General features: G+C 46.4%; 3 protein-coding genes and 1 long non-coding RNA gene across 4 annotated transcripts in view; 1 reads left to right on the top strand and 3 right to left on the bottom strand.

Annotated features, from left to right (window-relative positions):
• Nucleotides 1-896: 896 nt before the first annotated feature.
• KRT72 (keratin 72) lies at nt 897-20089 on the bottom strand. The gene is made up of 9 exons (XM_003831044.4): nt 16359-20089; nt 14228-14442; nt 8215-8275; nt 7718-7813; nt 6785-6949; nt 6152-6277; nt 2941-3161; nt 2256-2290; nt 897-1482 (listed from the first exon to the last, which is right to left on the bottom strand). The coding sequence occupies exons 1-9, from the start codon at nt 16782-16784 to the stop codon at nt 1292-1294; spliced, it is 1536 nt and encodes a 511-aa protein (XP_003831092.1). The 5' UTR covers nt 16785-20089; the 3' UTR covers nt 897-1291.
• A 2752-nt stretch (nt 20090-22841) lies between these two features.
• Nucleotides 22842-33821, bottom strand: KRT73 (keratin 73). The gene is made up of 9 exons (XM_003831060.4): nt 33340-33821; nt 31439-31653; nt 30552-30612; nt 29851-29946; nt 28960-29124; nt 26475-26600; nt 25886-26106; nt 24519-24553; nt 22842-23724 (listed from the first exon to the last, which is right to left on the bottom strand). Exons 1-9 carry the CDS (start codon nt 33784-33786, stop codon nt 23468-23470), a joined length of 1623 nt encoding a protein of 540 aa, XP_003831108.3. The 5' UTR covers nt 33787-33821; the 3' UTR covers nt 22842-23467.
• On the top strand, nt 25124-30578 carry LOC130540659 (uncharacterized). The gene is made up of 3 exons (XR_008954648.2): nt 25124-26698; nt 27612-28100; nt 28836-30578. It is a non-coding gene; the product is annotated as an uncharacterized LOC130540659 (long non-coding RNA).
• A 25975-nt stretch (nt 33822-59796) lies between the features above and the next one.
• The window catches only part of KRT2 (keratin 2), a 7671-nt gene continuing 6519 nt past the window's right edge, over nt 59797-60948 (bottom strand). The window contains exons 8-9 of the mRNA XM_034935002.3: nt 60774-60808; nt 59797-60673 (exon numbers count right to left, since the gene is read on the bottom strand). Coding sequence (XP_034790893.2) covers nt 60258-60673; nt 60774-60808 — 451 coding nt within the window. The 3' untranslated portion in view covers nt 59797-60257. The remainder of the gene's footprint in view (nt 60674-60773; nt 60809-60948) is intronic.

Here is a 60948-nt window from a genome sequence, read left to right as displayed (position 1 = left end):
CGAGGCTTGCACTTGAAAGATGGTCTCACATTAAGGGTTTTTCTCAAATCAACTGTGCTAACTGACTCTGAGAAACAAACATTCTTGCAGAAACACACACATACACACACAAACATACACACACATACACATACACACACACGCAGAGCTAAAAGAGCATCCTTGAATCTCTCTGCTTCTTACTCCACTGAATTTTTCTTCATAGTAGTTAACACTGCTTGACTTCATATTATATATTGCTTTGGTAGGTGCATATTTTCACTCTCCCTCTATGGGGCCAGTGTCTGTGCCTATTTTGTTTATTCTGGTATTCCCAGTGCCTGAGCAATGCCTAGCTCACTAAATATTTGTTAAATAAGCACTATTTCATATACACCTTAGATAGAGAGGCTACAAGCATATATACACACAGGCCTTACATATTAGGGTGAAAAGGAAGTTGGTTAAAAGAAGAGGAAGGCAGGGCCATTGTGTGGGAGCAGGACTGGGGAGTGAGTGGTGGGTGGTGGAGAGTGAGACAGTGGGGAGAATGAAGGGACGACCACTCGTTACACAGACAGTGAGTGTGCACAACCACGGGTGCTTTAAGAACCAGAGCAGGAAGCCATGAGGAAGCTCTAACGTCTGTATCTGTCATGGGGTAATGATGTCTTGCAGGGCTATTGTGCAGAATAGGTGGCACAGGGCACGTGAAGCAATGGGCCTGCCCGGCAGCGGCCTCAGTAATACATTTCAGCTGTTTACAAGGATCAGCCCTCACCCAGTGCCTACCTGGCTAAAACCAGTGAAGAGCCACATGAGCCCAGGGATACAGAGTGAAGCAAGAATCAGATGAAGAAAAGTTAAGGCACTGCAGATGGTGACATCCTGGGCAACAGATTCAACTGAGAACCAAACAGATTTAATCATTTATTGCAGAAGAAGCAGAGGACTGGACACAATCCCAATCAGAAGATGAAGAGAGTCCCTTGGCAGTGAAGGCCCAAGAAAGGCATGGGGGCAGAGGGGCTTGTAGCTGGCCTTGGGGAAACATCCTGGGTAAGTGTGTTGTCTTTGCATTTCAGGCAATGACCCAACGAAACGGGACCAAGAAGGAGGCCACTGAGAGAGCTCCTGACTGGACTCCTTGCATCGAAGCATCACACCTTGAGGACAACAGGGAGAGGAAATGGGGTTGGGACTGTAGTGACAGACAAAGCATTTCTTGACTTGGAAAGGGAGCCCAGGGAAGGAGAGGGAGGAGACGGGTGAGTTAGGAAGCCTTCTGCTCATAGAGCCAACCACTTGTCCATCATCTGAAGGCCTTTTTGGTGGCACAGCTGCTCCCCGAGGTTTTGGCAAGGGGATCCTTGAGCTCACTGCCACAGCTGCCTTTGGTCTTGACGTCTGCAGCTGCAGTTTTGTAGCTATAACTGCTTGAGGCGCCAAAGCCCATGCTGAAGCCAGCCCCTCCTGCCCCAGCATTGGTGCTGCTGATGACGGCTGGAATGGATGAGAGAAGACCTCAGCCCCCGCCAGCTCTAGCCCCACATCAGAGCCCCTTCCGGGGCATCTCGGGCCACCCCCTTTACTCTCGCCCGCAGTGGCTTCCTGCTGAGATGGATTCTCTCTGTTGTGTGTTTCAGTCTACTCAGAGATTTTTATCAGCACTGATCATACAGCTTCATTTTTCATGCACTTAGCCTCATACATTTTACCTTTTCCTATTAGTGTGTGAATTTCCCCCATGGGCAGGACCAAATGAAGAGAGGCACTTCCCAGGGCCCATCTGGTGCTGCTGGTCTGCTGATGAGGAAAGGGGCCACTGAGGGCCCTGTCTCTCAGCACCACAGCATCTCCACACAGGCTCTCCAGCTTTTACAGCTGAGGACATGCTCTCATTCATTCATTCAACCATTCCATCTCATTCATTCATTCCATCACTCAACCCTTCAGGCCCCTCAATTCCCCTTAACTACAATCTGAGGCCTTTGCTTTGGTCAACAGAAAAATAATGTCACCATTAAGCATCAATCGTTGGATGATACACTCATGAGTATCATTTGATCTTTCTATAGGTTGTACTTTTGTCTCTCATGATAGTCTTCTCCATCCACTGCTTCCCCTTAGTTACTACAGCCAGCTCCTTCCTTTTGCCCTTAAGTCTCCCCTGAGCCCCCTCTGTCATTCTGATTTCTCTTTTGTGTCATGAATTAAAGGGACTCGGACTTCTGGTAAGGTGACTAAGGGCAGAACTGAGATCTGCAGATACTTACAGATGCTCACAGAATTTGGATATTCACCAGACATCCTGAAGAAGGAGAACAAAAACAGGTAAATCCCCCATAAATAATCACCCCAACCACCTGGAAGTCACCTCTGTGAATAAGCCTCTCCACGCAGAATGCGTCTTCCCAACCCCATCCCAGCCTCCTTTCTTCCCACACATCCCAGTGCGACACCCCCCAAGAAATAGAAAACTGAGATGAAAATCTGCTGCAAGGAGTCAGCCCTCCATCAAGACGCTTTAAAACTGCTTGCTGTGTGGGATCATTAGGCCTCCACTTCCCTCTAGTCATGCCACTGTTCTTAGACAATTAAGAAGAATGAGCTTACCTCCCCATTGGAGCCCCAGGCTTTGCTGGAGCAACCTTGAACTTGGACAGCCCTTAGAGGCCATCTTGCTCCTCCCCCCACCCACAAAAATGCACCATGAACGGTCGGGGATGCTGTTTCTCAAACATTGCCGGCATTAATACCTCCTCTCCCACAGCCTTTGGGATTTTTTACAACTTGGTCTTTCTTGCTGTCTAACTTTGGCCTTCCTAATCATGTGACAAGCCCATTTGCTATATGGTTTTACTTCAGTAGGACCTAAACAGGACCAAACTGTTTGCCTTGGAGCTTCCTACCAAAGCAGAGAGAAAACTGGTCCCGACACAAGGGTATCCGGCCCCTCACCTGCACTCCTCGCTCTCCAGCAGCTTGCGGTAGGTGGCGATCTCCATATCCAGGGCCAGCTTCAGGCTCACGAGCTCCTGGTACTCACGCAGCATCCGTGCCAGCTCCTCCTTGGCCTGGTGCAGGGCGCCCTCCAGCTCATCCAGCTTGGCCCGGGCGTCTTTCAGGGCGCAGTCCCCCCGCTGTTCAGCGTCGGCGATGGCCATCTCCAGATTGGCACACTGAGGGGCAAACAGATCCAGCACTTAAAAGTCAGAGCCCAGTTCTGAGATCTTGCTTGGACAACCTCCCCTTGTTTTGTCCTGACTGATGGCAAGTGCTTGGAGATCCTCCTGGTTTATCCAACTTTGGCCATCCCTAGAGGTGAGTCTGTCCTTCCCCTAACTCCAGGCATGGTTCACCCTGGCTCATGCCTCTGCATCTGAAAGTAGAAAACCTTCACCTGGGAGGGAGGAGGGGAAGGCACGGAGAAAGAGGGCGGCCTGGGCACATGGCCCCTGCCCTCTCCCTCCTGGCCTGAAATATCAGCTGTAAGATTCTTATGTCAACTCTGAAAAAAAGTCTCTGAGCAGCTAGATTTCATTCAGCTCTGCAGTGTACAGGTTGTTTTAGGAGATCCCATAAATCATGGGGAAAACATGAGGGCTAATAAAGTTCCTATTAATAAATTGTCCTATAAACTTGCCACACTTAGAGTTTGGTCGCCAAATCCCAAAGAGAACTATGCTAAATGGCAACAGGCTTAGAAGATACCTTTACTTAACTGGGAACAGAAAACCAAACACCGCATGTTCTCACTTATAAGTGGGAGCTGAACAATGAGAACACATGGACACAGGGAGGGGAACAATGCACACTGGAGCCTGTTGGCAGGTGGAGGGAGATAGAGCTTTAGGAAAAATAGCTAAAAAAAATAGCTAATGCATGCTGTGCTCAAGATGCATGGTTGATAGGTGATGGGTTGATAGGTGCAGCAAACCACCATGGCACACGTTTACCTATGTAACAAACCTGCACATCCTGTACATGTACCCTAGAACTTAAAACCAAAACTAAAATTAAAAATAAATAAATAAATAAAATAGACTGGGCACAGTGGCTCATGCCTGTAATCCCAGCACTTTGGGAGGCCAAGGCAGGTGGATCACCTGAGGTCAGGAGTTCAAGACCAGCCTGGCCAACATGATGAAACCTCGTCTCTACTAAAAACACAAAAATTAGCCGGGAGTGATGGCGTGCAGCTGCCTGTGGTCCCAGCTACTCGAGAGGCTGAGGCAGGAGAGTCGCTTGAACCCAGGAGACAGAGGTTGCAGTGAGCCCAGATTGTGCCACAGAACTCCAGCCTGGGTGACAGAGGGAGAATCCATCTCAAAAAAAAAAAAAAATATATATATATATATATATATAAATTAATTAAAGAAGATAGCTTTGCATAACTGCAGCTGGGGCTGTGTGCTTGCACTTATGTGAAAGCCCCCAGGGAGCTTCCTGAGCCCTTCAGTCTGGTATGTGTTCCCTCAGCTAAGGTTTTGGTGGGAGCTGAGGTTTTCTTTCTGGGGTGTGCCCATCTGTGGAGCCACATTTGCTTCACACCAAGGAAAGCAGCTGATCCAAGGCCAAATGGGCTCTAGAATATTGTCCAGCTGCCACCATCCTCCTCTGCTGGGCAGGCCCACAGCAGTGCCAATGCCCTCGTATTTTGGATGAGTGGCTCACAGCCTCAAGATGCCTAGGACCCAGCCTTCTAACCACAGAAAACCCTGCCCCACCCTTGGGACTGTAGAAGTTTTAATCATTCATGGAGTGGCCACACACACTGTCACCTGAACTCATCAAACTGTCTTCTGTTCTTTTTTACTGACTAAGATCCCACAGAGTGAACCTGGGGCAGAGGGACACCAAAAGCTTGGGTCTTGTGAACATGGCCCGAGTTGAGAGGACTTGAAATTTTAGCATCCTTTGAAACAAATGTCACATGAATGCTGAGGACACCAAATGCCAAGGAACTCTGCATGTGACAGGGTGGGCTTCTTTGATGGAGGAGGCCAGAAGGGCAGGAAGCACCTTAGCTGAGGGCCCTCAAAAGGAGCCGCAATGGGGACTCAGCATTGCAAGGGATCCCCATTTGTTCCCCGCAGAGGGTATCTTCCCTGACCACCAAAGCAAGTCAGTTTCTGGTAATAACTTCGTCCAACCATAAACACATAGCATTTCATTAGTTAAACACTGTAGTAGAATACTGAGGGTAGCTTCAAACATCTGTGTTTTTTCTGCACTTATATAGCTCTTGATTAAACAAAAACACCTTAAGTTATTTAATGCTGGTCTTTCTTCTTCCCACTACCATGAGCACAGAGGAGTAGTGTGTGTGTGTGTCTGTGTGTGTGTGTGTACATGTGTAAGCATGCACCATGCGTGGTGAGAGATGGGGTGCAGGGGAGGGTAAGGAGATGGGACAACTTGACTTGCCTGGGAGCTGAGAGCCTTAAACCCTTGCACTGCTTTCACAAACTTGAGGACTCATGGGTTTGCTTGCTTTAGAGCCACAGATGTGGTTGCATGGGTACTACCTCCCAAAGAGGGGGACCTCGGTGCAGTGTCCTCCCCACAGCACAGCACTAGTGCAGGAAGGCCCCACACTAGTGCAGGGCCCTGAGCCCGATCTGGGTTGTGGGGGCTGTGCCTCCTCCATTTTGTTCTAAAATCTCCTGCTGGATTATCTCTCCTCCCACAAGGTATCATCATGGGAAACCTTCAAATGGCTCCCTTTTACCTCCTGCGTTAGGTCTAAACCCCAAGGCTTACCTATTCCTACCCAGTGGTGTACCCTGCTCCCTGCCACCCCTGCTGAGCAGCGAGCTGCCTGCCCCAGATAGGCAAGCCCACCTGCACACGTGCTGTGCACATCACTACCTAGGCCCATTGCTCCTGCGGGCTCCTTCACCTGCTCCTTCCCCTCTCCTGGTGTAATCCCACCTCCTGCAAAGCTTCCCTGGAGTCCTCATTCACCTCTCACCCCTCTGGGCTCCTGTAACACTTACCTACAGTGTGTAGGCTGCTTTATCCCTCCATATCTGTTCAGATCATCCTCTCCTGGTAAATTAGAGGAGGCCCTAAGGAGGGCACTGTGTTTTACCCTTTCTTCATATTCTGTCTGGCCCAGATTGTGACTCAATAAATACTGTTAGTGGATTAATTTCATAGAACCCACCTGCTTCTTCACATTCCCTATCTCTGAGCGGATCCTCTGGATCAGGCGGTTGAGCTCAGAGATTTCAGCCTTGGTGAGCTTGAGGTCATCCCCATGCTGGCCTGCTGTGACCTGCAGCTCCTGGATCTGAGGTTGGGTGACAAGAGAAGAGGAACACAAGGATCCTACTGAACTAGGGCAGGTCCCTTTTCTTCTGGACAGAAAGGATCCTGCCCTAGTTCAACAAGATCCTCAGGTTCTCAAACATGAGAGCCTTGGCAGAGTGTGAATTTCCTATCCTCATTTTGCCAAAGTGGAAACATGAAGATAAGACAATGTATGTGAATTACCCATAGAAACTGTGTCAGAATCCTATCAGGGTTGTAGCTGGTGTGGCCTCAGCCAAGGGCCGTGACAGGAGAAGGGCTAAGCCCCATATATGTCCGCAAAACAAGCCAAGACTGTAGTTAATCTCCCTTACCCATGGGGTGGCATTTCCGCAAGGCCCAACTCCAAGACAAAGGAGGTCTTGACTGAGCCCAAGTACACACACACACACACACAAACACACGCGCACACACGTACACATGCACACATACTGAGAGGGTGCTAGCTGTGGCCAGTGGGACTCAGCACACCTGGCACCCAGCTCACCTTGGTCTGGTACAGGGTCTCAGCCTCGGCCTTGCTTTTTAGGGTGACCTCCTCGTACTGGGCACGGACCTCGGCAATGATGCTGTCCAGGTCCAGATCCCGGTTGTTGTCCATTGACAGGACGATGGACGTGTCGCTGATGTGGGACTGGATCTGAGTGATCTCCTGGGGACGGTTGCGAGGAGGGGAGCTAGTTAAGGGGTACTCATGAGGAACCAGTTCTCTTGGTCCTCCCTGGGCAAATTCCTCACTGTCCCTCTGCCTTTCCTCAGCATTTGAACTCTGCCCCAGCACCAGTGCCTGGCAGGCACGTGAAGAAGTGCCTTAGGCTTTCAGCCCCAAACGCTGGGACTCCTCTCTCCATTGCACACTCAGGAGCACTCCCGCACTCTTCTACATTCTCATCCTCAGAAACCAGCCACCGCCACCCTCCACCCATAGGACCAAGTCTGAACTCTTTACCTAGCACGTGAAGTCCCCTAGGGAGTCACCAGCACCAGTCCCTTCCCCAGGCCTCTGCGCCCTTCTTCATTCCTCATGCTTTAGCACAGGACAGGCTCCTGGACCTTCTATTTTTCTGCCCCCCTCAGCACCCACTGAAATCGTCCTCTTTCTCCTCTCTCTCCAAGAACCTTCACTGATGTCCCAGGCAGAACCCACCATTCCTTCCTCTGCTCTCTGAAAGCTCAGCTACATGGTGTTTTCCTGCCAAGCTGTGAACTCCTGGAGGGCGAGAATCATTTCTTCTCTTTCACGGACTCCTCAAAACCTAGCTCATTGTTCAGCACCCAGTAGGGCCTTGGTGAATGTCAGGGGCACCAGGTTGAAAGCTTTCTCCCTCCCAATTCTTGGTCCACACCACCTTCCAGCCAGGGGCCAGAAACCACTTGTTAAAGGAGCAGATCTCACAAGAGAGGTCAGCCAAGTCCTTACCCCTTCATAAAGGCACTTGAAGAATTTAATCTCATCTGTCAAGGAGTCCACCTTGGCCTGGAGCTCAACCTTATTCATGTAAGCAGCATCCACGTCCTGGGAGCACATGATAGTCAAGCCGCCCTGAGAGGGCCTCCCCTGCCCATCCCTCCCTCCCTGCCACAGGAAGCCTTGCTCTTTCCTCTCCCTTCACCCTGTGCTTCATGGGGGGGCTCCCTGAGAGTCCCCTTCAGTCCCTGAGAGTAAACCAACTAACGTGCAGTGCAATGGCTACACCAGTAGTGCAGTAAAATGCCCAGATTTTAGACTGGCAAATTCTAGAAACAGCATGCATCCCAGGCAAGGGACTTGGAGGCAGGGGCTGGGAAGTTAGAGTGCCAGTCACCCCTGCCCAAGGGACTGAGTGACCTACAGGGCCCCTTTCCTCACCCTACAAGCATCATTGTGCCAGGTGGTCAGGTCTAGGCTTCTTCCAGCCCACCTTGCACCCCTCTTACCTTCTTGAGCACCACAAACTCATTCTCAGCAGCTGTGCGTCTGTTAATCTCCACCTCATACCTGCATGGGGCAAGACAATGAGGTAATTCAGTTCTGCAAACACTCACTGAACAGTTAGTGACCACCTCTGTGCTGAGAGCTGCAGGGTGGGGGTCTTCAAACTGGGATTCCCATACCCCTGGGGCACACATAACCTTGCTTAAGAGGATGCAGGCAAGGACATATTTAAAGGAATCAATTTCCAGCTCCTTTGTGCCTATGCAGTCTGTCTTAAAACTACCTGCCTCAGAGAGCACCTGTGGTTGAGATGTCATACAGATTCTACTGTCCCTCTCCCTGTCACAATTAGCCCCTCCCACATTATAGCAGAGGTGAAAAGACACTCCCTTCTGGCACATGGCATCTTAATACTGTGCAATGGCTCAGGGTGCAAAAACCTCCTAGGCACCAAACAAAAGCACCATTCTCACTTTCAAACTGTATGTTATACCTATTTCTTATACATATTTCTGTTCCAGGTGAAGCAGAAACAGAAGCAAGGTCTAAGACACAGAAATGTGGTTAGGACTGGGATGTTCTTAATACAAACATATTGTTGATTGGGGAGGTAAGGGTACTAACCATTTTATTTAAAGAGCTTACCTCTTCCATCCCTTATTATTCTCAAAGAATGCATTACAGGACATTTGTGAGAGTATGGTAACGAAATAGAGCATTGGTAAGAAATAATTAATGCTAAATGGATAAGCAAAATGTGGTGTATACATACAATGGGATATCATTCAGACTTAGAAAGAAAAAAAATTCTACAATATGCTACGACATGGATGAACCTTGAGGACCTTCTGCTAAGTGAAATAAGCCAATCACAAAAAAGACAAATATTCCAAAAGACAAATGATCTCATTCATGTGAGGTACTTAGAGTAGTCTAAGTCAGAGACAGAAAGTAGAATTGTGGGAGCCAGGGGCTGGGAAGAGGGGAGGGAAGAAATGAGGAATTAGTGTTAAGTGAGTATAGAGTTCCCATTTCACTAGATAGAAAGTGTGTTCTGGAGGTGGACAGTGGTGATGGTTGCACAACATTATGAATGTATTTGATACCACTGAACCGTCCACTGAAAAATGGTTAAGATGGTAAATTTTGTTATGTGCATTTTACCATAGTAAAACATTGAAAAAAAGAATTAAGGCTAGATAATAGCTTTTTTATTCATGTACTTAACATAAACAATCCTTTTCAGCTCTTCGCTCATTCCTAAGGCATGTCCCTGGAAGCCCCCTCCTCAAAAAGCACTGTTGAGTGTGGCAATTCCTCAAGGATCTAGAACTAGAAATACCATTTGACCCAGCCATCCCATTACCGGGTATATACTCAAAGGATTATAAATCATGCTACTATAAAGACACATGCACACATATGTTTTTTGCGGCACTATTCACAATAGCAAAGACTTGGAACCAACCCAAATGTCCAACAATGGTAGACTGGATTAAGAAAATGTGGCACATCTGCACCATGGAATACTATGCAGCCATAAAAAAGGATGAGTTCATATCCTTTGTAGGGACATGGATGAAGCTGGAAACCATCATTCTGAGCAACTATTGCAAGGACAGAAGACCAAACACCGCATGTTCTCACTCATAGGTAGGAATTGAACAGTGAGAACACTTGGACACAGGAAGGGGAACACAACACACCGGGGACTGTTGTGGGGTGGGGGGGGGGGGGAGGGATAGCATTGGCAGAAACACCCAGTATAAATGATGAGTTAATGGGTGCAGCAAACCAACACAGCACATGTATACATATGTAACAAACCTGCACGTTGTGCAAATGTACCCTAGAACTTAAAGTATAATAATAATAAAAAAAGCACTGTTGAATGGCTGAGCAGTGCAGGGTAGTGAAGGGAGCTATTTCAAATGTGACTGGGATGTTTTCTGAGGCTGCAGATCTATCTAGTTATGCTATATAAAACACACAGAAAGCAGTTTATATGATTTATCCCAGATTCTGTGTCTTATTCAAAAGATAACCAAAACCTTTTAATCAAATTATGTCATGAAACAGCTATTTCTATTACAGTCAATCTTTATTTTATATTGCCTTACAAAATGATTAATAATGTCTACCCCCTCTTAATAAAAATAAAACATATGGTAGTTGCCAGGCCAATTAATTTTTAGTAGTTTATATCTATTTCCTAAAATACATAGAAAACGTTTGACCAAGTGGGCTATCAAAATCAATGACATTAGCTGTAAATAATTTTACATTATTTACTTCTAGAGGCCAAACAACAGAGTTCAATACACACATTAAAAAGAAAAATAAGTTTTATAGCATTATTAACTTAAAAATAACTTATTATTTAAAAATATATTATAATGAATAATTAAAAGTTAAATCATGAAAAAGTACATATTGATTTCTCTTGTTTTATAACATAAATAGTTATATTAGTTATATTAAATCTAAATCATTTTAATCTTGAATGCTTTCAATAACCTATTATACAAGACATATTTCTTAGTTTATTGCTGAGTGGATTTTATAACAGTCCCTAAAGTACAAATTCTTATTTTTACTTGAATTTAGAAATGAAGTCAGGGTTTTTCTGATAAAAAGCAACTCATGTCTCTGATTTGAACATAAAAATTGGCTTTTCCAATGAAGCTAGAGGGCAGATATTTTCTATATAAATTGAATGAGGTAAATCTGCAGCTCCAGAGTTTCAAAAATGTGCCAGTGTGTGTATTCGTGTACAAAAACATGAGGCAGAATCACATTATTTTTTAAGGATAAAGAATTGGCATAGGTGTATTGAGTACTAACAATGTTTTATGTTTCCAGTTCTTTCTGATCCATTGGATTAAACGTGGTGCTCCTAAAGGACAGAATAAGTTGTATAAGCATGGCCATTTGATCAGTCTTGGTAAAGCCTTATTGAAAAATTTTCCAGAAATTTGGAAGATAATGACTTTACTGACTAGGAAACAAGTTCTTTTTGCAAGTCAGATGGTTTTTAATTTTTGCTTTCAAAAAAAGAAGGATTTGAATTGTCAGCTGACAGATGGCTAAACATGATCTTTAATGGTGAGTCATTATGTGATTTTGACATCTAATCATTCACCTAAGAAAATATGTGTTGAGTGTGGGGTACTTTGTAGGCACAAAACAAAACAAATATCCCTGCCCTTACGAAGCAGAGAGAGACAAATAACAAACACAACAAATAAGTTGTGTCAATTATGCAGCATGTTAGAAACAGTAAGCACTATGGAAGAAAGAAAAAGCAGAAAAACTGGAAAGGCATTCCGAGAACTAAATAACACTGGGTTTGCAAAACTCCTTCCATTAAAATCTACTTATATAATTAAAGTTTCCCAGCACTCACCTAAGAATGGAAAACACACAGGACTAGAATCCTATCTCAGCTCAATAAGAATCAATATTCATACATGGATAACTAAGCCACTTAGAAAAAAATCTGCCCCATTCGACTCATTAGGAAAAGTATTTTCAATTTTTTTTCATTTTTTATGTTTAATACTTATTTAACAAAATTAGCAATACATTTTGTTTTTTGGATAACTCAACCCAAAATAAGTATTTTGACATTTAAAAACTTATGATCACAAAAGGTAAACTTTCTTTTTTCCTTTTTTTTTTTTTTAGACAGAATCTTGCTCTGTCACCCAGACTGGAGTGCAGTGGCTTGATCTCAGCTCACTGCAACCTCTGCCTCCCAGGTTCAAGACATTCTAATGCCTCAGCCTCTGAGTAGCTGGGAACACAGACGCACGCCACCATGCCCGGCTAATTTTTTATATTTTTTGTAGAGACAGGGTTTCGCCATGTTGGCCAGCTGGCCTCGAACTCTTGAGCTCAAATGATCCACGTGCCTCAGCCTCCCGAAGTGCTGGGATTACAGGCCACAAGAAGTAAACTTTCTAAGGTTTCAAGATACATGCATATTTTGTGATAGGGTGATCAATAAAAGACTTAGAGGCATACAAATATATTATATTATAACAAAATTATGTGGGGAAAGTGGGATGAAAATTGGAGTCCAAACGGGAAAAGGATCAAGGTAAAAGTTATGATTTTTAAAGCAGAGCCCATTCATTGGCTTTTTAGATGAAGGGTGATGGGCGCTAACCTGCTGCAGCACCTGGATGCAATTGGATACATCTCAATGAGTGATGTGGCTATTACAATTTTAAACGGGAACACACGTAATACGTTTGAAATTACACCCTTTGAAACTATTTACACTTATGATTAAAAGGTTGTAGTTTCAATTTTTTAACTGTGAAATGTTTTAATTGTGAAGTTTTTAAAAATCATTTTACAGAGTCTATGAGAAAAGCTTCAGCGTATACAATGATGCTTAAGACATATACACTGTGCATCTTCTAGAAACTCACAGTTTAACAGGAAGGCAAATGCACTGAAAATTCTAATTCAACAATGATATATGATTAGCATTTCTTATGATATATCATAAGAGAGATGCAAAAACCTGGCATGAGGACCCACAGGTGGAAGAGATGGGTGATAAAATCAGTTTTAAAATACTCCTAGTAAATGCAGCTAATATTTATTGTACCCCTTACTACATGCTAAACACTGTGCTAAATTCTTAGCACAAATTATTTCATTTAATCCCCACGACAGCCCTATGAAGTAGATTCTATTATTATCCCAATATTATAGATGAGGCAAAAGACATGAAAATACTTGGCCAAGGTCATAATGCTAGTTACTAGTGAAGCTAGGATTCAAATCCAAGCCTTCTGACATAGGGAAAACAACACCTTACATTTGTGTAGCACTTGGATTCTTTTCAAAGCTGCTAATACACTACTGTCTGGCTGGCATTATCCTCTCAATAGCTCTTTTAGGTAGCAAGGCAAGTATCAGTATTTAGTTTTCATAAATACTAAAACTAAAGTTCACAGAGGACACAGAGACTCATCTGTGGTTGCTCAACTAGTTCATGGTGATTCAGGAGCACAAAGCCACTCCAATCTGAAAGGCCCAGAGATAGCACTGCCCCTGGATGCCTCCATGTGGGACTTCAGGACTGTGTCTGGCAGCCCCCTGTTCTTTCCAGACCCTGCTTGCATCTCTAGTTGGGCTCCAGTTCCCATCTTAATTCCACCTATCTCAGTTCACACCATATTTGTTTCTTCTTGTTGGTGGCTATCTGAAACTGTTCTTTAAACCTGTCCTCACAATCTGTGTGCTCTCTGAGGTCAGGGACCGTGTCTCCTCCTTCCTTAGGTTCTCCATGCAGGGCTTGGGCCAGGGCTCTGCTTTGAAGGAATTTCAGAATAGGGATGGGAAGGTAGATTGAATATGGAGCAAGAGAAAGAACTCAGCTCTGACGACCTCCAACCACTTGAATTGTGGAAGAAGCCACCTGTCCCTAGAAATCCTGGCATCTGGAAGCAAACTTCCAAAATATCAGGTCACACTGAGCCTTGATTTATTACTGTCTCATATTCAGCTCAACTTGGAGGAAGACACAACCTCTGGTTCCATCTCATTCTCAATCATCCTCAAACATTCTCAATTATTCTCTTTAAAGCCAGGATTCAGCAGCACAGCCATGATTCAACATGGAATAAGTTTTTAAAATTCTTTTTTTTAGATTTAAAATCTGCCCTGGAATTGGTGGGGTGTCTTACATTCTGGGAACTGCCATGGAAAACTTCACTCAGGAGGAACTACAAAGGCGCTTGGGTTGTCCATCTGGTTTTGATACAACTCTCTTTCCCCCATTCCTTCATTTTCAGTGCTAGAAATTGAGCACACATTTCCTCGACAGTTTGGAGAACCGGTGTAGGTAGATCTATCCTTTTCCTAGTTCCATTCTGTCTGGATGTTCCTCCCTCCCCCGGTATCAGCAAGGATCTCAGAAGCAAAAATGCCGTCTCCAAACGAAAACCTCATTTGAAATCAGATCCTCCAGGGCCATATTCCCTGCCACTCACTCACCTCTTCTTGTAGTCCTCCACCAAATCCTGCATGTTCCTCAGCTCTGAATCCAGCCTCACCCTGTCCCCAGACAGCATCTCCAGCTGCTTCTGCAGGTTGCTGATGTAGCCCTCATAAATGGGCTCCAGGTTCTTCCTGCAGTTGTTCAATTCCAGCTGCTGTAGGAGGTTCCACTTGGTCTCCAGCACCTGATTCTGCTGCTCCAGGAACCGCACCTGGAAACCAAAGGCAGTCATCGCCCAGAGTCCCCATGTTGTTGCCTCTCAAGAGTGGGGAAAGGGCCCCAAAAACCAGAGGCAGCCATCCTGGGGGACTGGGGGTAGGAAAAAACAAGGCTCATCCCGGGGTGGATTCAGCCAAGGGACATGCTCACCTGGATCTCCAAGACAAGAAATAGGACCCGGTCTATATGAAATCAGGAAGAGGGCTTAAGCAATGGTACCATCTGCCTCTGCCTCAGTGAGTTTTCATGAGACAGAGGTAGCTTCTGTTGCTATAAATGCTGGTGTTTTCTGAGTAAAGAGAAATGGGGAGCAGGGGAGAAACAGGGACTGGGGAGTGACATTGGAAAGCACACTGGCATTTAGAGCTTTCCTCCTGTTGTGTAGCCTAAATTGCACTTGGTTTGTTCGTTTCTTTGTTGTTCACAGCAAGTTACCACATCTTCACAAGGTTCCTTCATACTTGACCAGGGTGCACATTTTTAGACTCAATAACTCCAACCCCTCTGCCACACACCAGCATTCCTCTTCTCACCTATCTTTTAGCTTGAGGGGCAGAAGGAAACATGCTAGGGAACAACAGACATAAAAGAGCAAGAGAATGCCCTGGCCTCTGGAATAGCCGCTGTGTTTCTTCCATGCAGACCTGTGCCCTCCTGCCACCTCACTTCCTCTTCCCTAGCATAGTAGTGACACTCGGTCCACCACCAACTGTCCTGTCCAAGGTGAGCTCATTTCTTAGCCTCCCATGTCTTAATATCCTCATCTGCAAGGCAGAACAACAACAGAATCGTGGGTTGTGCATTAGTAAATCAGAATCACTTGGGATGGCACCATAAATGTCAGCTATTGTTATCAGGCTGTGCCCTTATCACTCACCATCTAGACCTTCCACCCAGGTGGAGACAAGAGAAGCCCATTCCCTGTCTCCTCTCCACTCACTGGGGTCATTGCCTCAGAAGCTCCAGAGACAACTTCCCTATTACCCCAATTTCTGGATGCCCCACCCTCAGCACACACCTGTAACTTTACATGCACTCTTTCCAAGTGCCTCCTCAGCCTCACCCTTCAGTTTTCTGGCCCTTTTCTCTCACCTCCTCTATCACCTTCCTGGCTACACACTCACCCCACTCCTCAAGCACCAAGCACCATGTCCTGCAACGTCTCTTGGCCTCTGTTCCTAATGCCCTGCCCTGAATGTGGGTCCCATCTCCTCTTCTGATATTGGGAGCTCTCAAAGTGCCCATTCCTTGGACATCCTGACCCCTCCCTTCCCACAGTCTTGTCTCATGCAAGAAAGAAATGAAGGTCCTTGATACGTTTTGGCTGTGTCCCCACCCAAATCTCAACTTGAATTACGTCTCCCAGAATTCCCACGTGTTGTGGGAGGGACCCGGGGGGAGGTAAATGAATCATGGGGGCCGGTCTTTCTCCTGCTATTCTCCTGATAGTGAATAAGTATCACGAGATCTGATGCGTTTATCAGGGGTTTCCGTTTTTGCTTCTGCCTCATTTTTCTCTGGCCGCCGCCATATAAGACGTGACTTTGGCCTCCCGCATTATTCTGAGACCTCCCCAGCCATGGAGAACTGTAAGTCCAATGAAACCTCTTTTTTTTTTTTTCCCAGTCTCGGGTATGTCTTTATCAGCTGCATGAAAACGGGCTAATACATCCTGTTTATTGGAAGTATGTGCCAGGCACTGTTCTGAGCACTTTGTAAACATCCCAATTAAGCCTCATCGCAACCCACTTGAGTAAGACCCATTATTGTGCCCATTTTACAAATGGAAAAGGGAGGCTCGGAGAGGTTATGACCCGCCCACGCTCCCACACAGCTTGCCAGTGGCAGAGCCAGCACCACTGTGCACATGCGCCCAACGCAGGGACAGGCCAATGCCCGAGGACTCACCTTGTCGATGAAGGAGGCGAACTTGTTGTTTAGCGCCTTGATCTGCTCCCGCTCCTGGGCGCGCACCCTCTGGATCTCGGGGTCCAGCTCCACGTTGAGCGGGGCCAGGAGGCTCTTGTTGACGGTGACCTGAGGGATGCCCCCGGGTGGGCACACGGAGGGACACGCGGGCCCCAGCCCGGCGCTGCCGAAGACGGTGCCCACGAAGCCGCCCAGGCGGCCGCCGCCCCGCCCCGCCGCAGCGCTGAGCGCCAGGCGTCGGCTGCCCCCAAGGCAGGAGAGGCTCTTGCTGCCAAAGGAGGCCGAGCCCTTGACCCCAGCCAGGAATGAGGCGGAGCTGCTGCCGATCCCACCAGAGAGGACCGTGGAGCAACCGCTGAAGCCCAGGCGCTCCCTGCGGGGGAAATGGGTCAGTTGGCGGCTCATGGCTCCCAAGTACCGGTGCTGGCCGCGCGGGAGGCAGAAGGGGCGCAAACAGCCGCTGCGTTCTCGGCCCAGCTCGTCCCTTAAATAGCCTGGCTGGCTGGAGTCAGCCTAATTTGTATGTCGACAACACCTTTTAGATCCCTTGAGGCCTCTTGGGTTCTTCATATAGGAAATTACCATGCACTCACCGAGATTTTTGTCTGTTCCACCGTGAACTCCCCATGAATCCCTATAAAGTGACCCAGAACCCAGCATTTACTTGGCTCACCTCCTGCATTATCATGGCTTAGCGACCTTATCTCCACCTGCTGGCCTCCAATTACTGGGGTTATCACTCCCAAGATCACCCCTGGAAACTTCCAGTGGGGCTGACCCTCTGGGTGTGTGTCTGGGGAGACGGAGGTGTGTGAAGCAGAAGTCCAGGCTGCTTCTGCTTCAGAAGGCCATGAATAGAGTCAAGACTATCGCAGAAAATCATGCTTAGCCTGTCCTCCTCCTGCCTCCCAGGCTTCTGGATGAGGACAGCTCTGTCCCTTGTGCAAGAAGGAAGTTCAGAAGGAGGAGATTTTGGCCCCGTCTGCAGAGACCTCTCAGTCTATTGGAGAAGGCAGGACACAGAGACATCTGGTCACAAGTGTTGGGGGTTGACTTTGGACCAGAGCGAAAAGATTTCTCCACTAAGCATTTCTGGATTAAGAATGGGGACCATGCTATCTGGGAGGGAGGGAAGAAGGCCTGGGGAGGTGGCACAGGAAGGCTCAGGCATGGTTTAGCAGATGATGTTTCCTAAGGCTTTTGGTTGTTTTCATTTTTGTTTTCTTTTAATAGCAGAAGAGGCTTATTTATCCCATCCAGGAAACCTCTGCTCAGGTCATTTGCCACCTGGTCATTTCTAATTCAGCATCAAAATGTAAACAGTTATTAGGAACAAGTCAAGACTCTTCAGATCTAAAACCAAGAACTAGATTCTAGAACTTCATTCCCTTTCAGCTACAGAGGCTCCTTCTTCCACCTAACCTGACTTCCTTTTCTCAAACTTAAGCTGCCTTCAAGTCTCCTCCTCTCTTAGCAACAGCTCTCCTGTTCCTTTGGCATGCGGGTAGGATTATTTCATTGCTCTTATTTCTCAAGCTGCCTGAGTCCTGGGTGTGTGTTCCATTTCCTCTATCAGATTGACAGGGCCCCCTGGATTCACCCTTCCCTCCTCTGCTCCCCCAGTGCTCAGCCCAGGCCTTGGCCAAAGGGACATTTAGGATGATTGTGAAACAGCAGAGTGCTTAGGGCAAGGCTTGTTACTGCACCTTCAGTGATACCCTGAAGGCTGGGCTCCCCTTGGGGACCTCATGGGTTGGCTAAATGGTACCTGGGGGTAATTGGCTGACATAGCCTCCACTGGGCCAATGACAGGACATAATAACAGCCAAAGCGTTTACTCCACGGGGAACAAAGTTGTGAGGGCATTGTTAAGCGGTGGAGATGGCACCGATCACAGATGAACAGATAACGGCGTCTGGGTGTCCTAGGTGGGAGAGAGGGTGGGCTCTCAGTGCTGCCTCAGAGGAGGGGCTGTAGTCCCTTCCCTCTGAAGAGGAGAAGGGCAGTGTCAGTGTGGCTGGGTGACAGCAGACCCTTCAAGAAGATCAAGGTTGTGTTTTTTATTATTACATGAGATTTTCCCTCTACCCCGTAATTTTAGCCAGTTTTTTTTCCACAAGCACAAAAATGAATTTATTTATTCCAGCCATTGAGAATAGAAAAGCAAGGAATGGATTACACTGAAAGAGGAGAATTTTTACGTAGGATTGACTGACAAAGGGTGTCTTTGAAATATTTTTTTTTTCTTCCTAGAAATTTTCTAAGGAGTTGAGATATCCTGGGACCAGGGCTCTTCTGCCCAGGGTTAGGGAACTGTAAGATGACCTTTTCTCATCTTCCTATGAGGGGTTGACTGGCTGGATGAATAAGGAATTCCTCAACCCCTGAATCACCTTTATTACAGATCATGAGGAGACACAAGTGACACATGCAGATTTCAAAGGCCTCAGATGTGTCGAGATGTCAGCAGATCAAAGGGGGTTGAGGCCTGGGAGGAGGGGTTCTCATTGCCTCTGCCTCTGATAGCAGCTTACGGTGTCACCTCAGGCCTTGGTGACCACCTCTGTCATTAGTTCTTGGGTTAAAGCAACCCCTGGATTAGTAAACCAGACAAGGAACATTGCCCTTAGAAGTCAGATCTTTACAAAAGATGGATGAAACCACTCTAGGCTGGGAACTGAAAATGCATTGCTGGTTAAACTGGGTCTCCTTGCCCTGTAACACTACTTCTTGGGAAGTTAATAGGTATCATGGGAAAAAAATATATGGGAATGGATTCTGTGCTTGGTTTAAAAAAAAATGAAGCAGGCATCTTATTGCAGGACTTTCTAGGCCCATTAACATGCTTAGTGCTAGAGCAATTTTAGGGCAGTGAACTATTCTGTACAGTACTGTAATGATGGCTACATGTCATTATACATTTGTCCAAACCCACAGACTTCCCAGTGAATGCCAGTGTAAACCAGGGACTTGAGGTGATAATGCTGCATAAGTGTAAGTATCAGTTGTAACAAATGTACCCCTATGGTGGGAGATGTTGATAAGGAAGGAGGCTATGCATGTGTGGGGGTAAGGGGTAAATGGGAAACCCAAGTACCTTCCACTCTATTTTGCCGTAAACCTAAAACTGCTCTAATGAATAGTAAACAAATAAATGGATATATAGATGGGTGGGTGGGTAGATGGATGAATGGATGGACAGAGGGATGGTATTAAACCATAATAACAGAAAAATGCATGATACTTTCTGTTGCACAAAAGGGTAATACAAAACTTAATGTTTTTCACACCTGATGGCTGAGAGGTGAACTTGTGAATGGGGCAGTGTCAGTGGGTTTTTTTTCTATTTTTTAATATTTCTGAATTTTCTAATATGAGCATATAATGCTTTTATAAATAAGTTACATTTTTCAAAAAAAAAAAAACTAAAGATGAAAGGAGAGGGAAGTTGATTCTAGAATCGGAAATAAAGTACTGTTCTTGTCACACACAAAAAACCCCCACAAAACTCAGTGTTTTCCAAACCACTTTTTAGGCCATTGAGCCCTCTCTTTGGCCAGATACTTTATGGGGCCAGAGTTTCAAGGAATATACTTTAAGAAACACTAAACAAGATATCTCCACTTCACCATTAAATTGACTTAAATTTCCCAAATCTGAAGAGACTTACAATATCTCCCTAAAAACATGAAGGAGACCTAAATATAACAGGCAGGCTTATCTAGTTTATGGCAATATGGCCAGGGTTGTATTGTCCAAACCAAAGGGAGGTAGTTTGCATGGACTCCTGAGAGCATGGCCAGTATCATCCCTGCACTGGCCAAGGGAGAGAGAATTCTCAGCCTGGTGATGAGCATTGGGTATCTAGACTGAGCAAGGTGAGCCACAGCTTGCTCTCCTCTCACTTCCCAGCCTCCTTTGCAGTTCTGGTGGGGCTTGGGGTCATGTGACTAGTGCTGGCCAATGAAACATGAGTGGCATTGAAGTGTGTCATTTCTGGGGTGAGGCAGTAAGCAGGTCATGTGCCTCCTCCATCTCTTTTCCCCTGTCTGGTGACCTTGGAGTTCATGTGTCCCATGTGGCAGGGCTACAAGGCAGAAGAGCCTGGGTCCCTGAGACACCCAATGGGAGAACCACACAGGGCAGCTGCCCTAACCTGCCTTGGACAGTGAGTGAGAAATAAATCTTTGCTGTGTTAAGTTAAGCTGCTCAGATGTCAGGGTTTGTCTCTTGAGGCTGTCAGCATTCATTATATGAACCCAAGCTTAGAAGTTAGATGGCAGAAATCTTACATAATAGCCAATGCTATGTATCCTAAGTTCATGTTCTCAAGCAATCTTCTGATCACTATCAGACATTCTCTACTTCCCTTCTCACTTCAGTTTCCTGACAGAATAGTCTATACCTAAAAACAATAGGGGCAGCCATTTATGGAGCACTTACTATGTGCTAGAAGAACTAAATAATTCTCGTGCATTATTTCATTAAATTTAATTCTCATGACAACTCTATGAGGTAACTCCAATTATTAACCCCTTTGTACGGATGAGAAAACTGAGGCTTATGGAGCAGAAGTATCTTGCCTAAGTTACACAATTAGTAAGTGGCAAAGTCCTTCTGACTCAGGGTCCCTCTGACACCCAAGGTGTTAACTTCTTTCTCAAGCTCTACAGGATAAAATCCCAGCTCTTAGCATACATGAAGGGGCCTCTCTTACACATCTGCTGCCTGCCTCACCAACTCTGGATGCCACTGCACCCTCCTTCTCCACCTACTGAGCCTCCTCCATCCTTACACTTCACACTCCAGCAACAGTCACCTATTTGTACCATGTTGGTGCCTCTGGCTACAAAGCCCACTTCCTCCTCTTGTCCACCTAGGAAATTCCTATCCATCCTCTAAAACCTCTACACATATTGCCTCCTCTGAGAGCTTTCCCTGACCTCCCTGAAGTTCCTCTCTCTCCTCTGTGCTGCCTCTGTGTCTTCTATTGTTGCTGATACCTCATCATGTGAGACACCATGTTACAGTTAGGTGTTTTATGGTTATGCCTCCATTAGGGACATGGACAAGATTTCTTCATCACTGTATCCCCAGCACTAGCACATGCCAGGCATATGATATATGCTTAATGAATATTTGTTGAACTGACTTTCTTCACTGGCCCTAAGAGTAGAGTCCTGAGACTAATTATTCTGTCTGCCAGTTCTCCTTTGGGAAATAAGCTTGTGCTGTAATTTATGAGATGGTCTCTTTAAAGTCAGAATTTTTGAATTGCTTTACCAGCAGCTGTACACCTCTTTCAGCGAGCTAATTAAGTCAAACCAAAAATATGGAGGACACGCTTTTGTTTCCACTGACATTTATTAAGTATCAATTTTGTGCCAGTAATTGCACAAGACATCCTCGTGTTGTCTCATTTTAGCTTAACAACAATTTAGGGGCATTAGTCTTCCTGTTTTATAGCTAACGAAATGAGGTTCAAGAAGATTGAGAACTTTGTTCATTATTGCCACTTAGTTTCAGAGTCTAAATCTGAATTCAAAGCTATTGACTTGAAGTCTAGGACCCTCCCAGGAACGACAGGGACCTGTTCAGATGCAACGTGGTGGCCCCAACCTGAATGTGTGCTAGTCTCTCACTCGCTTTCACATCCTGTTGCAACCTGATGGCATCATCATGGCCTGGGGATCTATGAGAAATCTCTGAGCATTTTCAAAACAAACATTTCCCCCCCTGAGTTCCTCCCTGGGCCTCACTTCACGTCTCCCACGCTCACAGTGGTTGAGCCCTCCTCTGTCCTGCTCCATCTCCTCCTAGAGCAGAGACCCAGCCACATCCAGGTGGAGTCCTGTCAACCTGGGACTGACAGGCTTGTTACACTGGGCCCCACAGCTTTATGAAAAGAATCTGCAATTGTGTGTGTAACAGAGAGCCCCATTCTTAAACATATACGCATATGCACACACATATTCATACATACATAAACAAACTCATACATATACACATATACATAAACACCCATGCTCAACTCAGTGGGAACTTTACTAAGGGCCAAGAGAACACATGTCATTACTTCAAAGAGGAGTCTCTACCTTTGGGCCTTTTCTTAGGGGACATGGAGCCGTCATAATTCGACCTAGGCTACCTAGAACTGGCCTTCTGCTGCCTCTTGACCAGTTTTAAATCTTGACACCAGGCAAGTGTGGGCTCCTTCTCCCTGCCAATAACCCAAATGTTCTTAGAGATCCCCCATTCACTGGAGAATTGGCCTGAGAAAAGCAAGACTTAGAAGGTGATGGTGAGATCACCCAGGCTGAGTAGGGTCTATTTCACTCAGATCAAAAGATCCTTCCAGACTTCAGGTGCCCCAGGCTCCCATTCATTGACCACTCCACAGGCAGAAGACACATGGACTGAGATGAGGACTCCCTTAGGAGAGAGAATCAGCCTGACCCCACGTGGGCTTTATAAGTTTATTGGTAAGACACAGGAGCAGGGAGGTGAGGCCTAAACAAGGACAAGTACCCACAGATGAACAGCACAAATCCCTTGGTTGGTAGAATTAGCCTCAAGGGGTACTCCTGGCTATGTAATATGCAGTGGCTATACAAGATACAACTTCCCACCAGGTGTTTTGCCTGAGCCAGTATTGCTCTAACATGAGAGAGTTCCTGCAGGTCTATCAGTAGATCTGAAAACTTGTGTACCCAGGGAGCACATGGCCAAATAGTTACTGAGAGAGGGTATGAAAGAGCAGCACAGGCAGATTGGGGTTACCCTTGAGAGACAGCCTTCCTCTGCACAGGGACATGCAGGCAGAGAAAAGGCCAAGTCTTCTTCCAGAAGGGGAGGCTGAGTTAAAAGGCCTCTTTGGATTCAGGCAGAAAGATGGGCTCCAGCTCTCAAATCCTGATTCAACATTAACAAAGACTGAGGCAGAGAGGTCAAGGAGAAGGAGGAGAGGTCCACAGCAAAGCAAAGCAAGAAGGAGATGAGGACAAATGAGACAGAGGAATTTCCTAGAAGAGTCCGGAGCAGTCTGCCAGGGCAAGGCAGACTACTGGGAAATGGGCTGCGTTGCACTTTTATCTCATGTTTTTTTTGGTGGGTGAGCTTAGAGCTAAGGTCTTTCCCTGGGAGTCCCTGAATTCACTTGCACTCCCCAGCCTGGTCCTGGCTTCCCCACGGGGGCTGCAGTTCCCACTGCCAGTGACACAGTCCCCAGGCAGCATGCTGTAGCCCCCGCTGACAGAGCTGGGCCAGTAGCCATAGGTGCCAGCATTGCTGAATCCAAAGCCAGCCCCTGTGCCTGCCATCCCGGCCATGGAGCTGTTGATGACCGCTGCAGAGGAGGGAGGGACGAGTGATCAGTGTATATCCCAGGACAGAGGTGGCCTTAAGTCCCCCTCCAACCTCCCAGCCCCACTAGCTTAAATACCTCCTTCTTAAGCAAACACTTCCCATCAACCATGAACTTGGGTTCATTTGAGCAACTCAAGCGCGGGAAGAATAGCCCCAATCCTGCAAGACTCCCAAGTCAGGCACCTTGTCATTCTATGAACAAACAGGAGTAGCAAGGGCTTTCCCCAAGGGACAGATGATGCTTGAGCATCAGATGAGCCAGCAGGTTCTTGCATTTAGCTTTACAATACCTTCTGAGTATTTTTCAAAAGAATTTCCTGATTGTTAAAATTAGGGAGTTTCTGCTGGTCCCGCTATAAGAAGGAGACTGCCAAACCCTGTGGGGCCAGCAATAAACTGGCTTGCACAGTGGTCCACACACCAGTCTCCACTCCCATTGAGGAGGCACCACTCGGTGCTCAGTTTCCTTCATGCAGGAGAGCCGGTGTGGGGGTGAGAGAAGAGGGGAGGGGCTGAGAGTTTCACCACAGCAGGCAGGAGACTGCTATGAAAGAGGCTAGTGTGCAGTATCAGAATGTCCTGGGCGCTGGCTCCACCTGGAAGAAGTAGCTCTGAATGGGGAGGCCGCAGGTCTCAGCAAGGAAGGTGAGTATGTGACAAAGTGGTCAACAGGCAGAGCCAAGCTGTTCCCCAGGGGGCCGGGCGGTAGACACCCACCCACTTTGTGTTTGTTGATGGACTAAAAGTATTCCCTCAGAGTCATGAAATACTCACAAATGCTCACGGAGTTGGTATATTCTCCGGACATCCTGCAAGAGAGAAAAGCACAGGAGAGTCTGAATCACGTGGACTCCCATAGTGGCCCTCACTGCCTAAACACAGGCTGGGGATCCCCAGCCAGACCAGCTCAGCCTCCACGCACCCCACACTTGCCAGATGGCACTGGCTGCCCTTGCATGTCTCTAAGCCCTCCCTCTCGCTCCTCAATCTACTCTTCCTGCTGCAGAGATGTGGAGCCTGCAACTTTGGAACCCCCAACAACATTACCACCCCCAAGGTCCCTCCTGCAGGGTTTCTCTTGAACCCATTTCTTTACTACTGTGAGCAGCTGTCTGAATAAATACATATGTGGAAAGATCAGGATCAGGAGTTGCTACTAATGAACGAACTGTATGATTTTGGGACAAGTGACTTTTCTCCAGGTCTCAGTTATAAAATGGTGCTAGGTTAAAACAGGGTTTTTCAAATGTTCATGCTTCGTGTGCCACCCTTCCGACTGTTGCTAGGACCATGTTTGACTTGTACTGTTAGATATTTAGTATTTTTAATTGACTCTGCCTTTTACGACAAAAGTGCATTTCTTTTAAAAAGAAGTTTTATATCACCAGGGTAAATAGAAACCAGTATTATTACCTAACCAAATAAGAAAAAAAGTAGCAGTAAAAATAAATATAATGAAAAGAAAACAATTTAAAACTTTTGGGCTAAATAATGCTATTATCTTCCCAGAGATTCTGCACCTGAGATCTACTGTCTCTTTATCAATAGGGGATATTTGTAAGTGTCTGAGAGGTGTTTTTGTGTTTTGTCTGTTTGTTTGTTTGTTTTTGAGATGGAGTCTCATTCTGTCACCCAAGCTGGAGGACAGTAGCAGGATCTCAGCTCACTGCAACCTCAGCCTCCTGGGTTCAAGCGATTCTCCTGACTCAGCCTCCCGAGTAGCTAGGATTACAGGCATGCACCACCACATCCAGCTAATTTTTGTATTTTTAGTACAGACGAGGTTTCTCCAATGTTGGCCAGGCTGGTCTCAAACTCCTGACCTCAGGTGATCCACCTGCCTCAGCCTCCCAAAGTGCTGGGATTACAGGCATGAACCACTGCGCCTGGCCATCTGAGAGGTGTTAAAGACACAACAGCACCCAGCTAAGACTTTCTCCAAAGAGTCAAAAGAGAACTGTAAAGGAAATTGCTGTCACATTATCTGGCAGGATGCTGTTTGAAACTATGCTTGTGGGTGAAGTAAACACATCGCCAGCGCGCCGCCGCCGCCCCCGCCCCCGCCCCCCGCCCCCAACCACACTCTGGGAAACTTTAAGGTGGAGACTTGCAGTTTCTTCCAGTCCCTCGGTCCCGCCCACCTGCACTCCTCGCCCTCCAGCAGCTTGCGGTAGGTGGCGATCTCAATATCCAGGGACAGCTTCACGCTCAAAAGCTCTTGGTACTCGCGCAGCATCCGTGCCAGCTCCTCCTTGGCCTGCTGCAGGGCGCCCTCCAGCTCATCCAACTTGGCCCTGGCGTCCTTGAGGGCACAGTCCCCCCGCTGCTCGGCGTCAGCGATGGCCGTCTCCAGGTTGGCACACTGGGGTCAGGAGGTAGCATTTCTCCCTGAGTTCCTCCCTGGGCCTCGCTTCACCTCTCCCATGCTCTCAATGGTTGAGCCCTCCTCTGTCCTGCCCCATGTCCTGGAGCAGAGACCCAGCCACATCCAGGTGGAGTCCTGTCAACCTGAGACTGAGAGGCTTGTTACGCTGGGCCCCACAGCTTTATGAAAATAATCTGCAATTGTTCCAAACTTCAGATGGCAGCTAAGGGTGAGGGATGAGAGCAGGACCTCCACTTGAGGAAGGGGATTCTGAAATGGATGCTCAAGAGAAGGAGGGGGCAGGGGGTGCTAAGCAGTTCACCCTTCCCTTAGGAGTGAGTAAGGAAGGCTCCAGTCCCCTTCACCTGCTTCTTCACACTCTCAATCTCCGAGCGCAGTCTTTGGATGAGACGGGTCAGCTCTGAGATCTCATTTTTGGTGTGTTTCAGGTCATCCCCATGCCGGCCGGCTGCTAGCTGCAGCTCCTGGAACTAGAGGAAAAGGAACCAAAGCAAGAACACTGACTCAGGGCTTGGCTGGGATCAGCCTGGTACAGAGACTGTGCCTGCACTTGCAGAGCCTGGCAGAGGTGGGTCCAGGTCCCCCACCTCACCATGTCTATCAGCAGCTTCCCATTAAAGCATTGGGCCATTGCATTTGCTTGCCTTAAGCACGGCTGATCTCATGGATGGTTAGAATTGGCCATAAGGACTGTTGAATGTCCCAGACTCTCCACATGGCAACTTTATAACACACTACTCCAATTACGACGTTCCTCTGCCTATCGTCCTTCAGAGTCAAGGTCAAATTCAAACTCTTACATGGCATCCAGGGGCTCATTTCTTTCTGCCCTTGCCTAACACCTATCTGACTCCCAAGCTGGGCCAAACAGTCCCACGCTTCCCCCAGATGTCCCACATGCTCTTTTGTCTCTGAGTCTTTGCCTGAGCCTCTCCTCTGACCTGAAAAACCCTCCCCCATCCATCCTCCTTTTTCCCTAGCTAGCTCCAACTTAGCCAGTGCAGAGTCCCTTCCTCCATGAGGACTTCCGTGATGCCCTGGTTGGGTGCAATTCTATTCCATTGCCACTGGCACACCAGTCCATAGGTCTCCCCACACTGTAGTGTATTGTGAACCTGTTTCCATGTGTTCTCCATCCGACCCAGAATGAATGGATGACAGAGACTTTTTCTTTTAACTTTGAACTCCCAGTACCTAGCATAGTGCCTAGTTGGTGCTCAAAAAAAGTCTGATGAATGAATGAGTGAGCCAATGAGCTGTCCATCTGTATTTTCTGTGACTCCCTCCCTTTGATACCTTAGCTGGGCCCCAGCCCACAGGCAGCTTTCCTGGGCTGGGATGGAGGGAAGGATTAGCATGGAGGAACATTTTGTGTGCATGATGGGGGTGGATTCAGCTATACCCCAAAACCACTAGCCATGAATTTTAGGTCATCTACTAATTCGGGATTATTTCTGTCTTTGTTGTCATCTATTAAACAGTCACAGAGAGTACATCAGTCCTACTCAGAATGTGGCTCAAGGGGAAAACAAAACAGGGACCCTTCAGCACTCTGGTGTACTGCTCTGTCTCTGTCACTGGGTGCTCCACCCCAGCATGGCCCAAGATTTAGGATTGTTCCTAAAGATGCCAAGTTATCCAGAAAGCAGAGAAGGCAGAAGGGCTTCTGTCTTCACTCCTTGTATTTTATCTTTGGTGCCAACCCTAAACAAGGGGCCTTCTCCTGCTTCTCCGCAAGGCTGTGTGAGCAGGATGCCTCCCCGTACACTGGTTCTGACACCAAGCAGCTTCATTCTGAGACAAACAGATGAACATCTTCCTGCCACTCCTCTGTCAAGCCACACAAAGCCCTTAGAGTAAATGCTTCTTTCCCAGAGTCACCTTCTGATTTTCTGCCTAAATGCAGTGGAATTTGAAGTCAGTCACCTAGATTCTGATCCAACTGCGTCACTTGTCAGCTATTGCCTTTGGTAAGTAGCTTGAACTCCCTGGGCCCTACCTTCTTTATCTTTAAAAGGGAATCATCAAAATAAGCAATCATAATACTGTTATGATTCTGGGCATTCCTGACCCTAGCTTGCAACACTAATGTGGAAGGCTTTGGGGACTGAAGAGTTGAGTTTGAACCTTTACCAAGAAGCCCTAGCCTATGTCTCCTAGACCTTGAAAGCCCTCTCTCCTCCACCACTGCAGGCTAGCAAGGAGGCAGGGAGAGGGATGAAATAAGATTTCCCAAGAGTGTGGATTCCCTTGGGAAAGAGCCTGATAAACAGCAAGGAACAATCAGGAAGTTGCCATCTTGATCTGAGAAACCAAATTATCTAAAGAATCACTTCCCACCCACTACCATTAGGGGAGTTAAGATCTGAGGCCTCAAACTTCTGCTTTATCCTTGGAGTTAGACTTGAATGAAAAGGTAGAAATTACTTGATTCCAGATCACACTGAAGAGACCCCCTCATTTATGATAATTAGTGGGGGAGTTGAGATGCCAACTACTCATGTGGCTTCTCCCCTCCAGACAGAACTCTCTGCCTCCAGGGAGTTGTTTCTGACCTGCCCCACCTGGTCCTAGTTCCTCAGTCTGGACTCTGTTTGCACCACATTCACCTGCACTCAGCTGAGTGCATCCTCCAGGGGTGCTGTTGATCTAAGTGGGTGCCAAGGACAGAGCTGTGTCTTCTCCTCCCCTTTGGCTTCCCCCAGTGCCCAGGACAGTGCTGTGCTCCCAGCAAGCTATGGGCCACCACAGTGAGTCATGGGGCAGACAAGACAGAGTCTGGAGCAGAGGGCCTGGCATACTTCACTGTGGGGAGTTTTGCGGCCTCACCTTGGTCTGGTACAGGGCCTCAGCCTCGGCCTTGCTCTTCCGGGCGATCTCCTCATACTGGGCACGGACCTCAGCAATGATGCTGTCCAGGTCCAGGTTCCGGTTGTTGTCCATGGACAGGATGATGGATGTGTCGCTGATGTGGGACTGGATCTGAGCAATCTCCTGCAGGGGAAACAAGGAAGCATGAAATGCCTTCTGTGACCAGAGAAAGGTGCCAAGGTGATGGCCCTGTCCCAGAGGGATGGCCCTAGACCATCCCACACAGATGGAAGCTGCACTTCCCAAAGCTTGTAAGAACAGAGCTCACAGCCCAGAGGTTCCAATACCACATCTGAAAACTGTTGAATGGGCTTGAAGCAGCCCAGGAAGAAAACAGCCCATATGTCTGTCCCCTGAGGCAGGACAGGAATGGGGAAGGTGGAAGACAACAGCGTGGCTGCCACACATGGGACACTAAGGGGCACAGGAGCCCAGGAATGCTTGGCCAATAGGTTGAGGCTTGAAACCAGATGTACATAGAGAAGGCAGAAAGGGTATGAGGACTTCCTACCTCTATCCCTGGGGATTCCTGCCCAAGACCCCAGGAAACATCCCCAGCCACAGAGAGAAGAGAAGCAGGAATGAGAATATGCTTGGCTGAAGTTCAGTGGGAACCCTTTAAGGACTCTGTTTTCCTGGAGGAAGTGAAAGCAGGACATCCTCAGGGCAGTCAGGGATGGATGGGGCACCAGGATAGATGGCCACTCCCACCTTTGATCTGCAAATTTCTCAGCACCCCAATGCTGGAGGTGCCCTGGACTGCTTAAGTTACAGATAAGTAAGAAACTGTTCATCACATATCTGTCCTTCCAGAAGACAGAGCCAGAGGTGGGGCAGGGGGAGCCTTACCCCCTCGTACAGACACTTGAAGAACTTGATTTCTCCATCCAGGGCATCCGCCTTGGCCTGCAGCTCCACTTTGCTCATGTAAGCTGCGTCCACGTCCTATGGAGAATCCAGATACCCCTGACCTCACCTTTCTTCAAGCCCAGACAGGCCTCTCCAGCGAACTGACACCCGCAGGCCCTGCCCTAGCTAGCTGCCCAGGACTTCAGATCCAAGGGGCAGGAACCTGCCTTCCAGTCACAACTTCACTGTCAGACTCACTGCGAAACCTGGGGCAAGTTTCTCATGCCTCTGGAACTCCTTCTGCCTCTATTTCTCAGAGAAGGGTGTGAGACTCTATACCCCACTCAGCCAGTCATTCAGCCAACAGAGGGAGGCAAGGACAGCCACGGCGATTTGCCAGAAACTAGCAGAGTTGGAAGGCAAACCTGCAGCCCCTCCCAAAGCCTGTCCTGTTCCCCAGCCAAAGGGGACATGAGTTGGGACTGACTATCCACATCTAGGTTCCTGTCCACAGACAAAGTACTGTGTGCTAAACCAACACCCAGGTGTCCCAAAATGTCCCGAGCAGCAAGCCCTTCATCTCCTCCTTCAGCACTTTGGCTCCAGGCCCTTCTGCGGGGGGCTCAGACCTCAGCTGCTCCTCTCTCTTAGCCCAACACCCACTGCTGGGGGACTGAAGGGAACCCATGCACCCTCCTCACCTTCTTAAGCACCACAAATTCATTCTCAGCAGTTGTGCGCTTGTTTATTTCTTCTTCATACCTGCAGGGAAAGCATCACAGTAAGCAGAGTGTGTGTCTGTGTGTGTGTGTATACATTCTCATAGTGAAATGAGAAAAGAGATACCCATATTATATGCCTTTTAAGAGGTATTATTCTATACCTTTGCAAGTCCATCCCAACACACCAGGACTATTTGGCCAGAGTTGGAGGCCAGGTATGAAGTAACCTCCTCCTAAGCCTGGGTGGTTTGAGGTCTGATTTCCTCTGATGCCTGGGGAGTGAGTAGGTTCTTCCTCTTCCCACTCAGTATCTGAATCACAGAAGCATGCCAGCTACCCCTTTCAGCCATGATTCTTGTGTCAATCCTGCTGCCTGACAACCTACCAACAACTCCCCTCCATCCCTAGGCAGGGGTCCCAAGGAAGCCAGAACTATCCCCCAGGGGAAAAAGAAGGCACATGGCCCGTGTCCAGGACCTAAAGGCAATGAGCGAGGAAGCCCAACAGGAACTCCACCTCCTTCCCCGCGGCAGAGAGCAGCGGGTGGGTGGGGGGTGGTTCTTTGGAACTCAGGGGCACAGTGGTGAGCTTAGGAGCCAAGAGGCTGTGGCACACACAATACAGGCTCTCTTGAGCAGGGAGCAGGAAGGAGCATGCCAAGGAGGGGATCACCTGCCAGGACAGCCCTGACGCTGCCCAAGAGGCTGGTTGTCCACTGTCTAGTCTGCCTCGTTGCCCATAGAAGGCTCTCATCTTGCCGGGACAGATGAACCCAATACTTCCAAGGCCAGAGGCAAACATCCCAGTGCCTGCTGGGAAAGCCTCACCCTGGGAGGCAGACCAGCCTGGAGTGGCGTCCTGCTCACCTCTTCTTGTAGTCCTCCACCACTTCGCGCACGCTCCTCAGCTCCGAGTCCAGCCTCACCCTGTCCCCGGACAGCGTCTCCAGCTGCTTCCGCAGGTTGCTGATGTAGCCCTCGAGGATGGGCTCCAGGTTATTCTTGCAGTTGTTCAGGTCCAGCTGCTGTAGCAGCTCCCACTTGGTCTCCAGCACCTGGTTCTGCTGCTCCAGGAACCGCACCTGGAACCCATGCCACACATACTTAAGCAATGTGGAGAGGGGATGTGAGATTTCCCTTCCTGGACAGGAACTGTGTTTTCTTATGCTACATTAGCTTTAAAAATGAGCCTCAGCCCTTAAAAACTGCCACCCATGACACTCACACCCCCCACTCCTTACCTAGGGTCCGTTATCTGACTGAAGTTCTCACTCTGAGGCAGCCCGTAAGGTTGGGAGGGGCACCAACGTCTTCATTTCCCTCTCAAACTATCAAGATCTAGATCTCCTGTCTCCTCTGCACTTATCCAAACCTGCCTGGACCAATGTCCATGTTCAGTCCAGGCCACCTCTCCAAGGCAGCTCCTTAGACACAAGCTGGCCTGTGCTAGCCTTCACACTGTCAGGCCTTCTGCTCGGGGTCTGGTGGCCCGTGCTCTGCCTATTCTCTCCCTCCTTGTGCGTGGGCTCTCCCAGCCCAGCCAGAGGCAGATGCTCAGCTTATCTGGGGTCTCCGGCCCTCCTAAGTTGCTTTCATGTCTGAATCTCTACTATCTCAATCACAGCATTGTCCCAGCAGCAGAACAAGCATTCTCAAGTTGCAACCTACAAATATATCATTCCCTTGCTTAAAACCCTCAGGTGGTTCCACATCATCCTCAGGGTCAAGTCTATATTCCTTATCACACTCTTCATAATGTGCCCAGCCCTCCTGGCTTCCTTCTTTACTCATACAATGATGTCATAAACCGAAGGTCTCCCATTCCCCCAGACAAGTTCTACCATGCTGCACGTGCTGTCTCCCTAGATTGCCTTTTCCCCACCTCCATCTGAAAACTCCTACTCATGCCTCACCACCCTACCTCACTGTCGCTCTGGGTGAGCTTCCCCTGCTTCTCTAAGCTTAGGAAGTCTCTGCTTCCCAATACCTTCCTACCACTTTGTTCCTCAGTGATTCTCAAATCTGAGTGTACATCAGCATCATCTGGAGAGCTTGTTAAAATGCAGGGTGCTGGGCCCTACTGCAGAGTCTCTGATTCAGTTGCTCTGGGGTGGAGCCTGAGAGTTTGCATTCTAACAAGCGTCCAGGTGATGTTGCTGCTGCTGGTTCCAGGGCCACCTTTGAGAACCACTGCTCTAGGGCACCATGACCTGCAGCTGCCTTGCCTCATAGGCTGTGTGTGTTACGGACTGAGTCTGAGCTTTCAGGGGACACAGGAGGAACAGCTGGGTCGCATGGCAGTCTAGATGCCCCAGGCTGTCAAGGGCATCTCCTTCGCCTAGCTTCTAAGTCTCACAGGCTGTCACTCTGCTACTTCTCAACTCAGAGACCGCTCTCATTGCTTCCAGGACACTTCCTGGGCTAGGCTGCTGGCTCCTCTCACCCCTCCAACCCTGGTCCCTTGGCTCTGATGTCCAGGCTTTGTCCAGTTCCTCCCTGGGCTATGTCTGCATCCTGGGGAGGTGTCCTGCCTTCCTCTGCTTCAGACAGGGAGCACCCCAAGGACAATGAAGGCGGGGGAAGGAAGGGGCTCTATGGCATGAGCAAGCCTTATGGGCTTGCTTTCAAGTTGTTTACCTGGTGTCTGATTTTGCTGGGAGAAAATGATTTCTTGCTCTCAGGCAAATTGAACCACAAATTAGGGCAGTGGCTCCCTCCTGAGTCCTTAAAAGGGGAGCCCAAGGTCAGCTTTCTCCAGAAAGACCCACCTTGTCAATGAAGGAGGCGAACTTGTTGTTCAGCACCTTGATCTGCTCCCGCTCCTGGGCACGCACTTTCTGGATTTCAGGGTCCAGCTCCACGTTCAGGGGTGCCAGGAGGCTCTTGTTGATGGTGACCTGATGGATACCCCCGGGCGGGCACAACGACGGACACACGGACCCCAAGGCCACACTGCCAAACATGCTGCCAGCAAAGCCACTGGCCCGGCCCTGGCCAAATCCATAGCCTCCTGCCCACCCACTGCCACTGGCCACATTGAAAGAGATGCTCCGGGCACCCCCCAGGCTGTAAAGGCTCCGACTGCTGAAGCCTCCACTGAGCCCTTTGCCCCCTGCTCGGTAGGAGGATGAGCTGCCCCCTGAGAGCACAGCGGAGCAGCCGCTGAAGCCCCCCTTGGCAGCAGCTCCCGACTTGTAGGTGAATTGGCGGCTCATGGTGGGGAGGCCAGAAAGTGGGGATAAGATGCTGACCCTTAGCTGAGATGCAGTTCACCAGCCTGTGATCCTGGGCTCCTACTTTATAGGACTCAGGAGGGAGCCATGGGCCTAATTTGTGGGTTCAGTTTGCCTGGGAGCAAGAAATCATTTTCTCCCAGCAAAATCAGACACCAGGTAAATGACTTGAAAACTCCCAAAGTGCTAGTCTTGCAAGTCTTGCTCATGTAATTTGAGTTTTATCTAATGAACATGTGTAATTAGCATGGGCACATTATCCATAGAAAGATCTTAGGTGGGAGATTTGTCGCAGTCTCAATTGCTGTTCCCCAGGGAGTGGTGGAGCCTGGGATTGTAGGGGTACAGAGGGGAGACCTTTAATTGACAGTGTCATCTGTGAGAAATCTCACAACCATGCCAGCATCAGATGGGCTGCTTCAGGGACCCTGGCTGAGCTGCTTTTATGTGGTTAAGAAGAGGCTCCTGCTGCCTGGCTTCCCAGAGTTCCTGGAGACAGGTTTGATGGCTGGCCAGGGCCATAGGAGAGGAGCACACTGGGAATCCAGGACCAGCCTCTGGCTGCCAGCCCCCTGCTGTGCCCTCCCAGGCAGCTCTCCTGCTCCTCTGTGCCAGCCGGGCTGCCCTGCTCACCTTCCTTTGCACACACTGACTTCTTTGTCCCTTTACCATCCCACTACCCTGACTCTTGACCTTGAAATAATGGTCATTGCACCATTCACGATGGCTGACACTGGTGCAGCACTTTACAGTGTAAAAGAGCTCCTCACACAAGAAGCTCATTTAATCCACTTAGTCTGCATGGAGGGGAATGGTGATGATCCACATTACACAAATGGGGAAACCAAGGTTCAGATAATTGAGGATGTCATTCCTTTAGCAAACATTTAGTGAGTCCTTTCTTTGTGTGAATCCCAGAGAATGAAAATGCCCCAGAAAAGCACAGGCCCCAGCCCTGAGGACTCCCTTGGATGGTCTTCTGACTCCACATTCAGAGCTATGCCCGCCTTATTCATTCGTCCATCCATCCGTCCAACCAGCCAGCCAGCCATCTACTTGTTCATTCATTTATCCATTCGTTTAACAGACTTCTCTTGAGGGCTGACTCTCTCCCAGGTACTGTGCTAGGCTCTTGGGTCCCGAATTATGAAGACCAAACCTAGCTCACAATTTTGGAGATGGGGAGGTAGGGGCAGACATTTGAATTTCATGGATCCTTGTCATTGCCAAAGTATGTGACCCAAGAGTTTCCCAAATCCCAAATCCCAAATACATCCATAGTATAGAATTTCCTCCATAAAAACACAAGTATTTCACTAGCTGGAGTACTTGAATGAACAGCTGGCCCATCCTTCTTTTCTATTTCTGTATAGAGGTTATGATATGCCTCTAAAATTGTTGTACTAGGCAATTGCCAAATTCAACCTCCCCTCTTTTTTATACAATATGGTTGTTTTCTAGTTAAGAATAATCATTTTCTTTGATGTCTTCAATTTCACTAAAGGCAACGCCACTTGGCAGTCCTTTAATCTTTTTTAGCTAACACAAAGTTCTATTCCTTTTTTTCTTTTTCTTTTTTTTTTTTTTTTTTTTTTTTGAGATGGAGTTTCACTCTTCTTGCCCAGGCTGGAGTGCAATAGCATGATCTCGGCTCATCGCAACCTCCACTTCCCGGGTTCAAGGGATTCTCCTGCCTCAGCCTCCTGAGTAGCTGGGATGCAACACCACGCCCGGCTAATTTTGTATTTCTAGTAGAAATGGGGTTTCTCCATATTGGTCAGGCTGGTCTCGGTCTCCCAACCTCAGGTGATCTGCCCGCCTCAGTCTCTCGAAGTGCTGGGATTACAGGCGTGAGCCACCGCACCTGACCCAAAGTTTCTATTCCTTCGTAAGTTTCTTTGTAAGGCACAAAGAAGACCAACAAAACTGCATTGTGATGAGAATGCTGAGTATTCCAGCCAGAATCACTCCCTAATTGGCTCATTTCAGCACACCAGCACTGGGGTGGAGGTGATTCAGGCCTGCATCTCAGCAAAACTACAAATTGCTGCATGTCACAGGCCCTGAGATCACCCCCAATGGCATTTATGCTGTGAATGCCAACTCTGCAGTATGGCGTGGATGTGCTTATGAGCAAACAGCCCCTCTCCTTATGGTTTTCACTTCCCCTCCCCTCCCTGGCCTTCTCATCTTGTGAACCTGCCACAGAGGCACCTCCGGAAACCTTCTCTGATCACTTTCCTAATCCAATCACACCTCTCTTCCCAGCCTCCCACATGTTGTTTGTTGTCCAAACAACAGCATCTATTATGTCAATTGTCTCTTCTAATTTGATGTCTCTACCTGTGTTCAGGAGGTATGTCAATCTTTCCTAATGGCCAGAAATTTTCCTGAGGACAAGTTCCAGGTCCTATCCTCCCTTTGGTCCTCTCTACTCACTTCCCAGAACTCCAGTGGCAAAGGACTCTCAGGCAGTCATGGACTAGGCTAAAAAACTCTTAGGTGCCCTTTGAAATCATTCTCCCTAAGAACAGTATGCCTAGCACCTGTCATTGAAACTCCTCTAAGTGGGTTTTCACACAGTGAGCTCCTTATATTTCACATCCTGCTATTGCCCTCACCAGGGGAAACTCAGTGCCAGATGAACCCAATTACCAAGTCAGCCCCACTTCCCACAGTGGGGCTGTCCTGCCATTAGCCTCTGCCCAGACACTAGGGCAAGAGTTTCTGATGGTTTCAGAAAAGAGAGAAAGAGAGAGAGAGAGGGAGAGAGAGAGAGAGAGAGAGAGGCAGGAAATCAACTTTCTGTCACCCCCAGGGGCAATCAAATAAATATTGTGAAATCAGTATTCCATATGTGGATATTCCACATCTAGAAAGATGAAGTAGACATACTTTTCCCTTATTCACAAACATAAGAAGAATCTGAAGTGTAGAGAAGAAGGCACACCAACAGGGACCTCAGGACCCAATGAAAGACATGATGATTATTTCTCTAGGTTTTCTATTTGTCTCCTATATTCCAGACTTGGGGCAGAAGAAGGCAGGAATCTGGAAAGGCTCAGATTTTTAAAGACTGAACAAAAGCTTGATCTCTGTAGCCACATCATCAGGAAAGGGGCAGCCTAGCAAGATGGAAAACTTACAGAGAATAATCACTCTATTCCATCTCAACACACAGAAAAAACTATGGTTTCACCTACACCCACATCAGCAAAAGCTGAGTGTGAGGCCTAGACCTTCACACTCACCAGGCTATAATGAGGTGCCCCAACTGCCCCCTCCCCCAGCAGTTAAATGGAATCAGGGAAGTCCAAGAAAGAAGCCGGGATTCCATCCCCACCAGGAGGTAACAAGTGCCTGACCCACTTGGTGCCAGTGGAGACCATGTGGGGAGCCCAGACTTCCACCCTCACCTGGCAATAACAAGGTAGCATCCACACCCTTTCCCCCGCAAGGACAATGTCAGAAGAAGGCAGCCAAAACAGAAGATTTAAACAATATCCAGAATCTCATAATAGTACCAAAATGTCCAAATTTTTATTTAAAAAATCACTCATTGTGCCAAGAACAAGGAAGTCCTCAAATTGAATGAAAAAGAAAATTGATAGATGCCAATACTTAGATGACAAAGTTGTTAAAATTATCTGACAAAGATTTCAAAGCAGCCACAATAAACATGCTTAAATGAACAACTAAGAACATGCTAAACAGATGAAAAATTAGACGGTTTCAACAAAGAAATTAAAAAACCAGAAGAACTAAATGGAAGTTTTATTTATTTTTTACTTTCTTATAAACATGCCCAACTTGCTTGTTTTATTGGAGAAGAGGGCATGGAATAAACATCTGGGACGTGAGTCTGGGAAGAACTCCCTATCCTCCCCATACATGCCTACTGCCCCAAACTAAAAATAACCAACTCTGGGAGAGCAGCTGAGACAGCAACTGGGGGCAGAGGAAGGAGACACGGAACTGGAGGGCAGTGGTGAAGAGACCACACGTGTGCTGGGAGGGCCCAGAGGCAGTGACAGCATGAACAGTGCAAGTACAAGTCTCTGTGCCTTCCCTGGGGTTGTGTATAAATATATAGAAATGAGGCCTTCTATCCCATTTCTCTCCCTTCCGCTCCTTGCTGCCTGCCACAGTCCCAGCTCCTCTTTCCACACGAGGGCGAAGGGAAGTGGAGGATGAACAAGTCATCACTGAATTGCGATCAGACCCACATCCATCAGCTTCTGGATCTTTAAATGGAAGTTTTAGAACTAAGAAATATAATAATCAAAATAAAAAACTCAATGGATACACGTAACAGGAGAATAAAAGGCCAGAGGAAAGAATCAGTGAACTGGAAGAGAGGACAATAAAAATTACCCAATCTGAATAATAAAGAGAACTGAACAATAGACTGAAGAAGAATAAAATGAACCAAGTCTCAGGATCAGGGAGACTCTAACAAAAGATCTAACAGTCAAGTCACGGGTTCAGAAGGAAAGGAAAAGAAGGATTGCTGAAAAATAACTCAAAGAAATAAGGAATAAAAATTCCCCAAATTTGGCAAAAGACGTAAACCCACAGATTCAGGAAGCTGAGCAAACCCTAAACAGAATAAACCCAAAGAAATTCATACCCAGACATATTATAGTCAGAATTCTGAAAACTACAAATAAAAACCTGAAAGCAGCTAAAGAGAAACAATGCTTTACCTTTAGGGAAAAAACAATTTGAAGGACAGAAGATTTCTCATCATAAACTATGGAGGCTAGCAGGGAGTGGCATAGTTTTCAAGTGCTGAAAGCAAAGAACTGTTGATGCAGAATTCAGTGCCCAGTAAAAATATCCTTCAGGAATGAAGACAAAATGAAAACATTCTCAGATGAAGAAAAACTAAGAATGTGTTTCCAGCAGGCCTACCCTAAAAGAATGGCTAAAGTAAGTTCTCTAAACAGAAAGAAAATGATAAAAGAAGACAACTTGAAACATTAGGAAGGAGGAAAAAACATGATAATTTTTAAAAAATAAGTTAATACAATAGACTTTCCTTCTCTTGAATTTCCTATAAATTATGTTCAATGGTTGAGGCAAAAATTCTAACACTGTCTGATGTGATTCTAAATGTATTTAGATGAAATATTTAAGAAATTATATTATAAATGAGAGATGGTAAAGGAATATAAAGAGGTAAGGATTCTTCAACTGCTAAAATAATGATAGCAATAGACTGTGATAAGTTATGTATATATAATAAAATACTCAGCAGCACTAAAAATGCTATACAAAAACGTTTACTAAAAGACACAATACATAAATCAAAATGGATTCTTAAAAATGTTCAAGTAACCAACAGGACAGTAGGAGAAAAACATAAATAGAAAAAAGAGAACAATTAGAAAACAAAAATTTAAATGGCAGCTTAAGCCCTAATATATCAATAATTATGTTAAATATAAATGGCCTAAATGTACCAATTAAAAGACAGAGATTGACGGAGTATATTTTTAAACATGAACCAACTATATGCTATCTCCAAAAACTTATCTCAACTATAAGTGTCTAGATTAACATCAGATAAAGTATACTTCAAAGCAAAAAAATTATGAGACAGAGAGAGACAGTGTATAATTTAAAAAGACCAATTCACCAAGAAGAAATAGTGATTTAGTAAGAAGACATTCCTAAGGTTTATACACCAAACAAAAGAGTTGCAAAATATGTGAATGAAAGACTGATGGAACTAAAATATTAGATAGACAAATCCACAATTATAGTTAAGGACTCCAATATTCCTTTCTCACAGTCAATAGAACAATTAGCAAGAATATTATCAAGGATATAAAAGAACTTAACAGTACCATCAACCAACAGGATCTAATTGATATTTATAAACATTCTACCTAACAAAAGCAGAATAAATATTCTATTCAAGTGCCCACAGGACATATACCAAGATAGGCCATACTCTGGGATATAAAATAAACCTCAACAAGTTGTAAATAACTTAAACCATACAGAGTATGTTCTCTAGCCAAAATAAATAAACTGAATGTAAACAAAGGAAAGATAACAGGATCTATTCAAACACTTATTAACTAAGAAATATACATCTAAATAACTCATGGGTTGAAGAGGAAGTCTCAAAAGAAAATTTTTAAAGCACATTATTTGCAAATACATTCACATTTGGAGGTAATGGGAGTTAGGACTTTAACATATCTTTTTTGGAGAATGCAATTCAACCCATAACAGAAACAAAAAGCATAAGCAACAACAAAACAAAACAAAAATAGATAAATTGGACCTCAACTAGTTTCTGACAGAGTCAAAAATAATTCAGTGGAAGAAAGTTAGCCTTTTCAACAAATGATGCTGAAGTAATTATATACACATAGGCAAAACAAAAATAAAACAAAAAATCTTGATTTAAGTTTCATATTTTGCACAAAAATTAACTCAAAATAGATCACAGACTTAATTGACTATAAAATGTAAAACTATAAAACTTTTAGAAAAACAATAGGGGAAATCCTCAAGATAAAGGGTAGGTAAAGAGGTGTTAGATTTGCCATCAAAAGCATAATCCATATAAGGAAAAATCTACTGGACTTCATCAAAATTAAAAACTTTGTACTGCAAAAGACCTTGTTAAGGAGGATGAGAAGACAAGCAATGGACTAGGAAAAATTATTTGCAGACCACATATTCAGCATAGGACTAGGATCTAGAATACATAATGAACTCTCAGAACTCAACAACAAAAGAACAAGCAATTGCATTAGAAAATGGGCAAAAACATGACAAGACTTTCACTGAATAGTTCATACCGATGGCAAATAAGCACACAAAATGAAATTCAACATTAGGGAAATACAAATTTAAGCCACAATGACATATTACTCAACACCTATCAGAATGGCTTAAATAAGACTTAGTGGCAACACTACATGCTGGCAAGGACCCAGAGAAACTAGAGCACTCATATATTGCTAATGAGAATGTAAAATGGCACAGCCACTCTGGAAAGCAGTTTAGCAGTTTTTAAAGAACCAAACAAGCAACTCTCATACATCCCAGCAATTACAAACCTGATCATTTATCCCAGAGAAATGAAATATTATGTTCACACAAAAACCTGTATGCAAACATTTATAGCAGCTTTATTTGTAATAGCCAAAAAATGCAAACAATCCAGGTGCCCTTCAATGGGTGGCAAACCGTGGTACATTCATGTCATGGAGTACTACTCAGCAATGAAAAGAAATAAACTATCAGTACATGCAATGACCCATGTGAATCTCTAAAGAATTATACTGAGTAAAAAAAAAAAATCCTCAGGGATTGTATGATTTGTATATTGTATGATTCCATTTATGTAATACTCTCAAAAAGATTCCATTTATATAACATTCTTGAAATACAGAAATGGGGAACAGATTAGTAATTGCTTGGGGGTTAAACAGAGTGTCACAGGAGAGAAGTGGGTGTGTCCAAATGAGGACAACATGAGGGAAATTTGTGATGATGGTAATGTTCTGTATCTTAATTGTATAAATGTCAATATCCTGGTTGTGATATGCGATAGTACATCTTGCAATGTTTACTGAGCACATTAATAAATTAAGCATGTATATGACAGGTACTGTTCTGAGCACACTAATCTTCAAAATAACCCCATCAAGAAGGTTCAGTTAACACACAGTTTATAGATAAGAAAACTGAAGCACAGAAGGTTAAGTTACTTGCACAAGGTCACATAGCTAGAACCAGGACTGGAAGCCAGGCAGCCCACTGCAGAGTCCATCCTTTTAACCACTATTACCTGAAATCTTTCTAAAATCACTACTTTCCCTGACCCTGAGATTCTTATTGAAAAGATCTGGGTCAGGTCTTGAGCTTGGAGAGTTTCTTAAACTTCCTCATATTGTTTTCATCAGAGCCTGAACCCACTCTCAGGAGTTGTGCCTTTTAACAGCACAATCAGGAGCAAGATACCACAACTCGTATCCCTCTGACCAGAGCTTAGTTTCATGGCCATAGTTATTTTCAAGGGAGGCTGGGAAATGTCATCTTTGGGTGGCTGGCCATGTGCTCATCTAAATTTCTACTTCCATGAAAGAAAAGGAGAAAGGATACGGGGCGGGGTGGGGAGGCACCCAGCAGGCTCAGCTATGCTCTGCCTGCTAGGTAAGCAAGCATTCTTGCCATTGTGTCTAATAGTCCACTGCTCAAAGCTGCAGCATGGAGTCCAAATCTGGGAAGGCAACGCAGCCACAGGATGACCAACCTTTTCCATTTGCCTGGGCTTATTGGGTTCTCAGGATGTAGGACTTTCAGTTTTAAAACTAGGAAAGTTCCAGGCAAACAGGAACAAGGTGGCCACTCTACCCAGAAGGGCTCTCTTGTCCTGATCTTGCCCCGCCCACCTGTCCTGCCACATCTCTCTGCAAGCTCCACCAGACTGCAGTTTCTTATGCTCTTGTCAATCTCCTTTTCTTTCATTTGACCATTTCAACCATTTATGGTGCACCTACTTATGTGCCCAGCACTGCTCTGTTCACAGTAGATACAGCACCTCTACTTAAACACTCCCTTCCCCTTGGCTAACTCTTCATCTTTCAGGTTTCAGGTTTCAGCTTCGAGAAATCTTCATCAAGGAAGTCTCCCTTATCCTCCTAATCTGGGTCCCTTGTTCCTGAGATGCTCTTCCCAAGATAGCATCTGTCTCACTATACTGTGCACCTTCACTTACCTGCTTCCCAGTAGCCAGAAGTCTTGATCACCCTTTTGTATTAGTGTTGAGAACAATCTGGCACATAAATGGTTGTTGAATGAATGCATGCTGCCTCTTCAGAAGTGTAGGAGTGGCTCAAAGGCAGGACCTGTGCACCATTATCCCTGGCTATCTTCCTCCCCTTGCTGCTCAAAACAGAGCTCACAGCAGGGAACTTTTGACAAGACCTGCCTTCCAATACAACACCTCTGGACTCCAAGTGCAGTGCTGGACTGGAAACTGCCTTCTGAGCAAAGCAGGAGACGAAACAGGAGAGCTGCCCTTGTGACCCAAGCCCCCAGGCTGCTTTTCCCACTCCACACCCTCTGGCCATTTAGTTACCTGATAATAGTCCTCCTAGCAATAATGATAGCAACACTATTACCCTGCAATTAGCCAATAATAACACCAGCTTGGCTACCAAACAAGGCTCAAGGCCTGAAGTTATTGCTGTAAAAACGGAAGCTGAGTTTTCCTAATAGAGAGAGGAAACAAGGGTCCTTTGTGCCCACCTTCCAAAGCCAAACAGGAATAGCACCCCTTCCAGTGTTCCCTCCTGTCAGCACAGACAGCCAAGCAAGGATAGAACAGAGTGAACATGTGTGTGCGTGTGTGCACACGTGCACATGTGTGCCTTGCAGGATGGCAATCTGGGGGTAGTGAACAATACTCAGGGAAGATCTTATTAGTGAATATTTTTAAAGTTTCCAAACAGAATAAATTCCCCATGAAGTTTATTGGAGAGGTGTGGGAGAGAGGGTAAGGTGGGAGTGGGCAACCCTTTAAAACAAAACACAGGATGCAAGATCTCCTTCATAAACTGGAGGGCTCCAGGGCTCTAGTCACACCCCTCATAGCCCAGCAGGTCACACTGGACATCATTTCAAACTAGACTCTGCCTGAAATATGGCCCTTGTGATGGATTTGCTTCTGCTATGTTTTTATCCTCATTCCGGCAGAAGGGGAGACACCTGAACCCAGCCCACCCTCAGGTTGCTCTCCAGGTGGATAATCCACCTGGCTTTCTCAGGGAATGGGGTGGGGCCAGGCTGGCACACTTTCACCCTCCCAGTCCCCATAGATCTTCCTCTCTCCGCCTCCCTTTGGTGGCCACCCAGGGTCTATGAATCCATGGAAGGCAAAGAGTCCCTCTGCCTCAGAATAGGTCATAGGAGGCCTTGTAAAATGAAACAAAAACAACTTCTTGCTAAACATGGTTGCAGATGATCAGTACCATGGCTGACATCCACTAAGGTGGATAACTGAGAATTGATAGTAATCACGTTTCAAAAGGTGTTTATGCATGCCCTTACTTCAGTACCAGAGATAGAAGAGCTCTTGCTTCTGCATCACAGAAGGAGACAGTGTGGGCTAAGAGCACTACGAGGCTGCAGGGAGAGACAAGGGAGAAGGTGACTGACATCAAAGGCCCACTGAGAGGGGCTTTCTTCTGGGGCCTGGCATTTGGATGCATGAGGGAGTAAAGAAAAAGAATTTGTTTTGACCCAAAAGCCCATCTCCACATTGCCACAGAAGACAAAAAGGTGGGGGTAGAGCCAGAGCGGGTATGCGTGCTCAGGCAGACAGATACCAGGAGAGAGTAGGGCCAGAAGATTGGCCTTTGCCTCTGGGAGGGAGACCCACAGGTTTCTGTGCCCTGAGTTGGAGACCTGGACTCTCATTAAACTTGACTCCTCATCTCCCAAGTCAGGACCAGCATGTCCAGGATTCCTAGCTTGAGGTCTGGACCCTCCAGCTGGCCCCCAAGGACCTGGCAGCCCTGGACATGAACCTGGATGCTGCACCAGATCCTCAGGGGATGGTGCCCCCTCTCAGGAAGGCTCTGTTCCCTGAGCAGAAGCCAGACACAGTGGCCTGAGAGCTGAAACAGTGCTTGACACTACAGCTGTGGGGAGACAGCTCTGTGCACCCCCACACCCCTTCTACATCCCTGAATATCCATCTCACACAGCATTGAGGGGCACCTTCTTGAAGTGTCCCATGAAGGAACAGTGGCCAGGGCTCCCACACCACCCACTGTCTGGGCCATGTGTCCACCACAGGCAGAGAGGACCCTGAAGGCAGGGTCTCCCCTTCTCCACGTGGATGCAGCGTGAGCTTCTACATGGAAGAGGAACCCTGCAGCTCCTGTACTGTGGAGGAGGAATCTTCACAGGGCCACGGACAAACAGTGACTTGCCCAAGGCCACACAGCCAATGCCTACAGAGCAAGCTCAGGGCCCCAGGGCCCCAGCTGCCTGGTCAAAGGCTCCTTCCTTTTACTCTCAGAAAAAGGGAAGGTTAGATCCTGACCGCACAGGAAATCCACCCTCACCTATGTAGAGCAGCTCATGTTGTTGGTGACTTCTCTAGATTGCCTGCTCCCATGAAAACAGAATAATCAGTAGATCCTCTCACGGGGCTCAGAGGAGAACAACGTCAGAGGAAAGGATACCTCAAGTCTACTTCATAATTCATAATTCAGTCTCACGCTGGGAATCGCATCAACTCCTGTATAGAGTAACAAGAGCAGCCCTTCTCAATCTGTTCGCCTTGCTCACCCTCCCAACCCACAATCGCCTCATGGCCACTGTTCCTAGACTTGCACAAACACTCACACTCTCCCAGGCCCCTCAACCCATATGCCCTCCACCTTTTCCAAGCCCGGGATCAATACAGCCATGCCTGGACCAGGCGAAACCAAGGAAAACTATAACTTGTCTCCCAGCCTTTCACAACAGCAGGGAAATCCCCACCCTTTTCCCTCTTATTCAAGTGAGGGAAAGTCTAGAGAGTTAAGGAGTGCAGCGTACAGGGCCAGGATTAGTGCTCATCATGTGCACCCTGGTCAAAGGCCCTGACTGGACAGCACTGCTGAACGAAGCCTGAGGGACATTTCAGGAATGAATGAGTTAATCAATTGCCTATCATACAGATGCGAAGGTTGACAGAGTGCCTGCCATGACGGAGTGCAGTGAGGACCCTTGCCTATCCTGTCTCCTCTGGGTCACCCACCTGCACGCCTGGCCCTCCAGGGCCACCTTGACGCTCATCAGCTCCTGGTACTCACAGAGCAGCTGGTCCAGCCTCCACCTCAGCCAGCTTGTCCTGGGCATCTCCGATGGCTACCTTGCCCTTCTGCTCTGCCTCCAGGATGGTGTCTTGCAGGGCAGCACTGTGCCGAGGGCCAACAGTAGGCAGTGAGTGGATCACGAGAGACCAGGTACCTTCCCGCATCCACCTATGCTTGTCTCTTCTCCACCCTCTTTCCCACCCACCCTTATTGTGGGAAATGTGAGAATATAGAAAAGTTGGAAAAAAAATCTATCTTAACCCCACTCTCCCCACTCCAAACGTTACCACTGCTGAGTTGGGGTCCCATCTGTTTCCTGAGGTTGGTGATTTCTGCCTGAAGTCTCTGCGTGGCTCAGTTCAGCTCATCGACCTCCATCTAAATGGCTTTGAGGTCTTCACCCTTCCTCCTGGCAGTGACCTGGAGCTTCTGGTACAGGAAGTGGGGGAAGGCAAGAGTGAAAAGATAGCACAGAGAGAGTGAAAGCAGGGCTCCTAACCCCAGATCTCTAAGCCTCGGTCAACCAAGACTTGTATGTCCTGGCCAGGCTAGTCACTGTGGCCAAAACCAACACACAGAGGAGACATATTCCTGTCTGCTAGGAATGTATAGTCTAGCTGAGAAAACAAAACAGTCCTATGTAACATACTTACGTAACTATCAAAGATCACCTAGCCAGTTCCTAGACAATAATATGGAATGCTCTGTCCCAGTCAGATCTTGATGAAAGAGATAGTAACATAGACAATCCATAGTGGGAGGAAGATATCCACTACTTTATGTGTGGACCTAGAAGTGTTATTTCTACCAAAGAACCACCTTAAATCATTTTCCACCCAGGGGAGTATTAAGAACATCAGGCTTCCCAGAGATGGGCTTCCATGCATTGTGGAGGTGGGAAGGCATTGGGGAGCCAGTGGAGGTAGAAAGAAGCCAGCCTGAGTTGAAATATTGGCCAGCACAATGTGTGGAATGAGGAGCTGACTGCACTGGTGTGAAGGCTGCTTGGTGTTTCTCAATGCACCTGAGTCTGCAGAGTTGAGACGGCTCCCCTGACCCAGGACCAGCAAGACCCCAGGAAGCCAGAGCCCCAGTAACTTCCAGTGGCCTAGCCGAAGCCTTTCGCCAGACATATGAGGTTAGGGGACCCTTCCAGCCACAGGGCAAATGGAGCAGGTCAACCCTGCATGCAGGATACTTCTCTGGGTGACCTTGGACCGACCCAGTCCTCCCTGCTCTCTCACTTGTAGTTCTCAAGAATAACTGCAGGATGTTCTGGGAATGCAGCATGCTGAGATAAAGGGGTCAGAGCAGCTGGGGTGCTGTTCTGGTTTCCCCTAGAAACACAGTGTCCTTCAATGCTTTAGCCCAGCACATCACATTCCCTTGGGGTATACGACTCTGGGCAGGCTGCTTTTCAGGGTTCCTTAGCTGTAGTGTAAGTGGGATACATGACTCCATCCACTCTGGGCAGCTTTCTAAGCCTTGGAGACCCACTCAACATGAATCCTGGGCTTCTGTTGTTCTTTGCTGTCTGGAAGCAATAAATATTCTTCCTGTAACTTGTTGCATGTCAGTGTTGTCTGCCTCGCTGGACTCACACAAGTTAGTAACCTCTGGACAGTAAGCCTGCTTCACGAACCCCTGTTGGTGGAGGGAGGGGATCCTTCAACTTCCCTGGGCATAACCCAGTGCAGAACACTTCTCTGGGTCCTCACCTTGGTCTGGTACAGGGCCTCGGCCTCAGCCTCAACCTTGCACCTTCAAATAATCTCCTCTCACTGCACCTTGACCTCAGAGAGGATGCGGCCAGGTCCAGGTGCTTGTTGCTGTCCATGGAGGGCCCCACGCTAGTGTCACTGATGGTCTGCTGCACCTGGGCCAGCTCCTATGCAGCAGGGCAAGGGTTACTCCTCAGGAAACAGTCTCCCACCTTTTGGGGCTCTCAGAGCCATATCAAGCCTTCTCCTTCTTCAGTTCTCCAAGCATACCAGGCCCCCAGGGAGCTTGGACCCCAGACTTACGGCAGCATAGAAGGCTTGGAAGAATTAAACCTCCTGCTGCAGACATCTGCCTTAGCACTAGGGTCAACCTGGACCAAGCAGGTGCTGTCGACATCCTGAAAGAAAGGAGGCAATGGGCCCCTTCAGGTTGGTCTGGGAGACTTCTACCTGCACTGTCAGGATGCCAGAAGGAGAGTAGCATGGACAGGGCAAGCGCAGAGGGAAGGTCAGTTCCCTGTCTCAAAACCAGCAGAGTGGGTTTGCAGCCTGAACAGTGATAGCCTTAAGAAAACAGGACTTTAAGCCATAATAAAAGGAGAGGCCTTCATTCTCATTGTTTCTCACAGGCTTGCACTTAGCCGCTGCTGACTTGGAGGTTAACTGGGCTCAGGGATTATTTACAGCTGAGGAAACCTAGCCCAGTGCAGAGCAGAGTGAATTAAGATGCTAGGATTAAGACCAGGAGTGTGGTAAATCCAGCTGCCTCTCAGCACCACAAAGTCATTTTCAGCATTTGTCCAGTTGTTGATTTCTGCTTCATATCTGGTGGGATTTAGTAGACAAGAAGACTGTTGGCTGGGCACGGTGTCTCATGCCTGTAATCCCAACACTTTGGGAGGCCAAGGTGGCAGATCACCTGAGGTCAGGAGATCGAGACCAACTTGGCCAACATGACAAAACCCTGTCTGTACTAAAAATACAAAAATTAGCCGGGCATAGTGGCGGGTGCCTGTAATCCCAGCTACTCAGGAGGCTGAGGCAGGAGAATCACTTGAATTGGGGAGGCAGGGGTTGCAGTGAGCCAAAATCTTGCCACTGCATTCTAGCCTGGGGGATATAGCGAGACTCTGTCTCAAAAAAAAAAGAAGATTTTTATGTCTGCAGATAGTCCCTTTTCCCTGTATTTCTTACACCCCTGAATGCACATCCACAAGAAATAGATTCACAAAAAGAAAACAAACAGAAAGAGATCCCAAGGATTCCTGGCTGGAGAGGCTAATTCTCTGCCATTGCACTTCTTTCAGACCAAGATCTGGGACCGAATACCAGCTGTCCTACCAACCCCAGGCTCACTCACTTCCTCCTGTATTTCTCCATCGAGTCCTGAGTGTTCTTGAGCTCTGCTTCCTGCCTGGTTTTCTCTGCCATGACCTGGGCCACCTGCTTCCTGAGGTTGCTGATGTAGCCCTCGAAGATGAGCTCCGGGCTAGTGGTGCAGCAGTAGCTGCCATCTAGCTGCCATCCAGCTGCCACAGCAGCTCCCAGTTGGTTTGCACCACCTGGTTCTGCTGCTCCAGGAACTGTACCTGGAAATAGGAACTTGAAAGGCTCAGCCCCAGAGGACAGCCATAGAGGACTTCAGAAGTCCCTGCTGGCCTGGCAAGAGTGACAAGTGATTCCACTGTGGCATTAATTCCCACAGGCTGTGAGAGAAGTAGTTTAACCCTATTATTTGCTGAGGCTCAGACACAGTCTCCTGGGGGAGGCTTGGAGAACATGAAAAACAAAGCGTGCGCCTTTCACCAGGGCCAGTTTCTAGAGATAGGGACTAAAGTTGTTGGCCTCAGATAATCTGGACCTGCACTGTCCAATACCATAGCCACAGGCTACATTTCCATCACGGCAAACAGGCCTTTTCCGAACGTCCCTCAAGTTATCCAGTTCCGGCTTTCTGACCTCCAAGCATGGGCACTCACTTTGTCAATGAAGGAGGAAAACTTGTTGAGTTTCTTGATCTGCTCCTGCTCCTACCTCCTAGACCTCAGTGTCAATCATCACATCCAGAGACTCCAACAAGCTTTGGTTTATCACAACTTCCTGGATGCCTCCAGGGCAGACCAGAGAACCTACAGACCCATGCTCCCCAAAACCACTGTCAAGACCAAAGCCCTCCCTGCTAGGCTTCCCACCCCAAACTGTCCACCTCCATAGCTCCTTTGTCTGCCTCCATGGTGCCGGCCTCCAGCCATTATGGTGGAGATGCTCTTTCTCCCCCCAGGGCTAACGAGACTCCAGCTGCTATAACCGCCTGGCTCAGCATAGCCTTGGCTTCATGCCCCTCTGTGCTGGTCCACAAGAGTGGCAGCCTCTGCCAAGGCTGTGCTGCTCCTCTCTGGCACCCTCCCAGCAGCATGGCCCAGCCGCTACCAAAGCCTGTGCTCTGGCACCTCAAGCATACACCTGCCTGCTCACAGTGACTCCAAGGCAGTGAGTGACACAGACAGGTGGGAAGAAGGTGTCTCCATGTTTCCCTGCCAGAATGCTGAGGTGTCACCTTATACGTCTCCTGGAGCTGGCAGTGGGCCAAAGACAAATTCATGGGTTTGGCTCCCCTGACACTAAAAGTGACAAAAAAATAAATACAGCCTTCTACTTGGGAACAGTCAGTCTAGTAACTATTGCTTAGTTAGCAGGGTTTTCTTATTATGGTCTACCTGTCAACTATCTGCTGACCTAGGCAATATGAGGTGTGTATGATTACGCCCAAAAAGCTCTCAGATCGGGTATTTTCTGAGATTGTTGCTATTTCAGCACTTTCAGTTTCTACCAGAGTGATATTAAAACCAGAGATACATCTTCCTAAAGCTTTAGGACAGAGACACTGATGAATTAGAAACTGATATCTGTAAAGGAAAGTGATTTAGAGACACATACTCAATGGAATTTTCTACAGTTGGTGAGAGTTACTTCCACCTCCCTACCAAAAATATACACAGTATCCTGTATATATTTTCCCAAAACAAGTGTCCACAAAAGGGATTGGAGTTAACTGTGTCCACCAATGAAATATTACATAGCTAATACAAATTACTGGGCTTATGCAAACCAAAAAATTCTGTTTTAATGTTAAGTGGGAAAAGGAAAAATCAAAATTGAATAATCAGTATGACCACTAAATCCTAGGCACAGAAAAGAAGGCCTAGGATAAGACTGGAGGTATAGGATGAGCAGAGAAATATTGTTTAACTGACTAAAGCTAAATACTTTAGAAAAGCATGTTCAAAAAGAAAATACATCAAAGTGTTAACAGTAGTTGTTTTGTGTAGTGGTGAATTTTTAAAATTTTCTATATTTCTATTTTTCCAAGATTAAAATAATAAGCAGGTATAATTTTTACAACAGAAGCAATCAAGCCCCATAAGGCTTCAAACTCCTCTATGGGGAGGTGAAGCAGGTCTTCTTTTAGAAACTGTGATATATATATATATATATGATGGAATACTACTCAGCCACAAAAAGGAATGAATTAACAACATTTGCAGGATGGGACTGGAGACTACTATTCTAAGTGAAGTAACTCAGGAATGGAAAACCAAACATTGTATGTTCTCACTCAGAAGTGGGAGCTAAGCTGTGAGGATGCAAAGGCATAAGAATGACACACAGAATTTGGGGACCCAGGGGGAAAGGGTGTGAAGGGGGTGAGGGATAAAGGACTACAAATCAGGTTCAGTGTATACTGCTTGGGTGATGGGTGCACCAATATCTCACAAATAACCACTAAAGAACTTATTCGTGTAAGCAAATACCACCTGTTCCTCAAAAACCTATGGAAATAAAAAAAAATTTTTTTTTTTTTAACATTCAAGCAGGCCAAGAACATTGGGTCCTTCTTTCGGTCACTCCATAACTATTTGGCCAACTGCCTGAGAGAATATTCTGGGCTCAGGATTCTCTTTGTATACGTTTTATCCAGGCCAGAGAAGTGCAGACTTACTCTTGTCTTGGGCCCCTACTTCTCTTCTTTCCCCTGAGTCCGCATACCTGTAAAGTCACCTGTGAGATGACACACGTGCCTGGCAGGGCCCAACAGCCCCTCTCAGCTAGTCTCCTTCTCTGGATCCAGGTGAGAAGCAGAGGTGTCTTCCCCATGCTATGATCCTGTACCCTCCCTGCTTAGCCAGGCCCTACCCTGCGGTCCCACCCACTGTCTGAGTGCCCCTAACCCGGCCACTGGGGAGAGAGTCAGGCAAAGGAAGAACACGTGGTAGGGTATGTGGTGGAAATGATGTGAAATGCAAGAGCCATAGCCGTGGTTTCCAATGCCAGCTCTACCACTTCCTAGTTGTGTGACTGTGGATTTTTCAGCCTTAGCTTTGCTATCTGTCAAATGGGGTGATAATGACACCTGTCCTTGCTACATAACCAAGGTGTTATACAAACTGTTCGGGGTTGGCGGGGGTGGGGGGGCAGTGGAAATAAATGTTAGTTTTTACCACTGAAATTTTACAAAGATAAATGTTTAAGTCCACATCTTTTCCCAGCAGCAGCAACAGCAACAGCAACAGCACGGGTATCATGTACTGCCCGATTATTGTGTTTCACAACTGTAAGTGCTTTACAAAGATAATCTCCTTTAATCCCCACAACAGCACTATGAGGCAGCCACTGTTATTATCTTCATTTTTTTAGTAGTGAAAACTGAGGTTTAAAAGATGAAGCACTTTGCCCAAATGACGCAACTAGTTAAGAATTAGAAACAGGATTTGAACCAAGGCCAACTGATTCAAGAGCTCAATACAGAAATATTGAGTTGGGTCCATAAATGCTGAGGAGACATGAATTGGGACCCCTGCTTGGAGGTAGTGCACTTTGAGCAGGTTTCAGGGGAAGAGAGGAAGCAGGGAGAGGGCAGTCTTAACAGAGATGAGGTGGGAGCCTCACTAGCCCCACTAAACAGAGTTGAGAAAGAGGTCTTAGCAGGGGTCACAGAAAACCAGAAGGGGGAGAGTGAGACCAGGGTGACAGGACAGGCCAAGGCTAACAAGATTAACTATGACAAAAGTGACAGGAGGAGGGTGGGTGCCCAGGCCAAGACAGAATATAATTGTACAATCTCCACTATTTCTTTTCTCCTCCTTTTCAGGCAATTCTGGGATTCTAGTGAAAGTCATCACCTTCTTAAAAATTTCTGATAATTTTTCTTGAGTACTCTGCATATTTGACCCCAGATAAACTTCTGTCAAGGTCATGAACTTGAGAAAGTGTTCTTCTATCTCTTAGGAAATTTCCGGTCTAAATAGGCAAAGCAAAAATCTGCTATAAGGAGTCCCCAAGCCCTCTCTCTGCTCCCAGCCTCCCCGTGCGTCCTGGAACCCTCTCCTGTGCATACTCCGGCCCCAGCTGTTTCAGCAGGCTGCTGGCTTCATTTTCCTTAAGACCCTGAACAGAAACCTGTGGTTGCTTCTAATGCTCTGCCACGATGGCTACTTGAAAAAAATAAATCTTTTTAGTTTTTATAAAAGAAATACATGCTTTGTACAAAAACTCAAACAATAGAATACAGTATAAGAGCACAGTGTAAAAGTTCATTCTTTTCACACCTTGTCACTCTGTCTTGTCTCAGGGCTACTGCTAGCCTATAGAGTGCATTCGTGACTATTAGACAAAGATGTTCCTTCCTCCAGACAGATAAAAAAATATTTAATGAAATGGCAAGTTGAATCCAGCAATGTATAAAAAGGTTAATATTTGGGAGGCCGAGGCAGACAGATCACGAGATCAAGAGATCAAGACCATCCTGGCCAATATGATGAAACCTCTTCTCTAATAAAAATACAAAAATTAGCCGGGCATGGTGGCACATGCCTGTAGTCCCAGTTACTCAAGAAGCTGAAGCAAGAGAATCACTTGAACCTGGGAGGCGGAGGTTGCAGTGAGCCGAGATTGTGCCACTGTACTCCAGCCTGATGACAGAGCAAGACTTCATCTCAAAAAAAAATAAAATAAAATAATAATAATAATAATAATAATAATAATAATAATATAGCATGACCAAATGGAGTTTATTCCAGGAATGCAAGATTAATTTAACATTTGAAAATTAATCAATGAAATTCACTATATTAACAGAATGAGGGAGAAAAGTTATATGATCATCTGAATGTTGAAAAGTATTTGAAAAAAATCAATGTTCACTCAAGATAAAAACACCCAGTACACTGGGAGTATAAGGAAACTTCCTGAACTTGCCCATCTAACCAAACAAACAAATTTTAAAAATGCTTACATTTAATATTATAGACAATGGTGAAGAAAAATAAATGTTTCCCTCCAAGATTAGGGAAAAGGGAAGGATGGCAACTCTTGCTGCCCCCATTCAATATTGCTCTGAAGATCCTAGCCAGACCAATGAGGGGAAATAAACAATAGCAAACAGTTTGGAGAGAAGTCAAAATCATCTTTATTCATAGACAACATAATTACGTACATACAGAATCCTAAGGAATCTACAAAATAACTAGTAGAAGTGACAAATGAATTTAGCATGCTCACAAGAAACAAGGCCAGTTTTTAAAACTGTGCTTCTATATATGAGCAAGAAGCAAATAACAAATTAAAAATTTTAAATACCACTTATAATAGCATGAAAACATGAAATACTTAGAGATAAATTTAACAAAACATATATAAGACCTGTACGCTGAAAACTGTAACACACTGATGAGAAAAATTAAAGAAGACCTCAAGCAATGGAGAGAGGTACTATGTTCATAGACTGAAAGACTCAAGATACTTAAAATGTCAATTCTCCCCAAACTGACCTATTGATTCAACATCGTTTCAATTAAAACCCAGCAGTATTTCCTGATAGAAACTTACAAGCTGATACTAAAGTTTATACTCAAATTCAAAAATTCAATCCCAAATAATTTTTTAAAAGAAGAAGAAAATCAGAGGTATTATACTAGCTTATTTCAAGACTGATTCAAGCCACCATATCAATACTGTATGTTAGAAGTGTTTCACAGATACATTAATCAACAGAATAAAGAATCCAAAAACAGACCCACACATATGTCTCCATTGATATTTGACAAAGTTGCCAAGGTAGTTCAACAAGTAAACAATAGTCTTTTGAACAACTGGTGCCCAAACAACTGGATATTTACTTGGGGGAATAAAATGAACTTGGACCCTTACCTTAGACCATACTCCAATGGCCACTTAAAATGGGGTATAGACAATGTAAACACTAGAATTATAAAACTTCTAGGATAAAAGTTTGTATTGTAGGAGAAAATGTTTGTGACCATTAGGTAAGCAAAGATTTCTTAAGACACCAAAAGTCCAAACCATAAAGAAAATTTGATAAATTAGAATTAATCAATATTAGAAAATTCTGCTGCTTGTAAGATGCCATTAAGAAAATGACAAGAAAATCCACACACTGAGTGAAAATATTGACAATACATATACCTGACAAATGACTGTTATCCAGAGTATATAAAGAACTCCTGCAACTATGTATGTCAAACTGCCCAATAAAAACTTTCACAAGATTTGGACAGACCTTTCCTAAAACATGTACAAACGCCCAATAAGAACCAAAAAAAGACACTGCACATCACAAGTCATCAGGAAAATGCCATTAAAACTACAATGAGACAACATGCACACCCTGTAGAATGAAAAAGACTGGCAATGCCCAGTGTTGGAGAGGAGGTACATCAACCCTAAGAAATCCTAGAATAGGCAAAACCAGTCAGTGGTATCGACAAGGAGATCAAAAGTTGGCTGGGGGCATAGGGTAACTCATTGGAGTAGTGGAAATCTTCTATGTAAGTATTGTGGTAGAGGTTATAAGGATGTATACATTTGTTTAAAAATATTGAGGTATATGCTTAAAATGTAATACAATGCATTTTCTTATTCATAAGTGAATCCTCATTAAAGTTGACTTTAAAATAAACAGCATGCACATTCGAATGTGATCTGTAGTAAATTTTAATTTACTGGAGTTCAACAATGCATTAAATTAACTCAGCGTTCTGCACTTTGAACTACAGCTTCCCCTGCCATCTATCTTTCAATGGAAAGTAATCAGAAATTTCAAGTCTAATTAGTTACAAATATTATTACCATTTACACCCATCTATCTGTATAAATCAAGATTTTCTCAATACAGAAATATGTTGACTAATAAGATACCTTTGGATTTTCTACATATGCAATCACATCATATATTAATAAATCAGTTTTATTTCTTTCTTCCTATCTGTAGGATTTTATTTATTTTTCTTGCATTATTGCACTATTTAGGAATCCCAGTACGATACTGAATAGGAGTAGTGACAGCAAATACCCCTGCTTGTTCCCAAGAAATGCTTGTGGGAAAAGCATTGACTTTCACCATTAAGTATGTTAGCCATGGGTTTTTACAGATGCCCTTTATCGGGCTAAAGAAGTTCCCTTCTACTCCTAGTTTAAGAATCTGTTGTTGTTGTTGTTTTTATTTGTTTGTTTGTTTTTACCATGGAGGGTGTTGAATTTTGTTAAATGTTTTGTATCTATTGATACAGTCATATGTTTTTTTCTTCTATGTCAATATGGTGAATACATTAATTCTTTGAATGTTGAGCAAGCTTTTTATTTCTGGGATACATTTTAAACACATACCTCACTATTTTTAAACAATATTTTTAAACACATGGTCATAATGTATTATCCTTTTTATATCTTTCTAGATTGAATTTGCTCATATCTTGCTGATAATTTTTGAATATATATATATATATCCATGAGGGATTTTGGTCTTTAGTTTCTTCCATTAATGCTGGCCTTATAAAACAAGATGGAAGGTGTTTCTTCTTCCATCTTCTGAAAGAGTTCGTGCAGAATTGTTATTACTCTTTAATTAATCCCACCTATCTGCCAGTGCCTGGATATAAAGTTATCTCATCCATGAGGTCTTCCCCGGTCCCAAAATACTGCCTGTAACTTACAATAATAATAATAATGTAACCTACAGTACTGCATGCTTATGATGGCACAGGTCCTACAGAATAAACATTTATCATTGATTTCAGTGTGTAAACCTCCAGCAATCCTATGAGGAAGCTGTTGTTGCTACCTGTTTACAAATGAGTAAAGAAAGGCTCAGAGTTGTTAAATAACTTGCCCAGGGTCACACATTCTTTTATCTGATCAACTTTTCATTTAGTGCCTACTAAATTCCAAGGTGCCAGCAAGTGAGCCCACCCCAGAGCCCGCTCCCTTAGCATGTCCATCAGTGCTTTCCAAACCATGGCCCTTGTGTCACCAGCATCAGAATCACCTAGGAGGTTGTTAAAAATGCAGATTTCTAGACTCCTCTGTAGTGGAAACTCAGGGAGAAGGAGGGGATGCTGGAACAAAGAATATGTATTTTTAGTAAGGGCCGCTTAATGAAATTAATGCACACTACTACATTCTGCCTTATGTTAATAGCTGTTTGCAAATTTCTCATTCTTCCCCTACTAGACCATAAATCCCTGACAGGACGCACTGTCTTATAAGTCTTGATACGCCCACGTAGCCACATGCACAACCTTGCCCACAGTCATTGTCCAACAGGCATTTACTGAACTAGAATGAAAACCACTTTGAGCTTCACATGCTCACACCTATTCACAAAGGGTCTCTTTGGATATCCTGACAGTGTCCCAAATCCCCTGTTGGGCTGAAAGGCTTTAGGAGTAAGCACTGGCTGACCCAGTAGCACAGACAGGGTTCTTTTCATCAGAGCTGGAAGGATCTGTAGAAACAATCTTGGCCACTGAAAGTCCTTAAAGTGAGGCAGAAATTGAGCCAAGAGAGGAGAAAGGACTTGCCCAGTGTCATGCAACAGTTCCCACAAAGATGAGGATGAGCATTGAAGTCTCCTCACTCCCAGGGCACTCCTTACCCACTTCACAGCAAGAAAAGGAGGCAGGAGTGTTCCATTTAGGTGGGCTTCCTGGAGGAGGTGAGCTGTCCTGAAGGAGGTGAAATGTCCAAAGGAATTTCCTTTCGAATGACAGGAAAGAAAGAATTTGGTGAGGAAGAGAAAAAGGGTTTATTTGAATTCATACTAAAACTCACAGGCAGAGAAAGGGAGGGAACCACAAGAGGGAGGATGTCCCAAATATTCTGCAACATCATCAGAACGGAAATGTTTAACCCAGTTCCCTATGGAAATCGAGCTCGTAAAACCCTTCTGCCTGTGCCTGTCTCCTTTTTGAAGCCCAGGACCTGAAAAGTCAATTACCAAATTTGGTGGAGGAGCAGCAGAGGGCCCTGGTGGGAGGGTGTGGCCCAGATTCTGGGCTACTCTACACTTCGGAGGGAAAGGAGGGTCCCTCTCCAGAGGTAGCCCCTCTCTCCAATACCTGCTTAGAGCTTGATTTCTGTCATGCCTCAGGCCTGGGTCCCTCTGAGTTAATGTACAAGGCTAATTTTACTACTGGAGTCCAGCAAGAAAGTAGCATATATATGATCTGGAAACCAGACGGGCTGTGTCTCAGGTGGGGAAGGGATGGGGAACTGGAAACGATAGAAGGAGCTAGAGGTTCAGACCACTGAAAGTCTCAAGAATTAAGGCCGGGTGCAGTGGCTCACGCCTGTGATCCCAGCACTTTGGAAGGCTGAGGCAGGCAGACCACTTGAGGTCAGGAATTCGAGACCAGCCTGGGCAACATGGTGAAACCCCGTCTCTACCAAAAATACAAAAATTAGATAGGCATGGTGGTGCATGTCTGTAATCCCAGCTACTCGGGAGGCTGAGGCATGAGAATCACTTGAGCTGGGAGGCGGAGTTTGCAGTGAGCTGAGATCATGCCACTGCACTCCAGCCTGGGCAACAGAGTGAGACTCTGTCTCAAAAAAAAAAAAAAAAAATAGAATTAAGGCTCCCCTGGGAATAAATCTGCCACCTTACCTGCCTCACCTCTTTTCCCCTCAGAAAGTTATTAGAATGGATTGCTATTCCCAAAGCCTTTTAAAAAATGAATAAATTGGGAGTGGGAGACCTGGTTTCTGTGTCCACCCTGGGCCTTACCTTTTTCCTCACCTAAGTGAAAAGTTCAAATACGCTGATTACCAAAGCTCCTGTCCAGCCTCAAATGTCTGGGACCAAGTCCCTGTTAAAGGTTGTGTTCATGTCTACACTATGTACATACCCGAAAACAGCCAGCTCCTCACACCACTTCTTCCCAACCTGCACCCTCTCCCCACAGACCTCTCCCCATGACTGAGGCCTGGGTGGTTCTCAGGGACCTTCTCTGATCAGCGGATCACTTTAGAATGCTCAGCCTGGAGTCTTGCCACCTTGCCACCTGCAGCCTTCAGAGCTGTTCCTGCAGCGCCCTCATACCTGGGTCCTGGCTGGTCTGGAGGCAAGTGAATGCATCTGTTCTCTATTAGAGCCGTCCCTGCAACCTCTGGGAACAGGAAGACGGTCACAGACTCAACTAAGGACTCTCCAAGGTTTTAAAGCTGGGGTGGAGTGGGAGAAAAAAGGACCCTCCAGGAGTGGTTCTGAGTGGCTTTAAGCCACAGCTACTATAACCAAACGCCACATACAGAAAGCTAAGCTGACCTAGCCTGAGCCACCAACTCCCATTTGGGCAACTCTGGCCTGTCTAACATCAACCCCAAGCATGCCCAATCCCACCTGCCCAACCATTCCTGAACTCCCTGGAAGCCCTGCTCAGGTGACATGGCCTTCCTGAGGAAGGGGCTGAAGGCATCTTCACACCCACAGGAGAAGGCCACCCTGATGGCAACATCCACACGACAGGCCCCGGGGGCTGCGGTGAGGGAGGAGAGAAGGGCTTGTTTGCTGAGTGTGGTGGGACTCCTCTGACAGGAGGGGTGTCCTGTGAAAATAGAAGTGGCTGTTTTGGAGGCCACTTTAGAGTCCTCCAGACTCTTCCCAGGTATCCTCCTCCAGGCTTGCTCAGAGCCCCCGCAGAGACAGAGGCCAGGACCTACATCAGGCTGAGGAAGGTCTGCCTTGGAAGCTCGGAGCTTGGAAACTCACCACGATGGTGCCAGGGGCTCGGCGGTTTTGCCCTGAGGAGAAGTGATCCCGGGCCAAAGCCTTTGTGGAAAAGGGAGAGGGCAGTCTGTGGGAAATGCTCAGGAAGAATGGGTTTTTCTAGAAAAGAGACTCTTCCACAAATCTACCTGTCCACCTCCCAGCAATGCCATGGCCCTCAAGTCTGGTAAATACTTTCTGAGAACCATACACCCATCCCCAGGCTCCCATTCATCCAGAGGCTGGCGCCTGGGCTTCCCTCAGGGAAGCACGCTCCTCACCCAGGAGCCCCTCCTTAATGTCCAAACCTCCCTTGTCCATGGCTGCCCACTTCCACCAAGGTTTGACATCACGCAGACAGCACATGATATGAATTGCAAATGAAGTTTATTATGAAGACCCCCAGACCACAGCACTTCCGAAAGCAGAGTGGACAAGAGGAGCTATATACACAGAAACACATTTCCCCCCAGCACTGCCAGGCTTAGAGATGAAATCCCTGGACGGGCCTGGGTCCTCAACAGAATACACATCTGGAAAATGGGCAATGCAAAGAGGCATGGTGGGGGCGGGAATGGGCATGGCTAGAAGCACAAACCTAGACAGCACAGATTCCGCCCCAGAACACAGAGGCGTCACTGGCTCTAACTAACTGGTTTGGAGAGAAGATCTTTCAAAAACTGTATGTGGACATTCTTTTCCCTCAAAATGCCATCAGAGATAAATGACAAAAATTTAACTTGCTGCCAGTTAGAGGTACAGAGACAGGCTTCTACATTCTGGAGTGGGAGAGTCTGAGTTGGGAGAGTCGGTGGTGGTGGGGGCTCATCTTTATCTAAAAGAGAAGGTCACGCTGGAACCAAAAGCTTCACTTGAGCTACCCTTTACAGAGCTAGAAACCCCACCTCCAGAGCCATATCCTCCTCCAGAGCTGGAGCCTCCTCTAGAGCCACCTCCAGAGCTGTGTTTTCCACCTCCAGAGCCATATCCTCCTCCAGAGATGGACCCTCCCTTAGAGCCACCACCAGATCCGTATCTTCCTCCAGAACCACCGCCAGAGCCATATCCTCCTCCAGAGATAGAACCTCCTCCTCCACCACCGCCTCTGGAGCCAGACTGTCGGCCTCCAGAGCCATAACTGCTGCTTCCAGAGCTGTATCCTCCTCCGGAACTGGACCCTCTACCTCCAGAACCTCCAAAGCCAGCCTTGGATGTCACATTTGATGAAATGGTGCTGCTTGTCACAGCTGCAGAGAGAGGTGGTGTTACCACAGAGATTATGACTGCCTCTCCCTGCCTCCACCTGACACAACACCCCATGGAACAGGACCACACCCCATTACTTACACACAGTCACATTGCTGCTGAGGTCTCCAGACATCCTGTAAGGGAGAGAGAAAAAACAAGTTGTGGTGGAACACTTAGGTTCTGTATGCATGTTGTTTTACCACTTCCACCCGCAAATGTGCAGTTTAGCCTCTCTAAGTAGCCACCAGGGCTTACACACCCCACTTTCCTCTAT

The sequence above is a fragment of the Pan paniscus genome, chromosome 10 (assembly GCF_029289425.2).
Source record: "Pan paniscus chromosome 10, NHGRI_mPanPan1-v2.0_pri, whole genome shotgun sequence".
Lineage (NCBI taxonomy): Eukaryota > Metazoa > Chordata > Mammalia > Primates > Hominidae > Pan > Pan paniscus.
This window is presented reverse-complemented; position numbering and strand designations above follow the sequence as displayed.

Bases quoted from the DNA above. Each gene is read 5' to 3' on its own strand.
- KRT72 (XM_003831044.4), bottom strand. From the start codon at position 16,784: ATGAGCCGCCAACTGACCCATTTCCCCCGCAGGGAGCGCCTGGGCTTC. The intron at 6,950-7,717 runs GTAAGGACTTGG...AACCGTCCCCAG, and splicing joins TCAAGTGCCTTTATGAAGGG to GAGATCACTCAGATCCAGTC. The intron at 3,162-6,151 runs GTGGGTTCTATG...TTTGCCCCTCAG, and splicing joins TAGGGAATGTGAAGAAGCAG to TGTGCCAATCTGGAGATGGC.
- KRT73 (XM_003831060.4), bottom strand. From the start codon at position 33,786: ATGAGCCGCCAATTCACCTACAAGTCGGGAGCTGCTGCCAAGGGGGGC. The intron at 29,125-29,850 runs GTAAGGCTCCCC...TTTCCCCTGCAG, and splicing joins TCAAGTGTCTGTACGAGGGG to GAGATTGCTCAGATCCAGTC. The intron at 23,725-24,518 runs GTGAGTATTTCA...CCTCCTCTGCAG, and splicing joins TACCAACTCCGTGAGCATTT to CGGTCATCAACAGCTCCATG.